This window comes from Mobula hypostoma, chromosome 28 (assembly GCF_963921235.1).
Source record: "Mobula hypostoma chromosome 28, sMobHyp1.1, whole genome shotgun sequence".
NCBI lineage: Eukaryota > Metazoa > Chordata > Chondrichthyes > Myliobatiformes > Myliobatidae > Mobula > Mobula hypostoma.
The window spans coordinates 19,665,529-19,737,617 of NC_086124.1; the positions used below are offsets into that span (position 1 = coordinate 19,665,529).

At 45.1% G+C, this 72,089-nt stretch overlaps 1 protein-coding gene and 2 non-coding genes across 4 annotated transcripts; all 3 read left to right on the forward strand.

Moving 5' to 3' along the window:
* The first annotated feature begins 1,265 nt into the window (after positions 1 to 1,265).
* trnam-cau (transfer RNA methionine (anticodon CAU)) lies at positions 1,266 to 1,337 on the forward strand. The gene has a single exon. It is a non-coding gene; the product is annotated as a tRNA-Met (tRNA).
* A 4,310-nt stretch (positions 1,338 to 5,647) lies between these two features.
* trnad-guc (transfer RNA aspartic acid (anticodon GUC)) lies at positions 5,648 to 5,719 on the forward strand. The gene has a single exon. It is a non-coding gene; the product is annotated as a tRNA-Asp (tRNA).
* A 20,723-nt stretch (positions 5,720 to 26,442) lies between these two features.
* On the forward strand, positions 26,443 to 55,518 carry LOC134339115 (uncharacterized). Of its 2 annotated transcripts, XM_063035443.1 has the most exons (6): positions 26,655 to 26,708; positions 29,320 to 29,400; positions 30,637 to 30,761; positions 43,364 to 43,519; positions 49,953 to 50,212; positions 53,557 to 55,473. In XM_063035443.1, the coding sequence occupies exons 4-6, from the start codon at positions 43,449 to 43,451 to the stop codon at positions 55,239 to 55,241; spliced, it is 2,016 nt and encodes a 671-aa protein (XP_062891513.1). In that variant the 5' UTR covers positions 26,655 to 26,708; positions 29,320 to 29,400; positions 30,637 to 30,761; positions 43,364 to 43,448; the 3' UTR covers positions 55,242 to 55,473. The 2 variants fall into 2 exon arrangements, with proteins under 2 accessions (XP_062891512.1, XP_062891513.1); XM_063035442.1 differs by lacking the exon at positions 30,637 to 30,761 and having other exon boundaries at positions 26,443 to 26,708; positions 53,557 to 55,518.
* Positions 55,519 to 72,089: the final 16,571 nt, after the last annotated feature.

The window sequence follows — 72,089 nt, forward strand, 5'->3', positions numbered from 1 at the left end:
AGCATTTCAAACTTCTAGTGCTGACTGCAAATGTGGATTCAATCAACTGTAAATCCAAAAACAGACTAAAAGTGGAACATTTGGATGACCTAATGAAGATTAAGAAGTATTTTTCATCAGAATGTGAAAGTAAACTGGACATTGCTTATAGAATATGGACTTGTAATAAAGACAGCCAAGATAAAGTTTACAAAACTTGAAAGATTTTCTTTGTTGTCCTGTATTTCATTAAACCTTTCAATTAATAAATCAAGTAAAAAGCACGTACTCTTTCAATTTTCACTTTAACTATCTATATTATACATTTACCCAAAAAAAAAGCATTTAAATTGCCACAGTTTTCAGGCTATGCAAAAATTCCCTGCTAGTTGCAAGTGTTAGTCCACGCATCTGTGAAAATATTAGGAGGCACGTTGACAAAATACCTCTGAAGGGAGCCCAGTACTCTCCTCTGTCTCCGACAGCAGCCTGGAAAATATCTCCTGAAGCTCTGAAGATTTTTTTTTTTCTTTTACGTACATCTTTTAGATCTTGTTAATCTTAATGCTGGATTTCACTACCCCAGCTGAAAATTCCTTATATAATATCTTTCGCCTTAGTGGATATAGATGAGAACTATTCACTTGGACCTTGCCCAAACTCTGGGCCCATCAACGTGTTATAACTTCGGCCCTTAACAGGTCCTACTCATTCCCCGATTATCCTGTTGCTCTCGGTGTACTTAAACACACTTACATGGGTGCAGACTAGGGTAAAGCATAAACGGCACAGCGGGTGCGCGGCAGAAAGTAAGAAAGAAAGGAAGGCAGGGAGAAAGCGAAAGGAGGAAAAAGGGAATCAACAAAGTAGCATTAAGTGGTCATTTCCTGTCAGTCACCTTATGTACACTCCAACACCTAGCATCACTTTATGTACGCATAATTTGTCCATTTATATATGGTAAAGTTCGGTATATTCACATAGAAAAAAAGAAAACCATAGCACAGAAACAGGCCTTTTGGCCCTTCTTGGCTGTGCCGAACCATTTTCGTGTACAATGATTGCTTTTATATTTATATTTATTGTGTTTTATACTGTAACAATCATTTGGTTCTTCTTTACATTCGTGTACCGAAGAACGGCAATAGACAACCTTCAATTTTGAACCTGAATTGAAGCGAGTAAATGGAATAAAGAGGATTTGACAGACGAACACACGCACACACACGCAATTACAGAAAAACAGAGTAAGAGAGAAAGAAACAGGGAAACGTTGATTTTTCAACAGCAGAGTGGCGCAGCGGAAGCGTGCTGGGCCCATAACCCAGAGGTCGATGGATCGAAACCATCCTCTGCTATGTCTGTCACTGGCGTGTCAGTTTTTTATGTATTATTTTGATTCAAATCCTTTTGATGCTCTCAGTTTTTAATTTTGCTGAGTTTTTACTTGGGTAGTAAAATTCTCCCGTTGTGCAGTTTTATCTGCTGTATAGAACGTAGAAAACCTACAGCACAATACAGGCCCTACGGCCCATAATCTGTGCCGAAATGTACTTACTTTAGAAATTACCCAGGGTTACCGATAGCCCTATATTTTTCTAAGCTCCATGTACCCTCTGTAAAGTCATGTTCTTCTATAATAAATTATATAAAAGATGCTGGAAACACGCAGCATATTGGGCCGCAGCCACGGAAAGTGGAACGAATTTAAACATTCAGATGGATGCCCGCTCATCAGAACTGAGAAAGAGAGAAAAAATACAAGCAATAAACACTTCAAGCAACACACATAAAAGTTGCTGGTGAACGCAGCAGGCCAAGCAGCATCTCTAGGAAGAGGTACAGTCGACGTTGCGAGCCGAGACACTTCATATTAATTAAGAGAGAGAGAGAGATAGTATTTTATTAAGAATTACACTGTACCGCTGCACATTTCGCGACTTACAGTGGTATGAAGCTTGATTTTGATTCTAAAACCAAGTGAGTGACTGCGATGGTTAGACTCAGGTAATTAATTATTCCGTGTCAGGTATTCTGAACAACAGAACGGTGGGACCTGTGCCGCGAGGCGCTATGGGAATGGGAAAAGAAAAAACGGAACAGCCGAGCTATACATGTCAAGCAGAGATGAGCAGTTCTGGCACAAGGAGCAGAGGAAGCTCTCCTCCCTCCCCGATTCCCTCCGGAAGGTCGGGATCAGCAACGCAAGGTCTACATTGATGCCGAACGCTGCTTACACCGAAGCACAATCAAGCCTGAATCGGAACGTTTCATCCAGCCAGTCCTTGAATCCAGGAGTGACGAAACCGCAAAAGCAATGTTAGCAACACACATCAAAGTTGCTGGTGAACGCAGGAGGCCAGGCAGCATCTGCAGGAAGAGGTGCAGTCGACGTTTCAGGTCGAGACCCTTCGTCAGGACTAACTGAAGGAAGAGTGAGTAAGGGATTTGAAAGTTGAAGGGGGAGGGGGAGATCCAAAATGATAGGAGAAGACAGGAGGGGGAGGGATACAGCCAAGAGCTGGACAGGTGATAGGCAAAAGGGAATACGAGATGATCATGGAACAGGAGGTCCTGGAAGAAAGACAAGGGGGGGGGGGACCCAGACGATGGGCAAGAGGTATATTCAGAGGGACAGAGGGAGAAAAAGGAGAGTGAGAGAAAGAATGTGTGCATAAAATTAAGTAACAGATGGGGTACGAGGGGGAGGTGGGGCCTTAGCAGAAGTTAGAGAAGTCGATGTTCATGCCATCAGGTTGGAGGCTACCCAGACGGAATATAAGGTGTTGTTCCTCCAACCTGAGTGTGGCTTCATCTTTACAGTAGAGGAGGCCGTGGATAGACATGTCAGAATGGGAATGGGATGTGGAATTAAAATGTGTGGCCACTGGGAGATCCTGCTTTCTCTGGCGGACAGAGCGTAGATGTTCAGCAAAGCGGTCTCCCAGTCAGCGTCGGGTCTCGCCAATATATAAAAGGCCACATCGGGAGCACCGGATGCAGTATATCACCCCAGTCGACTCACAGGTGAAGTGTTGCCTCACCTGGAAGGACTGTTTGGGGCCCTGAATGGTGGTAAGGGAGGAAGTGTAAGGGCATGTGTAGCACTTGTTCCGCTTACACGGATAAGTGCCAGGAGGGAGATCAGTGGGGAGGGATGGGGGGGACGAATGGACAAGGGAGTTGCGTAGGGAGCGATCCCTGTGGAATGCAGAGAGAGGGGGGGAGGGAAAGATGTGCTTAATGGTGGGATCCCGTTGGAGGTGGCGGAAGTTACGGAGAATAATATGTTGGACCTGGTGTCTGGTGGGGTGGTAGGTGAGGACCAGGGGAACCCTATTCCTAGTGGGGTGGCGGGAGGATGGAGTGAGAGCAGATGTACGTGAAATAGGGGAGATGCGTTTAAGAGCAGAGTTGATTGTGGAGGAAGGGAAACCCCTTTCTTTAAAAAAGGAAGACATCTCCCTCGTCCTAGAATGAAAAGCTTCATCCTGAGAGCAGATGCGGCGGAGAGGGAGGAATTGCGAGAAGGGGATGGCGTTTTTGCAAGAGACAGGGTGAGAAGAGGAATAGTCCAGATAGCTGTGAGAGTCAGTAGACTTATAGTAGACATCAGTGGATAAGCTGTCTCCAGAGACAGAGACAGAAAGATCTAGAAAGGGGAGGGAGGTGTCGGAAATGGACCAGGTAAACTTGAGGGCAGGGTGAAAGTTGGAGGCGAAGTTAATAAGGTCAACGAGTTCTGCATGCGTGCAGGAAGCAGCGCTAATGCAGTCGTCGATGTAGCGAAGGAAAAGTGGGGGACAGATACCAGAATAGGTACGGAACATAGATTGTTCCACAAACCCAACAAAAAGGCAGGCATAGCTAGGACCCATACGGGTGCCCACCATTAAGCACATCTTTCCCTCTCCCCCTCTCTCTGCATTCCACAGGGATCGCTCCCTACGCAACTCCCCTGTCCATTCGTCCCCCCCATCCCTCCCCACTGATCTCCCTCCTGGCACTTATCCGTGTAAGCGGAACAAGTGCTACACATGCCCTTACACTTCCTCCCTTACCACCATTCAGGGCCCCAAACAGTCCTTCCAGGTGAGGCAACACTTCACCTGTGAGTCGACTGGGGTGATATACTGCGTCCGGTGCTCCCGATGTGGCCTTTTATATATTGGCGAGACCCGACGCTGACTGGGAGACCGCTTTGCTGAACATCTACGCTCTGTCCGCCAGAGAAAGCAGGATCTCCCAGTGGCCACACATTTTAATTCCACATCCCATTCCCATTCTGACATGTCTATCCACGGCTTCCTCTACTGTAAAGATGAATCCACACTCAGGTTGGAGGAACAACACCTTATATTCCGTCTGGGTAGCCTCCAACCTGATGGCATGAACATCGACTTCTCTAACTTCCGCTAAGGCCCCACCTCCCCCTTGTACTCCATCTGTTACTTAATTTTATGCACACATTCTTTCTCTCACTCTCCTTTTTCTCCCTCTGTCCCTCTGAATATACCTCTTGCCCATCGTCTGGGTCCCCCCCCCCTTGTCTTTCTTCCCGGACCTCCTGTCCCATGATCCTCTCGTATCCCCTTCTGCCTATCACCTGTCCAGCTCTCGGCTCTATCCCTCCCCCTCCTGTCTTCTCCTATCATTTTGGATCTCCCCCTCCCCCTCCAACTTTCAAATCCCTTACTCACTCTTCCTTCAGTTAGTCCTGACGAAGGGTCTCGGCCTGAACCGTCGACTGCACCTCTTCCTACAGATGCTGCCTGGCCCGCTGCGTTCACCAGCAACTTTGATGTGTGTTGCTTGAATTTCCAGCATCTGCAGAATTCCTGTTGTAAAGCAATGTTAGCGTTCATTTCTCGAGGATCTAGAACATAAAACCACAGTTGTAATACTGAGAATTTGTAAGACATTGGTCACACCACACTTGGGAGTATTGAGAGCAATACTGGGCCCCTGATCTGAGAAATGATGTGTTGGCATTAGAGAGGGTCCAGAGAAGGTTTACGAGATTGACCCCGGGAATGCCACTGGTTAACATATACGAATGGCTTTAGCAACACACATCGCCTGAACCTCTTCCTAGAAATGCTGCCTGGCCTGCTGCGTTCACCAGCAACTACTGGCTGTCTGGAGTTCAGAAGAATGAGGGTGAGAGGTGGGAGAGATATCATTGACACCTGTCGAATATTGAAAGGGTGAACGTGGAGAGGATGCTTCCTATATTGGATGAGTCAAGGGCCAGAGGGCACAGTCTAAGAATACAAAGGCGTTCCCTTAGAACAGAGATGAGGAGGAATTTTTAGCCAAAGGGTGGTGCATCTATGGAATTCATTGCGACACATCGCTGCGGAGGCCATCTAAAGCGGAAGTCGGGGTGTCAAAGGTTACGGTAATGGGATTGAGAGGGATAGTAAATCAGTCACGATGGAATGGCGGAGCAAATAAGATGGGCCGAAGCGGCTAATTCTGCTCCTCTGTGTTATGCCTTTATGATCTTAAGGAAAGTAATCCTGAGATCCCTAGAGAGGCTCACAGTCAAAAAACAAACAACGCTGTAGTCCAATCACTAACAAAAGAAAATCTGCGGATGTCGCAATACTGCGACCTGCCTCCTGTACTCTGTTATAGGAATGACAGAGTCTCTTCCGACAGCAGTTCCTCGTTAGTATAGTGGTTAGTATCCCCGCCTGTCACGCGGGAGACCGGGGTTCAATTCCCCGACGGGGAGATGTATTCTTTTAAATTTCTACATTAATACAAATCTAAGTCGTTTTTGTTTCAATGCTAAAACAAAACGATTAAAGCGCTATTTTAGTTTTGTGCTGAAGTAATCTGTCCGTTTAAGGTTGCGAATGTAGTAGTAAGTTTCTAGTAAGTTCTCTTTTCTGTTAGTACATAGCTAGTGCGCTGTGAATGGGTCCTGAGTGATATGTTCCTCGTGTGTGAAATGTGAGAACATTTGGGAGACCTCTAGTCTCCCTGATAACTACATCTGCACGAAATACACCAAGCTGCAGCTCCTTAGAGATTGTGTTAACGAACTGGGCTGCAGTTGGATGACCTTCAGCTCATACTGGGAAATGAGGAGGTGATAGATCGAAGCTACAGGGAAGGAGTCACCCCTAAAATGCAGGAGGCGGTACCTGGGTAACTGTCAAGAGAGGGAACGGAACTAGGCAGGCAGTGAAGAGAGGGACGCCGCAGCGACATGATTTCTCGCAGTGAGCATGTCTCTGTAGCTCAGAAGGGGAGGGGTGGGGTTAGTAGAGGAGTGCAGTAGTGTTAAGGAATTTCACAGACACCAGATTCTGTGGACCTGAAAGAGACACCTGGATGGTTTGCTTCCTCCCAGATGCCGAGGTCAGGGTCTGATCTGGTCCACAGCATTCGAAATTGGGAGGGTGAATAGCCGGAGGTCGTGGTACATATCGGTACCAACGATATGGGGAGGAGATCCTAAAGAGAAGATATGGGGAGTTAGGTAGAAGGCTGAAAAGCAGGACCTTCGGGGTAGTAATCGCTCGTCTGCTGTCTGTGCCATGCGTGAGTGAGAGTAAGAAATAGCATGATTTGGAAGATGAATGCGTGGGTGAAGAATTAATGCAGGGGCCAAGGAGATTTCTGGATCATTGGAATTCCTTCTGAGGAAGGTATGACCTGTACAAAAGGGGCGAGTTACACATGAACCCCGAGGGGTTGGGAATCAATACCCATACAGTCAGATTTGCTCGAGCTGTTGGGTGGAGTTTAAACTAATTTGGCAGGGAGATGGGAACCGATGGGATAGGGCAGCGGATGGGCCATTTGATATCCAACTGGGTGCAGATGATAGGGCAAATAGACAATAGACAATAGACAATAGGTGCAGGAGTAGGCCATTCGGCCCTTCGAGCCAGCACTGCCATTCACTGTGATTTTGGCTGATCATCCACAATCAGTACCCCATTCTTGCCTTCTCCCCATATCCCTTGACTCCGTTATCATTAAGAGCACTATCTAACTCTTTCTTGAAAGCATCCAGAGAATTGGCCTCTATTGCCTTCTGAGGCAGAGCATTCCACAGATCCACAATTCTCTGGCTGAAAATGTTTTTCCTCAACTCCATTCTAAATGGCCTACCCCTTATTCTCAAATTGTGGCCTCTGGTTCTGGACTCCCCCAACATCAGTAACATGTTTCCTGCCTCTAGCGTGTCCAATCCCTTAATAATCTTATATGTTTCAATCAGATCCCCTCTCATCCTTCTAAATTCCAGTGTATACAAGCCTAGTCGATCCAATCTTTCAACATATGACAGTCCCGCCATCCCGGGAATTAACCTCTTAAACCTCCACTGCACTCCCTCAATAGCAAGAATGTCCTTCCTCAAATTTAGAGACTAAAACTGTACACAAAACTCCAGGTGTGGTCTCACCAGGGCCCTGTACAACTGCAGAAGGACCTCTTTGCTCCTACACTCAATTCCCCTTGTTGCCATTAGCTTTCTTCACTGCCTGTTGTACCTGCATGCTTACTTTCAGTGACTGATGAACAAGGACACCAAGATCTCGTTGTACTTCCCCTTTTCCTAACTGACACCATTTGAAAAGTAATCTGCCTTCCTGTTCTTGCCACCAAAGTGGATAACCTCACATTTATCCACATTAAACTGCATATGCCCACTCACCCAACCTGTCCAAGTCATCCTGCATTATCTCAACATCATCCATACATTTCATACTGCCACCCAGCTTTGTGTCATCTACAAATTTGCTAATGTTACTTTTAATCCCTTCATTTAAATCATTAATGTATATTGTAAATAGCTGCGGTCCCAGCACCGAGCTTTTCTGAAAGGGACCCGTTAATCCCTACTCTTTGTTTCCTGTCTGCCAACCAATTTATGATTCATGTCAGTACCCTACCCCCAATACCATGTGCTCTAATTTTGCCCACTAATCTCCTGTGTGGGACCTTATCAACGGCTTTTCGAATGTCCAGGTACACTGCATCCACTGGCTCTCCCTTGTCCATTTTCATAATTACACCTTCAAAAAATTCCAAAATATTAGTCAAGCATGAGTTCCCCTTCATAAATCCATGCTGACTTGGGCCGATCCTGTTACTGCTATCCAAATGTGCCGCTATTTCATCCTTTATAATTGACTCCAGCATCTTCCCCACCACTGATGTCAGGCTACCGTAACGTCTATAATTGCCTGTTTTCTCTCTCCCTCCTTTCTTAAAAAGTGGGATAACATTAGCTACCCTCCAGTCCTCAGGAACTGATCCTGAATCTATAGAACATTGGAAGATAATTGCCAATGTGTCCACAATTTCTAGAGCCACCTCCTTAAGTACCCTGGGGTGCAGACCATCAGGCCCTGGGGATTTATCGGCCTTCAGTCCCACCAGTCTACCCAACACCGTTTTCTGCCTAATGTGAATTTCCTTCAGTTCTTCCATTACCCTCGGTCCTCCGACCACTATTACATCTGGGAGATTGTTTGTGTCTTCTCTAGTGAAGACAGATCCAAAGTACCTGTTCAACTCATCTGCCATTTCCTTGTTCCCCATAATAAATTCACCCATTTCTGTCTTCAAGGGTCCAACTTTGGTCTTAAATATTTTTTTCCTCTTCACATACCTAAAGAAGCTTTTACTATCCTCCTTTATATTCTTGGCTAGCTTGCCTTCATATCTCATCTTTTCTCCCCGTATTACCTTTTTAGTTATCCTCTGTTGTCCTTAAAATTGTAGTCAGTGGGATGGAGTTAAGGTGTAAAAGGGGGCCAAATTCGAAAAGGGTGACTAATAGAGGACTGAAGGTGTTAAATTTGAATGCACTCAATATATGGAAGAAAGTAGCTCATCTTATATCACAGTTACTATTTGGAAGGTATGATGCTATGGGCAATGCTGAGTCATACCTAAAAGAGGATTACAGGTAGGACTTAATGTCCAAGAATACTCACTGCATCAAAAAGACAGGCAGTTATGCAGAGTAAGTGGGATGGCTCTGTAGCTAAAAAAAAAATTAAATCCTTAGAAAGAGGGAAAGGGGAGATATAGGATCTGAAGATGTATAATCCTTGTTCAAAGAGATAAGGAATTCCAGAGTAAGAAGTCCCTGATGGGAGTTTTCTCCAGGCCTCCAAGCAGTAGCCAGGATGTGGGCTACTGATTACAATCAGAGATAGAAAAGGCATGTGAAAAGGGCAATGTAGCAATAATCATGGGGGAATTTCAATATGCAGGTAGATTGGGAAAATCAGGTTGGTGCTGGCTCCCAAAAGAGGGAATTTGTAGAAGGTCCACGAGATGGCTTTTTAGAGGAGCTTGTGGTAGAGCCTACCAGGGGAATGACAATTCAGGATTGGGTGTTATGTAATGACCCAGATTTGATTAGTAAGCTTAATGCCAAGGAACCTTTAGGAGGCAGATATCATAATATGATAAAATTCACTCTGCAGTTTGAGAAGGAGAAGCTGAAAGAGGATGACAGTGGAGTAAAGGGAAGGACAGAGTCATGAGAGAGGAGCTGGCCAAAGCTGATTGGAAAGGGACACCAGAAGAACAGCAATGGCTGGAGTTTCTGGAAGATGCTGGAAAGATAAAGAAGTATTCTAAAGGGAGGATGAGGCAATGGTGACTGACAAGCAAAGTTAAAGACAGCAAAAAGCAAAAGTGAGGGCATATAATAGAGCAAAAATTAGTGGAAAAGTAGAGGATTGGGAAGCTTTGATAAACTAACAGGAGGCAACTAAGAAACACATAGAGAAAAGATGAAATATGAAGGTAAGATAGCCAATAACATAAAGGGGGTTACAAAAAGCTTTTTAAGATGTATAAAGAGTAAATAGCAGATGATAGTATATATCAGACCGCTGGAATGGTAGTAATGGGGGACAAAGAAATGGTGGACAGACTTAATAAATATTTTGTGTTAGTTGTCCCTCTCACTATATCTTCCTCTGGTGCTCTCCTCCCCTTTTCCTTTCTCCCTGGGCCTCCTGCCCCATGATCCTCTCCCTTCTCTAGCTTTGTATCCCTTTTGCCAATCAACTTTCCAGCTCTTAGCTCCATCCATCCCCGTGCTGTCTTCTCCTATCATTTCGGATCTCCCCTCCCCATCCCACTTTCAAATCTCTTACTATCTTTTCTTTCAGTTAGTCCTGATGAAGGGTCTCAGCCCTAACCGTCGACTGCACTACTTCCTATAGATGCTGCCTGGCCTGTTGCATTCCACCAGCATTTTGTGTGTGTTGATTGAATTTCCAGCATCTGCAGATTTCCTCGTGTTTGTATTTTGTGTTAGTCTTCACTGTGGAAGATACTAACAAAATGCCAGAAATGCGAGCGTGTCAGGTGTCATCGTTTTCACTAAAGAGAAGTCATTTCGGAAGCTGAAAAGTCTCAAGGTAGATAAGTCACCTAATCAACTATGCCAGGTAGCTGAAAAGATGGTGGAGGATTGTTCATGAATCACTGGATGTTGAAATGGATCCAGAGCACTGGAAAATTCCAAATGTCACTCCTGAGGCCCATGGTAGGAAAGCTGTTGGGGTCCATTATTAAGCATGAGGTTTTGGGGTACTTGGAGACACATGACAAAATAGGCCTGAAGAGGAAATCTTGCCTGACAAATCTGTTGGAATTCTTTGAGGAAATAATAGACACGATAGATAAAAGAGAGGCAGTCGATGTTGTTTATTTGGATTTTCGGAAGGCCTTTGTCAAGGTGCCACACATGAGGTTGCTTAACAAGATAAGAGCCAAGAATACTGCAGGAAAGATACTAGCATGGATAAAAGGTTGGCAGACTGGGAGGAGGCAAAGAATGAGAAAAACAGGAACCTTTTCTGGTTCACTGCCAGTGACTAGTGGTGTTCTGCAGGGGTCGATATTGGAACAGCTTCTATATACATAAAATGTCAATGATTTAGATGCATTAATTGATGGTTTTTTGGCCAAGTCTCCAGATGATCCAAAGATGCGTGGAAGGGCAGGTAGTGATGAGGATGCAGGGTGTCTTTCAAAAGACTGATTGGGAGATTGGGCAAAGAGTGACAGATGGAACATAGTGTGGAGAAGTACGTGTGTGCACTTTGGTAGAAAGAATATAGGCATGGACTATTTTCTAAATAGGGTGAAAATTCAAAAATCAAAGGATATGGGAGTCCTTGTGCAGTATTCCCTAAAGTTTACCTTGCAGTTGAGCTGATGGGTAAGGAGAACAAATGCAATGTTAGCATTCACTTCAAGATGACTAGATTTTTAGAAGCAAGGATGTAATGCTGAGGCTTTGTAAGGCATTGATCAGGCCGTACTTGGAGTATTATGAGCCGCTTTCCCCACTTATCTAAGAAAAGATGTGCTGGCTTTGGAGAGAGTCCAGGAGAGGTTCACAAGAATTAACCCAGGGATGAAAGGGTTAATGTATAGGGAGCATTTGATGGCTTCGAGTCTATACTGGCTGGAGTTTAGAAGAATGAGGGGAGGGGAATCTCAGTGAAACCTATTGAATGCTGAAAGGCCTAGTCAGGGTGGGTGTGGAGAGAATGTTTCCTACTGTGGGGGAAGTCTAGGACCAGAGGGCTCAGCCTCAGAATAGAGAGACATCTATTTAGATCAGAGATGAGGAAACTATTCATAGGCAGATGGTGGTGAATCTGCATGATTCTTTATCACAGATGGCTGTGCAAGCCAAGTCATTGGGTATAATTAAGAAGTTTGATAGGTTCTTGACTAATCAGGGTGTCAAAGGTTTCTGCAAGGGCAGAAAGCAGGAGAGAGGGGTTGAGAGGGATAATAATCAGCCATGGTGGAATGGCAGAGCAGACTTGATGGTCCGAATGACCTAATTCTGCTCCTATGTCTAATGGTCTTAAGGTCCAATGGAACAGCCAGGCCTGCAAGTGAGCTCAGGAAGGGAGAATCTCCCAAGAAGAAGGTGGATTCTTTCCACCAATACCCTCCCAGTGAGTTTGCATCTCAATGCCATTCAGTGGTACACTCAGTAGCCAAATTTTATGCTTGGTGCCTCCATGTTTTGAATGTTAAGCAAAACCTGGTCATCTACTTGACTAAAAGATCAGTAATGAGCCGGAGCTCAGTTGATCAGTCAGTACCCCTATTGCCATTACACCATTTCATCAGCGCCATCCTAAACTGAATTTAAAATGGAGAATGCTGAAAAACTCAGCAGGTGAGGCAGTATCTGCGGAAAGAGAAATCAACATAAAGTTCCAAAGCTCTTGATATATCCTTGTAAGCGGAACAAGTGCTACACATGACCTTACACTTCCTCCCTCACTACCGTTCAGGGCCCCAGATAGTCCTTCCAGGTGAGGCAACACTTCACCTGTGAGTCGGCTGGGGTGATATACTGCATCCGGTGCTCCCGATGTGGCCTTCTATATATTGGTGAGACTGGACGCAGGCTGGGAGACCGTTTCGCTGAACACCTACACTTTGTCTGCTAGAGAAAGCAGGATTTCCCAGTAGCCACACATTTTAATTCCACGTCCCATTCCCACTCCGATATGTCTATCCACGGCCTCCTCTACTGTCAAGATGAAGCCATACTCAGGTTGGAGGAAGAACACCTTATATTCTGTCTGGGTAGCCTCCAACCTGATGGCATGAACATTGACTTCTCTAACTTCCATTAGAGAACCTCCCCTTCGTACACCATCCGTTATTTATTTATTATATATATGTATATATTATTTTTCTCTCTCTCTCTCTCCTTTTTCTCCCTCTGTCCCTCTCACTATACTCCTTGCCCATCCTCTGGGCTTCCCCCTTCCCCCTTTCTTTCCCCCTAGGCCTCCTGTCCCATGATCCTCACATATCCCTTTTGCCAATCACCTGTCCAGCTCTTGGCTCCATCCCTCCCCCTCCTGTCTTCTCCTATCATTTTGGATCTCCCCCTCCCCCTCCCACTTTCAAATCTCTGACTAGCTCTTCCTTCAGTTAGTCCTGACGAAGGGTCTCGGCCCGAAACATCGACTGTACCTCTTCCTAGAGATGCTGCCTGGCCTGCTGCGTTCACCGGCAACTTTTATGTTTGAACAATATGTTTTGTTTTGCACACCAGGGGTCTGGAGAAAAGATAAGCAATTCCAGGCACACAGACCAACTAAGGAACAATTGTCTTACTAACTTCAAAGTATCATTAGTTGTCAGCTTGCAGTTTCTATTGACTTTTAACAACTGCATTGTGAATAGTGATTGTTCTTGCAAGTAAGGAATTCAAACGTACATGGTTTACAGAACAGACAATATCTGTAACTGCTAGTCAATTCTGTATAAAAATTGCATTTCTCCATTCAGAATGCTGAACGGTTTGGTGAGCGAGTCCATCACCAACCTACAGGAAAGATGTAAATAAGGCTGAAAGAGAACAGAGAAAATTTACAAGGATCAGAATCAGAATCAGATTTACTATCACAGCCATGTGTCATGAAATTTGTTAACTTAGCAGCAGTACAATGCAATACATGATAATATAGAACAGAAAATAAATAAGTAAACCAGCTACAATAAGTATATATATGTATATTAAGTAGATTAAAATAGTGCTAAACAGAATTTATATATATGTAGTAGTGTTCATGGGCTCATTGTCCATTTAGGAATCATATGGCAGAAGGAAAGAGGCTGTTTCTGAATTGCTGAGTGTGTTCCTTCTGGCCTCTGTATCTCCTTCCTGAAGGTAACAATAAGAAGAGGGCTGTCCTGAGTGATGGAGATCCTTAATAATAGATGCCACCTTTCTGAGGCACCACTCCTTAAAGATGTCTTGGATACTATGGAGGCTAGTACTCTAGGTGGAGCTAACTAATTTTACAACTTTCTGTAGCTTCTTTTGTTCCTGAGCATTAGCACCCTCCCCATATCAGACAGTGATGCTGCTTGTCAGAACGTTCTCCACTGTACAACTATTGAAATTTTTGAGTATTTTAGGTGACAAACCAAATCTCTTCAAACCCCTAATGAAATATAGTTGCTCTCTTGCCTTCTCTATAGCTGCGTTGATATGTTGGGAACTGGTTAGATCCTCAGAGATCTTGACACCCAAGAACTTGAGATTGCTCACTCTCTCCCTCCTCTCTGATCCCTCTACACAGATTGGTTCGTGTTCTCGGAAGGGTCTTGGCCCGAAACGTCGACTGTACCTCTTCCTAGAGATGCTGCCTGACCTGCTGCGTTCACCAGCAACTTTGATGTGCGTTGCTTGAATTTCCAGCATCTGCAGAATTCCTCGTGTTTGGTTCGTGTTCCCTCGTCGTACCGTTCCTGAGGTCCATAATCAGCTCTTTTATCTTACTGACATTGAGTGCAAGGTTGTTGCTGCAATGCCACTTAAGTAGCTGGTATATTGTACCCCTGTAGGCCCTGTCATCTCCACCTGAGATTCCACCAACCATGGTTGTATCATCAGCAAATTCATAGATGGCATTTGAGCTATGCCTAGCCACACAGTCATGCATATACTGGGAGTACAGAAGTGAGCTAAGCACACATCCCTGAGGTATGCCAACATTGAATGTCAGCGAGGATGAGAGTTTATCAGCAATCCGCAGAGATTGTGGTTTCTGGTTATGAAGTTGAAGATCCAATTGCAGAGGGAGGTACAGAGGTAACCCATCCAAACTCCAAAGTTCAAAATTCAAAATAAATTTTATTATTGAAGTACACATAAGTCAACATATAGAAACCTGAGATTCATTTTCTTCTGTACGTAATCAACAAATGAATAGAATTGTAACTGTAATAGAATCAATGAAAGGCCATTCAACTAGGGCATAATGCAGAATACAAAAGGCGACAAACTGTGTAAATGCAACTAATAATAAACAAGCAATAAATATTGAGAACATGTGATGAACGGTCTGTTGGTTGTAGGAACACCTCACTACTGGGGCAAGTGAAGTTGATTGAAGTTATCCCTTTTTGTTCAAGATCCCGTTAGCTGAGGGGCAGTAATTTGTTCCTGTACTTGGTGGTGTGATTCCTGAGGCGCCCGTACCTTCTTCCCGATGGCAGCAGTCAGAAGAGAGCATGTCCTAGATGGGTGAGATTCCTGATGATGGATGCCAACATTTCATGTCGACGTGCTCAATAGTTGGGAGGGCTTCACCCATGATGCACTGGGCCCAATCCACTACATTTTGCAGGATCTTCTGCTCAAGGCATAAGTACCCCCCCCAACACCAGACCGTAGTGCAGCCAGTCAACATATTCTTCATTACACATCTATAGAAGCTTGTCAAAATTTTAGATGTCATGCTGAATCTTCACTTCGAGGCTGGACATGTTATGCACTCAGATACGCTCTTCTGCACACTACTGTTGTAACGTATGGTTCTCTGAGTTACTGTCGCCTTCCTGTCAGCTTAAATCCATCTGGCCATTCTCCACTGACCTCTCTCACTAACAAGGCATTTTCCCTCACAGATCTGATGCCCACTGGATGTTTTTTTTTACTTTCCGTACCATTCTCTGTAAAGTCTAGAGACTGTTGTGCATGCAAATCCCAGGAAAGCAGCAGTTTGTGAAATGCTCAAACCACCCCCTCTGGCACCAATAATCATTCCTCAGTCAAAGTCGCTTAGATCACATTTCTTCCCCATTCTAACGTTTAGTCTGAACAACAACTGAACTTCTTGATCATGAATGCATGTTTTTATGCATTTTGTGGCTGCATCATGGTTTGCTAATCAGATATTTGTATTAATGAGCAAATAACAGGTGTAACTAATAAAGTTGCCATTGAGTGCTTATCTGACAGTTAGTTCTCCTCTCACCATCTCATAGAGGTGAGGAACCCTCTCCCAAAAAATATGGTTTTTCCTTTTCCTTAGTAACACACACAAAATGCTGAAGGAACTCAGCAGATCAGGCAGCATTTATGGAGGGTAATAAACATTTGACATATTGGGCTAAGACCCTTCATCAGGACTGGAAACGAGGGAGAAAGAAGCCAGAATAAGAGGGTGGTACAAGGAGAAGGAGTGCAAGCTTACAGATGATTGGTAAAGACAGCTGAGGGTGAGGTAGGTTGGTGGGGGAATTGGGGAGATGAAGTGTGAAGCTGGGAGATGATTGGTGGAAAATGTAAAGTGCTGAAGAAGAAGGAATCTGATAGGAGAGGAGACTGGACCAATGCAGAAAGGGAAGGTAGAGGGGCACCAGAGGGAGGTGATGGGCAGGCTGGGCAATGAGAAACGGGTAAGGGGGGGAGCTAGAATGTGGAAAGAAAAAAGGGAGGGGGGGAATTATTGGGAGTAGGAGAAATTGATGTTCATGCCGTCAAGTTGGCGTCCACTCAGATGGAATATGAGGTGTTTCACCTCCAACCTGACAGTGGCTTCATCTTGGTAATAAAGAAGGCCATAGACTGATATGGGAATGGAGATTGGAATTGAAATGACTGGCCACCAGAAACCCTTTCTGTTGTGGACAGGACAAAGGTGCTCAACAAACCAGTCCTCTAATCTGTGTCAGAATTCACTGATGGAGAGGAGGCAGCAATGAGACCCTTTTCCTTTTCTTTTGTGTCTTTATTCTTGGGCATGGCTTTATTTGATCACCTTCCACATTAACTAGATGTACAAATGGCCCCTGACACCATTGGACATCTCTGGTACAATGAAGATAATCTGGAAGGAAGGTAGGATCTTTAATATCCCTTGGATCTACATCTTGACCATCCAGCAGCAGCTAGATAAATGTGTGGTTTAAGATGGCGAGGGACTTCATGCTGCACTGCTGTTTGGATCAGCCAATATTTAAGTTGAACTGTAATTTGTAATTACGTGACCAACACATTGATTGTATCAAAATTATTTTCTAGAGAAACTATAAAACTCAAAATCAATATTTCAAAAGTCTTGAGCGACATCTTGAGCATCACCGAAGAAAGTGGGGATACAGCCAATCCAACGCAGGCCCTTCACACCATTGAGCACATTCAGAAGGAGTGCTGCTTCAAGAAAGCCACATCCAACTTCAAATAACCCCAACATCCAGGCCATGCTGTCTTCTCACTCCTACCAAGAGAAAGGAGGTACCAGAGCCATGGGCCCCATACCACCAGGTTCAGGAAGTTATTGCCCTTTAACTATCAGGCTCCCAAACCAGGATGGATAATTTCACTCACATCAACTCTAAACTACCACCTTTGGACTGACTTTCAAATACTCTACAACTCATGTTCTCAGTATCATTTATTTTCTTTTTTTTTGCATTTGCACAGTTTGTCTTCTGAAATTTAGTTATTTACTCATTTATTGCTAGTATTTTTGTATTTGAACAAATTGTCCTCTTTTAGACATTGGTTGTTTGTCCTATGTCAGGCTCCTATTTGTTGATTACATCTCAGCGTTTAACACAATCATACCTTTAGTTCTAATCACCAAGCTCCAAAACCTGGGAGTCTGTACCTCCTTCCTTAAAGTCATCACTGGGAGAACATAGTCTGTGCAGAATGGAAATAACATCTCCTCTTTGCTGACAATCGGCACTGGAACACCTCAAGGATGCATGATTAACTCCTGCTGTACTCTCTCTATACCTATGACTCTGTGGCTAGGCACAGCTCAAATGCCATCAATTTCTAAAGTTGCTGATGACATAACTATTGTTGACAGAATTCTAACCTATTCAAGCTTTCCGTAAATCCTAATATTTCTTTCCTTTTAACCTGGCAGAATTGTAAACTTCCTCTGTATTCTTTCAACCTTATCTGCATCTTTCCTGCATGTGGATGACCAAAACTGCTCACAATACTCCAAATTATAACTTCATATATGTTATGACTTCAAAATAACATCCCATCTCCTGTACTCAGTACTTTGCTTTATGAAGGCCAATGTACCAAAAGCTTTCTTGATGACCCTATCAACCTGTGAAACCACTTTCAATGAAGTATGGACTTGTATTTCCAGATTCCTTTGTTCTATCACACTCCTCAGTGCCCTACCATTCACTGTGTAAGACCAACCCTGGTCAGTCCTACTGCAAAGCAGCATCTCAGACTTGTCTCCATGTTTCTGAGGTGAAGGTCATACTCTTAATGATGGTTGATCTCCACAGAGTTGCCATTATCTGTACTCCTGAAGACGTCAAATGCTTATCCTTATCAGATCAATCAGTTATCTTTTGATTTTGTTGGCTTACACGCATTCAGCTGACCTCTTGGATCTGGCCCAAGGCTCAAAGCAGTGTTAAGGTATGGCACTCCCCACCCTACCACCACTCCCCCTCGATTTGTGCCTCGGGTAACTTCCTCAGTTCTTTCCAACTCAGACTAGTTCAGCCAATTCAGCAGGTCAGCCAGGCACTGGGCTCAGGCAAGTTCAGATCTCAGGCTGTTCTTTCTACAAGTTTGCTGTTTTTTTTTACATAACCGAATGTGCAGCTTTTTAAATGGAAATGCTCCAAAGTTTAGCACATAATCAGCATGTGAATGGCTGGAAGATGTAACCATCAGAATATAAATGTAAATGTAAACTAAAACCAAGCAAATGCATATACCGTGAAAGATATTTTAATAACAATGCTCCATGGGGTTTACTCATCTCTGCTGAACAGAGGCTGTGACCTACAACTATTGGGCTTCTGAGTCAGCTGCAGTGATGCCGTGACTGTATCTCACATTTGTGAACTTCAGTTCTAAATGTTTGGCGGTCTTCTTTTGTTTTGGTGGGTTCTCTTGGGATTCTTGGTTTTGTGACTGCCTGTAGGGAGACAAATCTCGGGGCTATATAAAGTATACATACTTCGATAAAAAAAATGTATTTTGAGGTTTGAGTACACTTTCATTTGCTCTGATCCATGAGCAAGAACCAGTTCATCGTACAGCTCATAAAATGGTCGCCTCACTCCTTCAACCACATGGCAAGAACAGAGACTTTTGCTTTGTCTGCTTTCCACTGTCCTTGACTCATTCCTGTTTGTTGATTTGCAGATTTCAGTTCTTTCTGGCCAAAACTACCATTTTCCTTTTAACATTTTCAGCGACTTCTTGATCTAAACCATTGATGTTAATTTATGAAAAGTTGTGTCTCGGCACAAATACCCAGTCACCGCCTCCAAACTCCCCACTTCTTTCAGGTTGTCTCTGTGGTGAAATCCGTTAACCAAATAGTTTGTGAGAAGGTTTGAGGGACAGAATAGCCAGTGGCAGCTCCTTTTAAGAACATAGAACAGTACAGCACAGGAACAGGCCCTTCACGTCACAATGCTGTGCCAAACCAATGAAATTAATAATCAGATGGCTAACTGAGCTAATCTCTTCTGCTGCATAATGTCCATATCCTTCCATTTTCCTCATCGTCATGTGCCTATCTAAATGTCTCTTAAAAATCCCTAATGTTTCTGCCTCTACTACCATCCCAGGCAGTGCATTCCAGGCACCCACCACTCTCTGTGTAAAAAACTTGTTTCTCGCATCTTCTTTGAAATGAACCCCTCTCACCTTACATGCATGCCATCTAGTATTAGACATTTCAACCCCGGGAAGAAGATACTGTCTGTCTACTCTAAATATGTCTCTCTTAATCTTATAAGTGTCTATCCAGTCTTCCCTGAGCCTCCGCACTCCAGAGAAAACAACCCAAGTTTGACTAATCTCTTGTTATAGCTCATATTGTCAAATCCAGACAACATCCTGGTGAACCTCTTTTGCATCCTTCCCAAAGCGTTGACGTCCTTCCTATAATGGGGCCTCTCAATGTCATAATTAAGGAAGAAATAGCAAAGCATCTGGATATAAATGGTTCCATCAGGCAGACACAGCCTGAAGAAACTTATATCACCCGTCAAGAAGGCCATAAAGCTCTCCACTTCTTTCTTGACAATAGACCTGGCCTATTCCCCTCTACCACCACCCTCCTCCATCTGTCAGAACTGGTTCTCACCCTCAACAAATTCTCTTCTGTCTCCTTCTACTTTCTCCTAATTTAAGGTGTTGCCATGGGCACCCACATTATCCCCAGCTATTCCTGCCATTTCGGTGGCTACGTGGAACAGTCTGTGTTTCAAGCCTTCCCTGTTAATGCTCCTTGACTCTTTCTGTGCTATATCGATGACCGAATTAGCGCTGCTTCATGCACCCATGTTGAGCACAACAATTACATCACCTTTGTCTCTATTTTCCACCCTGCCCTTAAATTTACTTGTTTCATTTTTGACACCACACTCACCTTCCTTGATCTCTCTGTCTTCAGCTCTGGAAACAAACTATCCACCGATATCCTTTATAAAGCTACCGATTCTCCTGGCCAACTTGACTATACCTCTTCAAAACATGTCTCCTGTAAAAATGCTATTCTCTTTTCTCAGTTCCTTTGTCTCCAACTCATCTGTGAGCAAGATGAGGCTTTCCATTCCAGAAAATCATAGATATCCTCCTCCTTAAAAGCGTGGGTTTTATCTTCCTCCACCATTGATGCTACCCTCACCTGCATCCACAGTCACCCCATCCTCCTGCCGTCTTAACAGGGGTGGAGTTCCTCTTGTCCTCATCAACCACCCGATAAGCCCCATATCTAAAACTTCATTCTCCGCAACTTCCACCATCTTCAACTGGACCCTACCACCAAACACATCTTTTCACCCCCTCCACTGCTTTCCACAGTGATCTGTAATTGTCCATTTGTTCCCACCCCACTAATCTCCCTCCAGGCAAGCGACAGAAATGCTACATCTGCCATTATCTCCCTTCAGGGCTGCAAACACCCCTTCCAAGTGAGGCAACAATTCACCTGTGAATCCGTTGGGGTTGTCCGCTGTATTCAGTGCCCCACATGCGGCCTCCTGTAAATTGGGAGATCCAACGTAAATTGGGGGACCACTTTGTTGAGCACCTTTGCTCCATCCACACAAAGTGGAATTTCCCAGTGGCCAACCATTTTAAGTCCTATCCCCATTCCTGGTCTGACATGTTGGTCCATGGCCTCCTGTTCTGACACGATGAGGCCACTCTGAGGTTGGAAGAGCAACACTTCATGTTCCATCTTCATAGCCTTCAACCTGTTGGCAGATTCAACAACTTCTCCTTCCAGTAATTTGTTTCCTCCCCTTTCCCTCTTCTTCTATTCACCGGTCTGGCTACTTACCTCTTCTCCTTACCTGCCTACCACCTGCGTTCCCCCCCCACCCGCCGCCGCTGCCTCTCTCATTCCCTTTTTCCAGTGATCCACTTCCCACTCCTATCAGATTCCTTCTTCTCTGGCCTTTTAACTTTTTCAATTATCCAGACATCCCACCCTGCAAAAACTCATTTCAGGGAGGTAGCACCATCAATTTGTGGGAGACTCCCGGAACTTCCGGGAGAGGCGGGATGTCTGCAATACAGTAGCTCCTTAGCAGCTAGCCAGCTAGTTTAAATAACGTTAGCTATGCTAATGATCGAATGACACCTGTTAAACTTACCTCAACATGTCTTTTACGGTCTTAACCCACCATGGGCAATAGAAAAGTCACCCTGTTGCAAACAGTGCAGCGAGCAACACTGTCATTATTTTGACTCCTATTAGGCAGGGGTGCACTTTAGTGTAGTTTGGGGTGATGTACGTTTTATATTTTCTTTTTTTGGAACACTCTGCCATGGCGCGCTCTCGCTCTCTCTCGTGGTCGCTCTCGCGTTCTCTCTTGCTTTCTCTCGCTCGCTCACTCTCAAATAAATAGATTTCTGTGATATTGTATATAATTTGTGGGCATCAGGGAGCCACTATTAATATGCGGGAGACTCCCAGAACTTCCGGGAGAGGTGGGATGTCTGATTATCACACCCTCTCCACCAGTTTATTACTTCACCCCTCCCCAACCCACCTGGCTTCAAAGTTAAAAGTTCAAAGTTCAAATTAAATTTATTATCAGAGTACATTCATCTCACCATGTATTACCATGAGATTATTTTCTGTTGGCATACTGAGCAAATCGATAGAACAGTAATTGTAAACAGGATCAATGGGCAACTATGCAAATGCAGATATACAGTGGCATGCAAAAGTTTGCAAATTTCTGTTACTGTGAATAGCTGACCGAGTAAAAGATGACCTGATTTCCAAAAGGCATAAAGTTAAAGATGACACTTTCTTTAATATTTTAAGCAAGAAAACTTTTTTATTTCCATCTTTTACAGTTTCAAAATAACAAAAAAAAAGAAAAGGGCACAAAGCAAAAGTTTGGGCACCCTGCATGGCCAGTACTCAGTAACACCCCCTTTTGCAAGTATCACAGCTTGCAAACGCTTTCTGTAGCCAGCTAAGAGTCTTTCAATTCTTGTTTGGGGGATTTTTGCCCATTCTTCCTTGCAAAAGGCTTCTAGTTCTGTGAGATTCTTGGGCCGTCTTGCATGCACTGCTCTTTTGAGGTCTATCCACAGATTCTCGATGATGTTTAGGTTGGGGGACTGTGAGGGCCGTGGCAAAACCTTCAGCTGGCGCCTCTTGAGGTAGTCCATTGTGGATTTTGAGGTGTGTTTAGATTCATTATCCTGTTGTAGCAGCCATCCCCTTTTCATCTTTGGCTTTTTTACAGACGGTGTGATGTTTGCTTCCAGAATTTGCTGGTATTTAATTGAATTCATTCTTCCCTTTACCAGTAAATGTTCCCCGTGCCACTGGCTGCAACACAAGCCCAAAGCATGATCGATCCACCCCCGTGCTTAACAGTTGCAGAGGGGTCCTTTTCATGAAATTCTGCACCTTTTTTTCTCCAAACATACCTTTACTCATTGCAGCCAAAAAGTTCTATTCAAAAGGTTCAAAGGAACATCTAAACAAGCCTGATGCATTTTGGAAACAAGTCCTGTGGACTGATGAAGTTGAAGTATGGAATTCTCTGTCCAGGGAAGCAGTGGAGACTACTTCATTAAATATATTTAAGACACTCTTAGACAGAGTTTTTTTTTGGCATAGCAGGGGGGTTAGTTATGGGAATAAGCAGCCACGACTTAATGGTGGAGCAAGCGCAACGGGCCCTGCTCCTATGATTGTTTATTTAAAATTATCCTGTAACTGCCCGCAAGAAAATTAATATCAAGGTGATATATGGTAATATATTCGTACTTTGAGAATAAATTTACTTTGGCTTTATGTTACTTTGTTCTAATGGAAATTAAGATATCCGGAATTTGATATAGCCTACGCTGCAACGAGCCAGGGACGGGAGAGTTACCGAGAAGAGACTTTGCGCTCAGCCTCTCTCCCCAGATATACCCTTAGCGCCTTTAGGCGTAACACTCAATGGTCGAATCCGTTACTCCGAGCCCCGAAGAAGGGTTTCATTTCCATCAATGCTGCCGTACCCGCTGAATTTCTCCAGCATTTTGAGAGTGGGGCTGTTCCTGTCGGATACAGTATCAGCTCCCGCATGTTCCCACGACACACTCCAAATCGCTCGGTGTGTCTGCGGGACAGTGAGGGACTTAGCAACCTTTTAAATGCTTTTTATTTGCTCAGCCACGTTTTAGGAACAGTACAAGCTGATCAGTATATAAAACGGACAGAAGTCGAGTGTAAAAGCCGACTCGTTCCCTCCTACATCGGCAGACTAAACCCTCGGACTCTGAGCAGAGTAAATTTTTTTTATTTCAAAAATAAATATATACAATAAACCATTCAATAACTTTTCATCCTTTACATACGTTTCCATTATACACAGTACATATCCGTATTTATAGCCACCCACGTGGCACTCCAGTAGTTCAGCTTAGCATATCATTGTTGAGGGGTATACTCCCTGTCCACCGACCCCTCCCACTCCCACGGGTGGAGAAACCTATATTGTGGTCCTTCCCCACCGGGCCCTTGCGGTGGCTGCACCAAGTTTCAGTGCGTCCCTCAGCACGTACTCCTGCAGCCGAGAGTGTGCCAGTCGGCAGCATTCTCCCACGGACATCTCTATGTGCTGGTAGATCATCAAGTTTCGGGCCGACCAAAGAGCGTCTTTCACCGAGCTGATGATCTGCCAGCAGCACCGGATGTTGGTCTCCGTGTGTGTCCCCGGGAACAGCCCGTAGATCAGAGAGTCCTCTGTTACGCAGCTGCTGGGGATAAACCGTGACAGGAGCCCGTCCATCCTCCTCCACACCCTCTTTGCGAACTGGCAGTGTGCAAAGAGGTGGGTCACAGACTCCTCCTCACTGCAGTCCTCCCGTGGGCAGTGGGGTGCGGAGACGACGTTCTGGGCGTACAGGAGGGCTCTGACTGGGAGGGCCCCTCTCACCGCCAGCCAGGCGAGGTCTTGGTGCCTGTTGGTTAGATCTGGCGATGAGGCATTTTGCCAGATGAACTGGACAGTCTGCTCAGGGAACCACCCCACTGTGTCCATCACGTCCTTCTCCTGCAGTGCCTGCAGGACACTACGTGCCGACCACTGCCTGATGGCCCTGTGGTCAAAGGCGTTCTCCTGGAAGAACTTTGCTACGTAGGACAGGTATGCCGGCAACGACCAGCTGACTGGGGCGTTGCGCGGGAGGGAGGCCAGACCCATCCTTCGTAGCTAGGGCGACAAGTAGAACCTGGGCACATGGTGGTACTTGGTTCCCACATACCTGGGCTCTGCACACAACCTGATGCAGCCACATACAAAGCTGGCCATCAGGGTGAGGGCGACATTGGGGACGTTCTTGCCCCCGTTGTCCAGGGACTTGTGCATGGCGGTCCGTCTCACCCGCTCCATCTTGGATCCCCAGACGAATCTGAAGACAGCCCGGGTGATTTCCGAGCTGTAGGAGCGGGGGACGGGCCAGACCTGCGCCAAGTACAGCAGCCCTGAGAGCACCTCACACCTGATGACCAGGTTCTTGCCCGTTATCGACAGGGAGCGCCCTCCCCACAGTCCCAGTTTCTGTTTCACCTTGGCAGTCCGCTCCTGTCCGTTCTTGTTGCACGCCTCCACCCCTCCGAACCAGATCCCCAACACCTTCACGTGGTCAGACCTGATGGTGAAGGGGACGCTGGATCGGTCGGGCCAGTTGCCGAAGAGCATGGCTTCGCTCTTCGTGCGGTTGACCCTGGCCCCCGACGCTAGCTCGAACTGTTCGCAGGTGCCAATCAACCTGCGAACTGACCTCGGATCAGAGCAGAAGACGGTGACGTCGTCCATGTACAGGGAGGTTTTCACTTGGGTCCCTCCACTGCCTGGCAGCGTCACCCCTCTTATGCCCTCATCCCTCCTGATGGCTTCCGCAAAGGGTTCTATGCAGCAGACAAACAAGACAGGGGAGAGGAGACAGCCCTACCTGACTCCAGACCTGATGGGGAAGCTGTCTGTTTCCCACCCATTAACCTGGACTGCACTACGGATGTCTGTGTAGAGCAGTCTGATCCAATTCCGGATTCCCTCCCCAAATCCCATTTTGGAGAGCACGTCCGCATTGTACGTGTGCGATATCCTGTCGAAGGCTTTCTCCTGGTCCAAGCTGACCAGGCAGGCGTCCACCCTCCTGTCCTGCACGTAGGCGATGGTGTCCCTCAGCAGCGCGAGGCTGTCTGAGATCTTCCTGCCAGGTACAGCACAGGTTTGGTCTGGGTGGATCACCTGTTCCAGAGCAGACTTGACCCTGTTGGCGATAGCCTTGGACAGGATCTTGTAGTCCACATTCAGGAGAGAGATGGGTCTCCAATTTCTAATGTCCTCTCTTTCCCCCTTCTGCTTGTAGATGAGGGTGATGATGCCCTTCCTCATGGACTCAGACATACTGCCGGCCAGAAGCATAGCGTTGTACACTTCCAGCAGGTCTGGGCCCATCCATTTCCACAGAGCCGAGTACAACTCAGCCGGTAAGCCATCGCTTCCGGGAGTCTTACCCGATCCAAAGGAACGGATGGAGCCTGTCAGCTCGTCCAGGGTCAGTGGCTGATCCAGACTCTCCCGCTTGCCGTCGTCTAAGACCTGCGTGATAGACGACAGGAAGTTGCGGGAGGCTGTGGATTCTGTGGCCTTTTCGTCGTACAGACCGGCATAGAAGGACTTGCAGATCCTCAGTATGTCGGTCTGCGAGGACGCGACTGAGCCGTCCTCTTCCTTAAGGTTGTGGATCACAGAGCTCCCCCGTGCACCTTTTGGAAGAAGAAGCGTGAGCACGTCTCGTCCCTGCGCAGAGTAAATTACATCAAGTTCTGGCGACCCTCACTTCACGTTATCCGAACAGGAGCACAAGCGCCGCGAACTGCCGCCCACTTGACCAGATTGCCAGTCAGCTGCAGAGCACATCGCCTTCTGGTCCCGCCCCTTGACCCTATTAAAATGCAGCATGGTCCCGCCCCCTTGACCTGATTGACAGCGGGCAGCAGAGCGCATGTACCGTGTGGTCCCGCCCCCTTGATCTCGTTGCCAGCAGGTAGCAGAGCGCATGCGCCATGTGGTCCCGCCCCTCCCTTGATCTGATTGACAGCGGGTAGCAGTGCGTATGCGCCGTGTGGTCCCGCCCCTTGACCTGATTGACGGTTGGCAGCAGAGCACATGCGCGGTCGGCAGCAGCTCAACCTGCGAGCGCCATTTTGTCAACGAGCGGCGGGAGTCGTTCGGGAAACAGAGTGCGGGGGAGGAATGGAGAGCTCTCGGTTCCGGGGTCAGGTCGCGGACAGCAGCCTCTTTCCGGCAGCGAATCGCTTTAGGAGCGGTTCCGCAGACGGACTCAGAGATCGGCATCGGAGCCGGGGAGGTTGGGGAGAAGAGGCGGAGTGGAGAGGCGACTGGGCCCGAAGCATGGAGTAAGTGTGGGGAGGGAAGAGGACGTTCACTGGGCAGAGGGTGGGTAGGCGGAGGGAGAAGAAGTTGTTTCCTTGACTTAGATCAGTGGGGAAAGCCCCCTTCCCGGTGTGTGTTAGTGGGAGCGAGTGGTGTTTACAGAACCGGATACTCGGTGGGGGCAGTTCAACAAAGAGTTGCTATTGCAGACTGACTGGGGCGAAATCAGATTTTCAGATTCAATTTTTGAATCACGTGCACATCCAACCGTGCAGTGAAATGCGTTAACAATTCGGTACTGGGGGCAGATCGCAAGTTTCGCCACACTTTGGTTAAAATGGCGCCGGAGAGTGGTAACTCTTTGTGTGCAGCTCCGAAGGGAATCATTAGATATTGTTTAAGGACTAAAATGATATTTTGCAAATACTGTACATATTAAGGTCTCGGGGCCCTGCCTTAAAATTTTCCTTGTAAACCTACCCGTCAGTCGTATTTTTGTTGAATCAGAATCCGGTTTATCATCAACGGCACTTGTGAAATTTGTTGACTTTGTGGCAGCAGTACAATGTAAAGCATAATTAAATGGTTAAATAAGTAGTGCACAAATAAAAATAAAAAAGTAGCGGAATACTGTTCAATATCCATCACGAATCGGATGGCAGAGGGAAAGAAGCTGTTCCTGAATCGTTGAGTGGTTGCCTTCACGCTTCTACATCTCTTGCCTGATGGTAACGAGGCGTGACCTGTGTGATACAGGTCTTTAATGATGTATGCTACCTTTTTTGAGGCATTGCTTAATGACGGAGCTGACTGTTTACAACACTGCAACTTATTTCGATCCTGTGCAGAAGCACCCCCTCCCCCCCAAGTACCAGATAGATATTCCGCCAGTTAGAATGCTCTCCATGGTACAACTGTAGAAGCAAGGACTGTCTACCAGCTTTGGGTAATTCAGAAAGCTACATCATTTTAATATGTTTGGAAAAAATCTATTGATCTGCATATTTTGGACTGCAAGGCCATAAGATACCTCACTGACTACCATCATCATGGCTAATACACACGCACTACAAAATAAAATTGATGCCCTCAGAGCAAGATTACTGCACCAGAGGGACATCAGAGACTTTGTTGCACAAAGACATAGCTCTTCCCCCACGATAGTTTGAATTTTAGGAACAGCTTCTTCCTGTCCAAAGTCAGATTGTTGGATGGTTCATGCATATTATTACATCACTGTGGCATTCTGTTTGCACCTCTTATTTTTCTTATTGTAATCTTTTGATGTGTGGCACTGTACCAATGCCACAAAACAGTGAATTTCGTAATGTGTCAGTGATAACCTGATTCTGACATTGTATGTCCGCAAGCGAAAACAACACAGCAGCAATTGGGCGACACAGTTTTAAACAGTTTAATGACTGTTTCAGATTCACTTTATTACCAGTATATGAAACATTGCTTATGGTTCAGTTTCAAGCATAAAACACTGTTTAATAACAACAGACAACACAATCGCAGCCAACAATTTACAAGATGATAATTCAAACAGCCATTAACAATTAGCAGAACAGTCACATGTGCAAATGTCACTAATTAAACTTGAACAAATGTGAACATATGAACAGACTGTATAATCATCAACCGAACAAGGACAGTTGGGATATTGCACCCACAGACAAGAAAATCGGCAGATGTTGGAAATCCAAGCAACACACACAAAATGGTGGAGGAATTCAGCAGGCCAGGTAGTATCTGTGCAAAAGAATAAACAGTCGACGTTTTGGACCGGGACCTTTCAACAGCGCAGGAGAAAAAAGAATGAGTCAGAGTTAAGAGGGGAGGGAGAAACAAGGTGATAGGTGAAACTGGGAGTGGGGGAAAGGTGAGGTAAGAAGTTGGAAGTTTATAAGTGAAAGAGATACAGGGCTGGAGAAGGGGGAACCTAACAGGAGAGGATAGAAGGCCATGGAAGAAAGAAAATGGGGAGTAGTACCGAGGGAGGTGATGGGCAAGGAGATAAGGTGAGAAAGGGAAAAGGGGATGGGGAATGATGAAGTGGGGTGGGCATTACAGGAAGTCCGAGAAATCGATGTTCATGCCATCAGGTTTGAGGCTACCCAGACCTAATGTAATGTGTTTCTCTTCCAATGCCAACTGGCCTGCTGAGTTCCTGCAGCGTTTTGTGTGAGGATATTACACGTATTTTGTAGAGAAGCTGGATAGCTACAGGAGAGAAGCTGTAGTCAAGGTGGTGATAGTCATAGCATCTGCCTGATGGCAATTTTGGTGAATGGGCAACTGCTAGGGTGGTTGGAGTCAGTAATTTTTTTTTTAGCTCTTTTCGTCACTCTGGCGATGAACCAGTCTTTTAATGTTGCCAGCTGTTGAGCAGTGAGTCCCACAGGAGAGGCGACTGAAAATGCGAGGGGTTCCTGTGCATGAACAGTCCCATGCCTGGACGAGTAGCGGGGTGTCTGTCCTTACTTTCATGGACAGCAGCTGCTCTCTGATGCTTGACGGAAGCTGAGAGTTGCAGTCCTCTACGGCCTCCAATACTGACACTGGCTGTACCAGCTGCTTCACACGATGTCTGCCTCACTCACTGACCCATTTTCCTTTTCCTGTCCACAGGGAAAGTCTTCCATCAACTCCGATGTTCCGTCCTCGCGAGGCACAAGGAACAGAGCGTCCATTTCGTCACTCACAGACAAGGTACGTTATAGAGCACAGAGACAGTGGCAGCTCCCCAGTTCCACAGTCTCAGACAGCAGAGACTTCTAGACCCACACTGAGCCTAAAACCCAGCCACACATTTCCCTGCATCGGTTAAATGGTGGGAGGGGATAAGAGCTATCAAACAGCAACAGGGTCTCATGTGGAAACACAAGAGATGGGGTGAGTCAGTAACAAATATTTCACATCTGTCTTTACTGTGAAGGACATGGATGCTAGAAGACCCGGGAAGTTAATAATGTTATTTTGAAACAGACTAAATTAGACAAGGTTCTGAGTGTATTAGTATGTATAAAGCTGATAAATCTGTGATGCCTAATCTGTAAAGCCAGGGAAAGAATTGCAAGGAACCTTGCGGAGATACTTGTGCCATGGATAGCCACAAGGGAGGGAAACAGAAGACTGGACGGTGACACTGTTGTGCCTTTATTTCAGGAAGACTCCAAGGTACTATAGACATAGCATCAGTGATGGGTGGGCTATTGGAGAGGGTAGCCTAGACAACATGCACTTGGAAAGGTGCGGCCTGGTCAGGGTGAGTCAGCATGGCTTTGTGCCTAATGAGTATTGTTTCTTGAATTTGGTTGAACTTCTCTGAAGCGGTGGATACAAATACAGATGAAGGAAGTCGTGCTAGTAGACATTTTCTGCATGGACTTTAGCAGTGTCTTTGACACACTACTATATGGTAACCTGTTCTGGGAAATTGGATCAAATGGAATCTAGGCTGGGTTATCCGACTAGTCATGTAGCGCTACAGTACAGAAGTAAGCCATTTAGCCCACCCAGTCCATGGCATGTTGTTTTCTACCTAGTTCCATCTACCTGCATCTGGTCCATAGTTTTCCATACCTTTCTCATTCATGTACCTGTCCAGGCCTCTTCTAAATGTTGCATTTGGACCCCCATCCACTGTCTTAGCTAGCAGTTTGTTTCACACTTGCACCAACTTCTGAGTGCAGAAGTTTCCCCCCTCAGGTTCCCCTTAAGATTTCTGTCTCCACTTATGATATCTAGTTCTAGTCTCTCGCAGCCTCGTGGTGGGGGGGGGGCGGGGGAGAAGCCTGCATGTATTTACCCCATCTATGCTGCTCAAATTTGTATGCCTTTCTAAGATCACCCCTCATTCTCCTAAGCTGCAGCGAATGACTGTGTGGCTAGGCATAGCTCAAATACCATCTATAAATTTGCTGACCATACAACCATTGTTGGTAGAATCTCAGGTGGTGACAAGAGGGCGTACAGGAGTGAGATATGCCAACTAGTGGAATGGTGCCGCAGCAACAGCCTGGTACTCAACATCAGTAAGACGAAAGAGCTGATTGTGGACTTCAGGAAGGGTAAGACGAAGGAACATGTACCAATTCTCACAGGGGGATCAGAAGTGGAGAGAGTGAGCAGTTTCAAGTTCCTGGGTGTCAAGAACTCTGAGGATCTAACCTGGTCCCAACATATCGATGTAGTTATAAGGAAGGCAAGGCAGCGGGTATACTTCATTATGGGTTTGAAGAGATTTGACATGTCAACAAATACACTCAAAAACTTCTATAGTTGTACTATGGAGAGCATTCTGACAGGCTACATCACTGTCTGGTATGGCGGCGGGGGGGGGAGAGGTGGGCTACTGCACAGGACCGAAAGAAGCAGCAGAGGGTTGTAAACCTAGTCAGCTCCATCTTGGGTACTAGCCTACAAAGTACCCAGGACACCTTCAGAGGGCAGTGTCTCAGAAAGACCTCCAGAACCCAGGGCATGTTAAGAGGTACAGAAGCCTGAAGGCACACACTTAGCAATTCAGAAAAAGCTTCTTCCCCTCTGCCATCCGATTCCTAAACGGACATTGAATCTTTAGACACTACCTCACTTTTTTTTAAATATACAATACTTCTGTTTTTGAACATTAAAAAAAAATCTACTCAGTAGATATATACCGTAATTGATTTACTTATTTTAAAAAATTTTATTTATTATTTCTTTTTTTCTCTGCTAGATTATGTATTGCATTGAACTGCTACTGCTAAGTTAACGAATCTCACGTCACATGCTGGTGATAATAAACCTGATTCTGAATGAAATCCTCACATATTCAACCTTTCCCTGGAACTTGGGTTCCAGCAACCTTGTAAATTTTCTCAGCACTCCATTCAAGCTTATTTGCATCTGCTGTAGGGAGGTGACCAGACTGTATGCAGTGCTCCAAATTCAGTCACGACAACATCTTATACAACTTCAATTTAACATCCATACTCTTGAGCTCAATACTTGATTTATAAGGGCCAGTTCCAAACACGCTCCTAACGATCTTATCTTATTTCATGACGGCACTTTGAAGGGAAGCTCCACTGTATTTCAAGATCCCTTTGTTCTATGACACACCTCAGTGCTTGACTATTCACTGTGTTTGTTCTAACAGTGCGCAGCACCTGACACTTGTCTGTGTTAAATTTAGCTGGTCCAGCTTGCGCTGCAAGTTTTGATGGTCTTCCTTGTTGTCCTCTATGCCCTCAATCTTGGTATCATCTGAAAATTTGCCTATCCGGTTTACTGGATTTAAATTATTAATATAGGTGAGAAATGACATTATACCCATTACCAATCCTTGTGGCACATCACTAGTCGCAGGTCTTCAGTTAGAGCAGGTGTCCCCAACCTGGAGTTCCGGGGCCCCTTGATTAATGGTATTGGTCCATGGCATAAAAATGATTGGGAACAACAGAGTGAGAGAGAAAACCACCTACTACCACTGTCTCTCCAGCTAAGGCAATGCTGAATTGAACTTATGCGCCTACAAATATGGACTTTGTCAAAGGCCATGCTAAAGTCTGTCAGGGGTTCCCAACCTGGGATTCACAAACCCCTTGGTTAACGGTAAAGGTGCACGGCATAAGAAACATTGGGAACCCCTGATGTAGACAATATCCACTGGCTTCCCTTCATCGACCTTCCTTTGTAATCTCAGAACTCTTTAAGATTGGGTAGATGTGTGCCATGCACAAAACCATGTTGACTATCCCCAATCATGTCCTGTTGGTGCAGTTGTTACGTATGTTCCTGTGTTGTACTGTTTTATGCTCTCTAGAGTGTGCTTGTTGCAGACTACATGGCTTTAGCAATGTATTGGACAAATCCCACAGGGCTGGTTAATTCCACGGGCTACAAAGAAATTGACAGGTTGGATCCTGGGCTGTCTCAGTGATAGGGAGTGAGAACACTTGACAAGTGCTTTAGTGTCTGAAGACTGCTTGTAGTGGGAGTGCCTGGAGACCTGTGCCAGGGTCCTTACTTTTGGTGGGAAGGGACAACTCTGCTATCAATGTGGTGACTTGATCAAGGGGATGTGACAGTTGTCTGTGTGGATGACGGTGAGGAGGGAAGCTAAAGAGTGCATGAAGGTATCAGTGCACTGGGGAGGTGGGCAGGCAGGAAGCAAATGGAATTTATTCCAGGCATGTGAGATGTCGAAGGTGGGGAGCCCAAGCAAGGCATAGTATATGAGGGAATGTGGAGAATTGTATTAGGGCAAAAGGACCTTGGAGCACATGTGTAAACACAAAATAATCTGCAGATGCTGTGATCAAAGCAACACTTTCAGTACGCTGGATGAACTCAGCAGGTCGGGCAGCATCAGTTAGAAATGATGAGTCGATGTTTTGGGCTGGAACCCTTCGTCAGGACCGAAGAATGAAAGATGGGGAAGGATTTGAAGAATGCTTATGGCGTCAGTTGAAAGACCAGTAGTTTGAAAGACAAAGGGGTGGGGGAGGGGAAGTATTGACGTCATAACCCTGAAAACAATGGGTAGTAGAAGAAGGAGATGGAACCATGAGGGAGCTGGGGGAGGGGGTAGAGTGAAATAGGGACAGAGGAAGGGAGGGGGAGGGAATTACTGGAAGTTGGAGAATTCTATGTTCATACCAAGGGGCTGGAGACTACCTACATGGTATATGAGGTGTCGCTCCTCCAACCTGAGTTTAGCCTCATCATGGCTGTAGAGGAGGCCACGTATGGACATATGGGAATGGGAAGCAGAGTTGAAGTGGGTGGCTACCGGAAGATCCTGTCTGTTGTGGCGGAGAGAGTGGAAGTGCTCGACGAAGCGGTCCCCCAGTCTGCGTCGGGTTTCACCGATGTAGAGGAGGCTGCACTGGATGCCGTAGATGACCCCAACAGACTCACAAGTGAAGTGTTGTCTCACCTGGAAGGACTGTTTGGGGCCCTGAATGGTTGCAAGAGATGAGGTCCAGGGACAGATGTAGCACTTATGCTTACAGGGGTAAGTGCTGGGTTGGAAATCAGTGGGGATGGACGTACGGGTAAGGGAGTCGCGGAGGGACCTATCCCTGTGGAAAGCGAAGAGGGGTGGAGAGGGAAAGATGTGCTTAGTGGTGGGGTCCTGTTGAAGGTGGCGGAAGTTTGTGGAGGATAATGTACTGGATCTGGAGGCTGGTGGGGTTGTAGGTAAGGACAAGGGGAACTCTGTCCCGGTTCTGGTTGCGGGAGGATGGGGTGAGGGCTGAAGTGCAGGAAATGGAGGAGATGCGGGTGAGGGCATCATTGATGACGGTAGAAGGGAAACCACGATCCTGAAGGAAAGAGGACATTTCAGATGTCCTGGAACGGAAAGCTTCATCCTTGGAGCAGATGCGGCAGAGACGGAGGAACTGGGAATAGGGAATGGCATTTTTGCATGTGGCAGGGTGGAAAGAGGTATAGTCGAGGTAGTTATGAGAGTCAGTGGGCTTGTAGAAGATGTCAGTGGATAGTCTGTCTCCAGAGATGGAGACCGAGACATCGAGAAAGGGGAGAGAAGTGTCCGAGATAGAGGAAGTGAATTTGAGGGCTGGGTGGAAGTTTGAAGTAAAGTCGATGAAATTGACGAGCTCAGCATGGGTGCAGGAAGCAGCACCAATGTAGTCGTCAATGTACGGAAGGAAAAGTTGGGGAGCGGTACCAGAATGGGTTTGGAGCACAAACTGTTCCACATAACCAATGAAGAGGCAGGCGTAGCTGGGTCCCATGTGAGTTCCCATAGCTACACCCTTAGTCTGAAGAAAGTGGGAAGAGCCAAAAGAGAAGTTATTAAGTGTGAGATAGTGGTGGTGGGGAACTAGTGAGATCTATTATTCAGGAAGTAGCGGAGGGCTTTGAGGCCGCCTTGATGGGGAATGGAGGTGTATAAGGATTGGACATCCATAGTAAAAATGTAGCGGTTGGGACCGGGGAATTGGAAGTTATTGAAGAGGTGGAGGGCATGGGATGTATCCCAGATGTAGGTGGGGAGGGACTGAACTATGGGTGACAAAATGGAGTCCAGGTAGACAGATACAAGTTCGGTGGGACAGGAGCAGGCAGAAACTATGGGTCTACAGGGACAGTTAGGCTTGTGTATCTTTGGGAGGAGGTAAAACCGTGCAGTACAGGGTGTGGGAATAGTGAGTTTAATGGCTGAGGATGGAAGGTCCCTGGAGTTGATAAAGGGCGGTGATGGTGCGGGAGACAATGGAGCACATGTGATCAGGTCTCTGAAAAAGGGGTAGATTGGTGGCGGGGGAGGGTTCAGAAGGCAGACAGGAGACTTGCTTTTGTTGGCTGAAGGTATAGAATGTCTGAGCAGAGATCTCTGCTGAAACTGTAAAACCACAGGTTGGACCAAAGCTGGAGTGCTGTGTGCAGTCCTGGTCATCACACCACAGGAATTAGGAGCAGGAGTCCCATTCAGCCCCTTCCACCTGTTCTGATGTTTAATGAGGTTACAGCTGGTCTCATTTTAACATCAAACTACATGTCTGTCTGTCCACAATAACATCTCACCCCCTGACTTGTATCTGCCCGTCTTGTCTTGTGGTCTTGTCCTTTCCCCACCCGCCCTGTCAAAGCCTCTCCCCTCTCTCCTAAACACCAGCAGATACAAACCCAGACTGTCCAACCTTTCCTCATCAGCCAATGTTATCCCACAGCCCTTCCCTGAACTACTTCCAGTACACTGATGTCTTAAAAGAAACCTGAGCTGATCAAGTGGTCGAGATGTGTTGTACCTCCTCAGGTTTATATTCAGTTCACCAACAGTGAATTGTAATATTCACTCAGTTTTCTTTATTCAATCAAGGCCTCTGTTGGTCAGGGTCAACCATGGATGTTGAGTCCTAGCTGTCTAGGTACGCAAGCCTGGGTAGTATATTATGGAGAGCAAGGTGTTTCCTCCTGTCCATGCATCTGATGAGCTCAAAGGAATGGTAGAGACTGATACGGTTTGTCCCAGCAGCACTACAGGAGTTGCTAGTCAACATTGAGCTCAAAGTAGGGCTTCTTTAGGGACTCCAGCTTTGGATTTTTCCTTCGGGGCGGGGGTGTAGTATTTACTCCCAAGTATTCCCCATGAGTGAGCAGAACCTCAAGGCAGTGGAGGTTTGAGTTCAGAGATTCCCGTTTCTAATGAGCTGCCAACCACAACTGACAAGCCCCATCTACCTGAAGTAACTGGCTTTAAAACCCACCGTTGCCATTCTGTCAGTAGAAGTGGTTCCTCCAGGCTTAGTAGCTAAGCTACATGTGAAGGTCAGGAGCTGCACTTGGTTGTCAGAGGCTATTTGAAGCACACACCATTGGGAGCATTTAATAGGAGCTTACCTCCACTTCCTCCCAAAGCTGTAACAACCTTAAGGAACCTTTCCTTAACATTCTAGCTGCAAGCAAATCCAGGAACAGGCCCCTTAGCATGTGATGCCTGTGCAGACAGAAATGTCAATTGAGTCGGCGCTTCTACCTCCCTCCATCACACTGTCTGTTTATGTATCTGACTAAATGCCTCTTTAATGCTTCTACCACTTCCTCTGGCTGTTGTTCCAGGCATCAACCACCCACTGTGTAAAACAAAAATATCTGTTAAACTTTCACCCTCTCGCCTGCAGATTATTTGATGCCTCAACCACAGGAGAAAAAAGAAACACCTAGGTGCAGGTGATGAATGTTGCTTTTAATTTTGTATACTTCCATTAGGCCTTCCTTCAGCCTCTGGAACTCCAGAGAGAATTGCTGAAGGATGAATCCCGCCCAGTTCGGAGCATCTGTCCTGTGGGCGTAGGCGTTAAAATAATGTGGGCAAAATGTCCACTTCCCACATCGACCCACACCCCTGAGGTGGTCTGTCTCATCCCTCCCGGTTCATCAGTCCCTTGAGAAGTGCCAAGTCTTGGCTGAGGTCTCGATTTGTCCATGTTTCAGGGGAAGGCTGGCTGGGTTGGAAATAGGTGTCTATTTGTTCCTTTTGTGAGCTGTGAGGGAGGGGTGTGGGTCTCCTCGTTCAAGTTCTGATAGGTCGTACGCTCTGATCTATACACTCTTGGGTGTCCAGATCTCTGAGTACAAAACCTGGTCCTAAAATATTGACACAGCTGTCAAGGCAAGACAACAACTAGACTTTATTATGAGTTTGAAGAAATTTGGTCTGTCAACAAAAAACACTCAATAAATTCTATAGATGTACCGTGGAGAGCGTTCTGATGGCTGCATCACTGTCTGGTATGGGGGGGGGGGCGGTGGGGCGGCTACTGCACAGGACTGAAAGAAGCTGCAGAGGGTTGTAAATTTAGTCGGCTCCATCTTGTGAACTAGCCTACAAAGTACCTAGGGCAGCTTCAAGGAGCAGTGTTTCAGAAAGGCAGTGTCTATTATTATAGTCATAGTCGTACTTTATTGATCCTGGGGGAAATTGGTTTTCATTACAGTTGCACCATAAATAATAAATAGTAATAAAGCCATAAATAGTTAAATAGCAATATGTAAATTATGCCAGGAAATAAGTCCAGGACCAGCCTATTGGCTCAGGGTGTCTGACCCTCCAAGGAAGGAGTTGTAAAGTTTGATGACCATAGGCAGGAATGGCTTCCTATGACGCTCTGTGTTGCATCTCGGTGGAATGAGTCTCTGGCTGAATGTACTCTTGTGCCCACCCAGTACCATTATGTAATGGATGGGAGACATTGTCCAAGATGGCATGCAACTTAGACAGCATCCTCTTTGCAGACACCACCATAAGAGAGTCCAGTTCCATCCCCACAACATCACTGGCCTTACGAATGAGTTTGTTGATTCTGTTGGTGTCTGCTACCCTCAGCCTGCTGTCCCAGCACACAACAGCAAACATGATAGCACTGGCCACCACAGACTTGTAGAACATCCTCAGCATCGTCCGGCAGATGTTAAAGGACCTCAGTCTCCTCAGGAAATAGAGACGGCTCTGACCCTTCTTGTAGACAGCCTCAGTGTTCTTTGACCAGTCCAGTTTATTGTCAATTTGTATCCCCAGGTATTTGTAATCCTCCACCATGTCCACACTGACCCGCTGGATGGAAACAGGAGTCACCGGTACCTTAGCTCTCCTCAGGTCTACCACCAGTTCCTTAGTCTTTTTCACATGAAGCTGCAGATAATTCTGCTCACACCATGTGACAAAGTTTCCTACTGTAGCCCTGTACTCAGCCTCATCTCCCTTGCTGATGCATCCAACTATGGCAGAGTCTTCCGAAAACTTCTAAAGATGACAAGACTCTGTGCAGTAGTTGAAGTCTGAGGTGTAAATGGTGAAGAGAAAGGGAGACAAGACAGTCACCTGTGGAGCCCCAGTGCTGCTGATCACTCTGTCGGACACACAGTGTTGCAAGCACACGTACTGTGGTCTGCCAGTCAGGTAATCAGGAATCCATGACACCAGGAAAGCATCCAGCTGCATTGCTGTTAGCTTCTCCCCCAGCAAAGCAGGGCGGATGGTGTTGAACGCACTGGAGAAGTCAAAAAACATGACCCTCACAGTGCTCGCTGGCTTGTCCAGGTGGGTGTAGACATGGTTCAGCAGGTAGATGATGGCATCCTCAACTCCGAGTCGGGGCTGGTAGGCGAACTGGAGGGGATCTAAGTGTGGCCTGACCGTAGGCCGGAGCAGCTCCAGAACAAGTCTGTCCAGGGTCTTCATGATGTGGGAGGTCAATGCCACCGGTCTGTAGTCATTGAGGCCGCTGGGGCACGGCGTCTTCGGCACAGGGACGAGGCAGGACGTCTTCCACAGTACAGGAACCCTCCGGAGCCTCAGGCTCAGGTTCAGGTTGAATACATGGTGAAGTACTCCACGTAGCTGAGGGGCACAGGCTTTGAGCACCCTGGTACTGACACCATCCGGTCCTGCAGCCTTGCTTGGGTTGAGATGTTTCAGCTGTCTTCTCACCTGTTCAGCTGTAAAGCCCACCGTGGTGGTTTCGTGTGGGGAAGGGGTATAGTCATGAGAACAGGGTGGGGGACTGTGAGGAGGGGAGAGTGGAATATGTGTTGGTTGGGGGCCGACAAGAGATGGCTTATGTGGGGGATGGGCAGGGGTTACAATGTCAAATCTGTTAAAGAACAGGTTAAGTTCGCTGGCCCTGTCCACACTGCCTTCAGCTCCTCTGTTGCTAGTTTGCCGGAACCCAGTGATGGTCCTCATCCCCCTCCAGACCTCTCTCATGTTGTTCTGCTGGAGTTTCCACTCAAGCTTCCTCCTGTACCTGTCTTTAGCCCCCATTAAGGGGGCTGTATTAAGGACCCCCAGCACCCAGGGCATGCCCTTTTCTCACTGTTACCATCAGGTAGGAGGTACAGAAGCCTGAGGACACGCTCAGTGATTCAGGAACGGCTTCTTCCCCTCTGCCATCCGATTCCTAAATGGACATTGAACCTGTCAACACTACGTCACTTATATTATTTCTGTTTTTGTAGGAATTTTAATCTATTCAATATTATACCGATTTATCTATTTATTTTTTTTTTCCTTTTCTTCTATATTGTGTTTTGAATTGAACTGCTGCTGCTAAGCTAACAAATTTCACGACACATGCCGGTGATAGTAAACCTGATTCTGATGATCCAGGCAATGTTCTGATAAACCTTTTAAGCAACTTCCACAGAGTAACAACAATAGTAACCAAATTGTTTCCAAAACAGTGGATACCACGGTAGCATAGCAGTCAGCGTGCCATTCCAGAGTTCAGAGTTTCATTCCACTGCTGTCCGTAAGAAGTTTGTACATAATCCTCGTGAGTGAATGGGTTTCCTCCGGGTGCTTTGGTTTCCTCCCATAGTCAAAAGACGGTTTGGTTGTAGGTTAATTGTTCCTTGTCAATGGTCCTGAGATCAGGTTTGTATTAAATAGGTGGGTTGCTGGACGGTGTAACTCGTTAGGCCGAATTGATCCAGACTCAAACGTTCCAGAGATTGCCAGGTATAGAATAAATTCCATGCTTTCACGCTCTACCAGAGACTCACCAGTACAATATGAACCCCCCCACTCTCACTGATCCAGAGACTGACAGGCCCAGAATGAGCCCTCTGCTCTCTTAATGTATCGGAGACTGCCAACTACAGAATGAGACCCAAACTCTCACTCTATATCAAGGACTCACAGGTACAGAACAAATACCACGCTTAAGGCTGATTTATACTTTTGCGTCAAATGTACGCCATAGGTACGGCATAGCCGCGAACCCTACGCCATAGCCTAATGCGCACCTCTCCCAAAATGTAACTATGTGTCGCGGCATTGCAGACCACAACAGCTGTGATTGGTCCGCTTGGTAGCGTCGGATTTCCTCCTATGCTGCAATAGTTTCCCATTGGGCGATTGAAGGGCACGGAAGGAACTCTGGTTGTAAAGCTTTCCATAAAGCTTTATAGACCTCCGAAATTATGGAGGACCCTGTGCTTGACGCCAGTTTGTAACTAGCTGATACAGCCTGTTGACTTCCTCCTGAAGCTAAAACTCGAATGGTGATTGCCAGTCTCTGAGTATACTGTGCGTACACTGATGCGAAATAAATAGTTGGAGACGATGCACCAAATGGTCAAATCTACCTGCCGACATCCAAAAATAATTGAAATGCATTTCCTCGTCCATGTCTCTCAGTGGCTGGACAAGCACAGAAAATATACCCTCCTTCAGTTTCAGTCGCCATTGCTTGAAGTTTGAGTTTCAACACGAAGAAACTTAACACAGTGGCATACAAACCCCACCGCCATCTAGCGTTTTGGCGGTGAATTGCAGAGTGACGCAGACACACCAATGCAGGAGTATAAACACTCACAGCAGCATAGCCCACTTGCGTAGGCTGCGGCGTAAGCTAGTACACACAAGTATAAATCAGCCTATACTGTACAAGAGACTGACGGCTACAGAAACCCCACTCTCTCACTATACAGGGACAAGCTGGAACAGAATTTTTAGATGGGCCTGGTTTCTGGAACCTTCTCAAAGGTACTGCTGAAATCCTCACCCACCTTCCTGTTACCACCACAATAAATCCATCTGTAACCTGACCCTGATTACTGTCTGTCCTTCTAGAGTTCAGAACAGATTTCAAATATTTCCCCACCACTCAAGTACAGTAACAAGTCTGCAATTGCATACTGTGTGCTTTTCTCACATTTTAAACCATGGGACGCAAGTATTCTCTGATCCTGTGGTCCCACTTTTTGTAGCTGAGGGAAGATTGAGCAATGATATCCTAAGCCTCCACAATACATTCTCCTTCCACTTCCTTCAACAGTCTAGAATATATTTTATCCAGTACTGGGTTTTGTCAGTTTTAATAGAGGCTACGCCCACTAGTACTCCCTCAGTTTACACCGATGTTTACCTGATCCATTAATTAGATTATTTTATCACTGACCTATATGAAATGCTGGAAGATGAGAAAAATACAAATAGATTACCACTAGTCAATGCTGCTTTGTGCTAAAAACATCTATGAAACTAGGAATCAGCAGCGCTTAAGGGAATTTATTTATTTGAGATACAGCACAGAATAGGCCTTAAAAGCAGTGCTTCGGGTAGATGGAGCTCGCCAGCCTGGGAAGGCAGTCCACCTAAGAGAGGGAAAACACTGATTTCAAACCTCAGCTGCCTTGCAGCCATACCCTCTCATGGGAAAGACTTCGGGAGTAAACCCTGAGGACAAATCCGGAGCTGGAGTCCCTAAGGCAGTCCGACGTTGCCTTCAACCTCGTTCTGGCAACTCCTGCGATGACACTGGTGCTAAGCTGTATCGGCCCTTGCCCTTCCCTTGGACAACATCAGTGTCGTGAAGAGGGGAGAATTGCTGCATAGTCATAGTCATAGCCATAATCATACTTTATTGATCCCGGGGGAAATTGGTTTTCGTTACAGTAGCACTGTAAATAATAAATAGTAATAGTAATACTACTATTAGTAAATAGTAATAGTCATGGAAATAATAAGTAGTGATAGAATAGTAATAGAAAAATAGTAATGAATAGTTCAATAGTAATATGTAAATTATGCCAGTAAATTATGAAATAAGTCCAGGACCAGCCTATTGGCTCAGGGTGTCTGACCCTCCAAGGGAGGAGTTGTAAAGTTTGATGGCCACAGGCAGGAATGACTTCCTATGACGCTCTGTATGGGCAACTGCCGGTCTTCCATACAACCTTGCCCAGACCTGCGCCCTGGATAGGACACTCCAAAGACTTTCCAGGCGCAGATCCATGGTCTCGCGAGACTAACGGATGCCACCACCACCACAGAATAGGCCTTTTGAGCCACACCACCCAGTAATCCTTTGATTTAATCCGAGCCAAATCACAGGACAATTTACAATGACCAATTAACCAACCAGCCTGTATGTCTTTGGACTCTGGAAGGAAACTGGAGCACCTGGAGGAAACTCACGTGGTCATGGGGAAAACATACGCACTCCTTACAGGCGGGATTTGGATGCAGGTCACTGGTACTGTAAGGTGTTGTGCTAATCATTATGCTACTGTACCTCATGTAATCATAGTTGCCAACCGTCTGACTCCATACAATGTGGGTTATGCTATATAAGAAATTAATTTAATTCTGTAGATTGTTTCTTCTCCCATACTTTTCTGCAAATTAGCATGAATTTGCTTTTTGCCTCCCTTTCATGGTTCTCACCTGGAATGTTCCTTCTCTTTCCCTCCCCACAGCTGCTACCTGAGCTGCCAACCGTTACCAGCACTGTTTATTACATGTTTCTGGCATTTCAGTTGTCTTCAGTCTTTTAGTCATTTAAAAACACCTCAGCAGTATTGTAAAGGGCAAATTGGTCTGACAGTTAATTTTTTTCCCCAATTTCTTCAATGTTTTATCTTTTCTGGAAACATAAATGAACCATTACAGGAAGGATTTGGAAAATGTGCAGGAATTTACCAGAATGCAGTGTATGGACTGGGAGGGCATTTTGAAGAAAGTTGGGGTTATTCTCCTTCGAGCACCAGAGGGAAATGGGAGGCCTGCTGGAGGTTTTAACAATTACGAAAAGCATTAATAGGGCAGTCAGGTAAAAATGTCAAACATCAGAAGACGTGCTTTTATGGTTCGAGGGGACAAGCTTAAAGTAGCAATTTTATACACTGTGTGCCAAATGGTCCAGCTGGTGTCTGTACTGTTCTGTGAGCCATGGTGCACACATTAAAAAATTTCCCTTTGATGCTCACAATGAAAATTCCCATTTCCTTCCTAATGAAGGGTCTCTGCTCGAAACGTTGACTCTTTATTCCTCTGCGTACATGCTGAGTTCTTCCAGCATTTTGTATGTGTCACTCGTATTTCCCTTCCTCGTCGCCGACCTTACACCAGAATGTCCTTGCCTGCTGCTTCCCTCTTGATTGACAGTTCAGTCTGGCCCACATCCCAGCTGCTGTCTGTTTTTCACATGGAGTCCAGCAGCTTTTCGCCAGATTGTGTGTGCTGATGGCAGAGAACGCACACAATCCCCGACGTCGTTCCATCAGCAGTGGGCTTTTGTGGGCACAGGGAAGTGATGAGACTTCCACCCTGGGCAGTGTGACTGAACTGAAGTGTAGTGAGGTTGCCGTGTACTTGCTGGAGTTTCAAAGAATGAGAGGTAATCTAATGGGCTTCTACTTCGGTTTGCAGGTCACCGTGGAGAGATGAAGAAGGTGGTGAATGGAGAACTGCTCCTCGCTCTCTGCCATTCCCAAGTGGATCTGGAAGTGGACTGATGGAGTCTGGTGTTCCTGACTACTCATCCTCTGTGGGCCGCTTCTCTTCCCGCCAGCCGCCAAGGGAACAGTGAGTACCTTACTACGCCGGCTCCCAGCCTCAGGTTTCCCATTCTTATCCTCACGTTCAGATCCCTCATTCTCTCTGTAACCTCCTTCCATTTTTGCAGCCTCACAGCTTCCATTTGTGGCACTTTGTGCATTGTTGCATTCCTTTTCAGATTGGAAGTCTGGCTTGTAGGCCTCCGTCAGTCTCGTGAGACCATGGATTTGTGCCTTTGGAAGGTTTCCAGGCGCAGGCCTGGGCAAGGTTGTATGGAAGACCAGCAGTTGCCCATGCTGCAGGTCTCCCCTCTCCACACCACCGATGTTGTCCATGCGAAGGGCATTAGGACCCATACAGCTTGGCACCAGTGTCGTCGCAGAGCAATGTGTGGTTAAGTGCCTTGCTCAAGGACACACACACAGCCTCAGCCAAGGCTCGAATTAGCGACTTTCAGATCACTAGGCCGACGCCTTAACCACTTGGCCACGTGCCAAGTCTCTGGCTAGTGGTGGCTTATAGGTATACGGGGCTGGGTTCCTTTTGTTCACGGCCACTTATTGAGACTTAGTGGCCACTTAGATGCCTTCTGTAGCATAGCCCATCCACTTCAAGTCTTGATGTCCTGTGCATTCAGTGCTGCTCTCCTGCACGTCACTGTTTTAATGTGTGGTTATTTGAGTTACTGTACCTCCATGTCAGCTTGAACCAGTCTGGCGATTCTCCTCTGTTCTCTTTTATTGAGATACTTTCACCCATGTTTTTTGTTTTTTGTTTTTTATTTCTTTTTGCACCACTAAAATAAGAGACTGTTCTGTGAAAATCCCAGAAGATCAACTTCTGAGATATTCAAACCACCCTGATTGGCACCAATAGTCTTTCTACGGTCAAAGTGACTTGGACAACATGTCTTACCATTCTGATGTTTGATACAGGCAACAACTGAACATCTTGAACATGTCTGCATGCTTTGTTGCCACATGATTGGCTGATTTGATGTTTGCATTAAGTGCAGCTTTCAGGGTGCTGTGTACAACTTCAGAATCAAGATATATTGTATATGTTGATGAAACTACAGTTGTTGCTGCCTAGCAAACAGAAGGGTATGATTCAGCTGGAGAGGGGCAGAAAAGATTCTCAAGGACCTGAGCTTTCTCACAGAAAGTAGAAAGCTGGTGGGGTGACCGTAGAGTAGGGGTTCCCAGCCTTTTTTATGTTATGGACCAATACCATTAAGCAAGGGGTCCATGGATCCTAAGTTGGGAACCTGTTGTAGAGGTATATAAGATCCTGAGGTGCATGGTTAATTGAGGCCATTTTCCCGGCTCAAGGCTGCCTAAAACTGGTGGGCATGACTTTCTGGTGAGGGGGGAACAATATAAAGCAAACGTGGTGGGAGCAACTTTTCCACGCAGAATGTGGCAGATCTGTGGAATGAGCTATCACAGGGAGTTGCAAATGCGGATATTCCTTCAGCATTTTAAGACGTTTAGACAGGGATGGGTATGGTTTGGAATGCTGTGGGCCAAATGCAGGTAGATGAGACTAGCTGAGGTAGACAGCTTGGTCAGCATGATGAGTTTTAGCTGCAGGGCCTGCTTCAGCGCTGTGTAAATGAGCATCTGTATTGCGCAGTTAAACCAAAGCAGGGTGTACACGGTGAATGACAGGTTCCTGGGGAGTGTTGATCAAAAGAGACTTTGCGTTTTTCTGCCTCCTCCGCCCCCCCCCCCCCCGGCAGCTCATTCAGATACCAGCTATTCTCGGTGAAATATTTACCCTTCCGATCCCCTTTAAAACTTCCTGTCACCTTATAACTATGTCCTCGAGTTTTAAACACCCACACCACGGGAAACAATCCCTGGGTACCTAACCTATGTATGCCTCATAATACACACAAAAAATGCTGGTGAACGCAGCAGGCCAGGCAGCATCTGTAGGAAGAGGTACAGTTGACGTTTCGGGCCGAGACCCTTCGTCAGGACTCATAATTATATCCACCTCCATGTACCCACAGCCAACTTCGTGCCTGGCATACCAGGCGTTTAATATTCAATCTCTCCCGATACAAACTCTCCAGTCTGGGCACTATCCTTCTGAATCTTTTCTGTATCCTCTCAAGCTCAGTTACTGTTAGAACTCATAATATACATTGTGGCCTCAATTACTTGTACACTTAACAACGTGAAGTCACAACTCCTGTCCTCAAAGCCCAAACCAATGAAAGGCAGCGTGCCAAATACCTTCCTCACCATCTTGTCTACACTTTCAGAGAATGATGTACTTGTACCCCCTAGTCTCTATTCTCCAACACTCTTAATTTGCTCTGTACATTCTGTCCAGGTTTAACTGACCAAAACATGCCGCACATCACAATTGTCTGAGATGAATTCTACCTGTCGTTTCATCTGATCTAGGTTGTGTTATAATCTTATTTAACCTTCACTGTGCACACCACTGACATGGTCTCATCTGCAAAAGTGTTCTCACCAAATTGACCATATTGAAATGGTTAAAGGTTCTTCATTAGTAAGAGGGTCAAAGAGTCACAGGGAAGAAGGCAGGAGAATTTGGTTTCAGAGCGATAATAAATCAGCCATGATGGAATGGCAGAGCAGAATCGGTGGGCTGAATGGGCTAATTCTGTGCTTATGCTTTTACTGTCATCCAAATAAGACCAAAAGACATTTGAGCACAGTTAGGCCATTCAGCCTATTGAGTCTGCTCTGCCATTCCATCATGGATGATCCCGGATCCCACTCAACCCCGTATAACTGCCTTCTCATCATATCCTTTGATGCCCTGATCAATCATGAGCTATGAACTTCCGCTTTAGATATACCCAAGGACTTGTCCTCCACCACAGTCTGCGGCAGAGCATTCCACAGTTTCACTACTTTCTAGCTTAAAAAAATTCCTCCTTCCCTCTGTTCTAACAGGTCGCCCCTCAATTTTAAGCCTGTGTCCTCTAGTTGTTTTTCCTCACCCCTAATATTCCACATCAACAGATCATTTGCAATACCAGAGAAAACAACACACTGGACCATTGCTGCACCACCATCAAGAATACCAACTGTGCTGTTCACGCTCTCACTTCGGGAAGTCTGATCACCTGGCTGTACTTCTACTCCCTGAGCATAGGCAGAGACTGAAGACTGCAGCACCAGTAGTGAGGACCAAGAAGGTATGGACAAGGGAAGCACAGGAGTGCCCCACTGCTTTGAATTCAGGGATTCATCTTCGAACCTGGATGAATATGCTTCAGTTGTTACCGATTTCATTAAAACCTGTTGGATGAGTGTGTGCCTACAAAGATTTACTGTACGTTCCTAAACCAGAAGCTGTGGATGAACCAGGAGGTACGTCGTCTCCTGAAGGCTAGATCTGTGGCATTCAAGTCTGGCGAGGGATCTAACCTGGTCCCAATATATTGATGTAGTTATAAGGAAGGCAAGAAAGCGGGTATACTTCATTAGGAGTTTGAAGAGATCTGGCATGTCAACAGATACACTCACAAACTTATATAGTTGTACTGTGGAGAGCATTCTGACAGGTTGTATCACTGTCTGGTGCGGGGGGGGGGTGTTGAGGGGGAATGTGCTATGCACAGGACCGAAAGAAACTGCAGAGGGTTGTAAATCTAGTCAGCTCTATCTTGGGTTCTAGCCTACAAAGTACCCAGGACATCTTCAGGGAGTGATGTCTCAGAAAGGCAGCGTTCGTTATTAAGGGCCTCCAGCATGCAGGGCACCCCCTTTTCTCACTACCATCAGGTAGGAGGTATAGAAACCTGAAGGTGCACACTCTGCATTTCAGGAACAGCTTCTTCCCCTCTGCCATCCCATTCCTAAATGGACATTGAATCCTTGAATACTACCTCACTTTTTTTTTAATAAACGGTATTTCTGATTTTTTGCACTTTCTTATCTATTCAATATATGTATACTGCAGTTGATTTACTTGTTCATTATTATTTTTATTTTCTTTTTTTTCTCCTATACTATTTATTGAATTGAACTGCTGTTGTTAAGATAACAAATTTCACGTCATATACCGGTAATAATAAACCTGATTCTGATTTTGACCCTCCCTCCGCTTCTATCTGTGAGGATATAATAGCCCAGACCAAAGCCAGGTTCTCAGTCTAGCTGCCTTTATTGGAGCATAGGACAGGTCCTTTAGCTTATGATATTGTGTCACACTAATTAATCCATCTAATCCATCCACTCCCATTTAATCTAATCCATCTACCCAGCACATTGATTATGTCCATACTATCTCTGCACATTCACAGTTCATAAGTTTATTATCAAAGTCACCATATATTTCCCTGAGATTCATTACTTGCAGGCATTCACAGTGGAACAATGAAGTACAATATGATCAATGGAAGGCTACTCAAAGACTGACAGACAGTCAATATGCAAAAGATGATCTGTGCAAATAAAGAATGAAGAACAAGTAGTCATAGATAAGTAAATATTATTGAGAACATGTGTGGCGGAGTCCTTGAAAGTAAATCAATAGGTTGAAGAATCAGTTCACAGTTGAGGTTATCCATGCTGCTTCAGTAGCCTGATGATTGAAGGTTAATAACTTCCAGTTATGAACGTGGTGGTGTGGGACCTGAGTCACCTGTATCTCCTTCCCGATCACAGCAGTGAGAAGAGAGCATGGTCTGGATGGTCCTTGTCCTTGTTCATGCACCTATTTAATTATTTCTTAAGTACCCCTATATCATCTGCCTCTACAACCCTGGCAATGTATTCCTGGCTAAGCTGAAATACATGCCTTCTGGTACTGGCCAGTTGAATCCTGGCAAAGAATACTGACTGTCTAACTATACCTCACAAAATTTTGAAAACTTCTGTCAAATATCTCTTGAGCCTCTGCCACTCTAGAGGAAATGGTCCCATTTTGTTCAACCTTCCCTCACAACACATCTCCTTCAAACTAAGCTGCATCATGTAAACCACCTCCACACCCTCTTGGAAAGCCTCCACCTCCTCCCTATAGTAAGGTGAGCAGTGTTGAACATTATACTCTAAATGTAGCCTAATCAACTTTTAATAATATCAAAGGTAATATATAGTGACATATACTTTGATAATTTGGGTGGGAGGGTGCAGATAAACATCTACTAAAGGAGGTGCAAGGTGCTCCTTCCCACTAGCCCGTAGGTCACCCTTGAGCAAGGTGTAGCATCTGCTTAGAACACCCCCCCCCCCCACAGTACCCTCACCGATCAGGGTCATGTGAAGCTATGGGAGCAGGTGATGGTTGTGTGATATGCCCTAGCTACTTAAGTCCTGGTTATATGACCACGGATATCAGGCAGACAGTCACTGAAGAGTATTGATAATGATTGGGGTAATCTGTCTTGTAAATATACTGCCCAGAAGCAGGCAGTGGCAGACCACTTCTGGAGGAAAATTTGCCAAGACCATGATCATCTACATCGTAACAAATGAACTTTGATAAGTTTATTTTAACTTCGACTAAAGCTGTAACCTTATTTCCTAGTGCTTGAACTCAGTGCCTCAATTAATGAAGGTAATCATTGCATGCACATTTTTACCAGCCTATCAGCGTCTGTGGCCACTTTAGGGAGCCTCATAGCAGGGCTGCAAGGTCCATCTGTTTATCAATGAGAGTGTTCCTCCCACTAACTAATCGCCTTCACGTTGGATTTCCCAATATACAGCACCTTACAGTTGCCAGATTAAGCTCCATCTGCCTCTTCACCTATGTCTGCAACTGGTCTATATCTCATTGTATCCTTTGGTAATCTTCTATGCAGTACACAATGCCACCAATTTTTGTGTTCCCTCTTCTGCTGCTTCACTGACGTGCAGGTTGGGCCTATTGCGTGTTTGTTACTCCACGAATTACCATGCATACATAAAATATGCATGTTGGGTTTGATTTTTTTTAAAAAAACAATCAGGCACATGCCCATTTACTTAATGTTATAATGACCCCAAAGAGCACTGATTTTCATCCTGCTCCAGCTCCGAGGAACACGTCCTTAGCGTTAAGCGGGTTCTGAGTGTATTTCCTGCCCTGGTGCCAAGTTGTATTTCCTTTCCCCCAGTCGCAGATTTTATACTGAATGTCGCATGCAACTTCTGTGCACTGTAGCTACCTGCTGCATCTCATCTGAGAGCTCACTGTACTCATCTCCTGAGCTGTGGACGGGGCATCGTGATGCAAAACCACTTTCGAATTTGTGGTCATTTTTGTGCTGGCAACCCTAATGTTATTCCCTCAGCAATGGGCCAGTGCGGGCACAAAATGGTAGCGAAGTCCGTGGAGTAGGGTGTGTAGTGGGCTTGGGGATGGTGGTGAGGCTCCACTCCGGGTGAGGCCGCAGAGTCTGAAGTGCACTGGGGTCAGTGTGTACTTGCTGGGGTTTCAAAGAATGAGAGGTGATGTGATAGGTGTCTCCTGTGGTTTTCAGGTTGATGTGGCGAGGCAGTGAAGGTGGCGACTGGCGAGGCGGTGAAGGTGGCGACTGGCGAGGCAGTGAAGGTGGCGACTGGCGAGGCGGTGAAGGTGGCGACTGGCGAGGTGGAGAAGGTGGCGACTGGATCAGAAGAACTGCTCCTCGCTCTTTGCCATTCCCTTCTGGATCTGGAGCAGACAGTTGGAATCGGGGTGCCCTGACTACTCCTCCGCCGTGGGCATCGTCTTCTCTTTCTGCCGGCCGTCCAGGGAACAGTGAGTGTCTGTCAGTGCCTTAGTGCACTGGCTCCCTGCCTCAGTCTTCCCATTCTTATCCTTTGTCCTCTCCCTCGTAATCTATCCATAACCTCCTGGGTCCTGTCTCCCTCTCACAGTCATGCTCTCCAGATCTTTTTCAAATTAAAGTTTATTGTCATTCAACTGTTCACATATATGCTGCAGATGAAGCAGCATTCTTCTGGGCCAAGGTGCTCAACACAGTACTGATAACCTGCACACAGCACAATTAATATTACCACAAAGAAGTTAAATAAAACATATTCCAGAAGATCTTGACATTTGGCATAAGATGCATTTATGACACAAGCTAAACATAAGTAATTAAAACTTGGGCGGTGGTAGGGAGTTCAGTTGTCTCACAGCTTCGGGGAAGATGATGTTTCCCATCCAAACAGTCTTTGGTCTGATGGTAGGGTGTCAAAGATTGTGGGATGGGTGAGAGGGATCCTTGACAATGCTAAGAGCCCTGTGCACGCAGTGATCCTGATACTATCTCAGATAATTGGAAGAGAAACCCCAATGATCCTCTAAGCAGTCCTTGCAATCCTTTGTAGCGCCTTGCGGTCAGATGCTTTTCAATTCGCGTACTGGACAGTCATGCAGCTCTGCCTCCTCTCTGCATGCCATCCTGTCTTTGGTGATGAGGCCAACCATTGTGTCATCAGCAAGTTTGATTTGGTTTGAGCTGGAGCTATCTATTATTACATCCCTTTTCAGATTGGAGGCTTGTGGCTATGTGTTAATGATTTTGATGAGAATGTAGATGCCATACTTAATAATTGATAGATCATTAATGACACCTATGAAGATGATTGCCTGAGCTCACAACAGGATATAGATTATTTAGTAATATAGGGAAGGATATAACATTTGGAATTTAACCCAGGCAGGCACAAAGTGAAGTATATTGGTGATTTAAATCAGGATAGGGCTTACATGGTAAATGTCAGAGCTGTATGTGTGTTGTAAACCCAAGAGGGGCAAAGGATTACATAGAACATAGAATAGTACAGCACAGTACAGGCCCTTCGGCCCACAATGTTGTGCCGACCCTCAAGCATGTAGTTCCCTGAAAAGCGGCAACATAGGCCGGCCAGCAACAAACATTTATATATTAACAATATATATTAATGACTTGGATGAGGGAATTAAATGCAGCATTTCCAAGTTTGAGGATGACACGAAGCTGGGTGGCAGTGTTAGCAGTGAGGAGGATGCTAAGAGGATGCAGGGTGATTTTGATAGGTTGGGTGAGTGGGCAAACTCATGGCAGATGCAATTTAATGTGGATAAATGTGAAGTTATCCACTTTGGTGGCAAAAATAGGAAAACAGATTATTATCTGAATGGTGGCCGATTAGGAAAAGGGGAGGTGCAACGAGACCTGGGTGTCATTATACACCAGTCATTGAAAGTGGGCATGCAGGTACAGCAGGCGGTGAAAAAGGCGAATGGTATGCTGGCATTTATAGCGAGAGGATTCGAGTACAGGAGCAGGGAGGTACTACTGCAGTTGTACAAGGCCTTGGTGAGACCACACCTGGAGTATTGTGTGCAGTTTTGGTCCCCTAATCTGAGGAAAGACATCTTTGCCATAGAGGGAGTACAAAGAAGGTTCACCAGATTGATTCCTGGGATGGCAGGACTTTCATATGAAGAAAGACTGGATGAACTGGGCTTGTACTCGTTGGAATTTAGAAGATTGAGGGGGGATCTGATTGAAACGTATAAGATCCTAAAGGGATTGGACAGGCTAGATGCAGGAAGGTTGTTCCCAATGTTGGGGAAGTCCAGAACGAGGGGTCACAGTTTGAGGATAGAGGGGAAGCCTTTTAGGACCGAGATTAGGAAAAACTTCTTCACACAGAGAGTGGTGAATCTGTGGAATTCTCTGCCACAGGAAACTGTTGAGGCCAGTTCATTGGCTATGTTTAAGAGGGAGTTAGATATGGCCCTTGTGGCTACAGGGGTCAGGGGGTATGGAGGGAAGGCTGGGGCGGAGTTCTGAGTTGGATGATCAGCCATGATCATAATAAATGGCGGTGCAGGCTCGAAGGGCTGAATGGCCTACTCCTGCACCTATTTTCTATGTTTCTAGGTTTCTATTTGCTCCGTTTGCCGCATATTCAGTTGGAGCATTGAGTATGGTATCTTGGATGTCTTGTTACTGTTGTACAAGACATTCTTGAGGCTGTACTTGGTGGACTGTGTACAGTTTGATCGCAGAGGCTTATGCTGGCTTGTCCTTGTAGCCTTTCTTAAAGCTATAGCATTAACCATACTCTTGGTAGTTAAAATAGATGCAGATTTCTTTGCTGACGCCCCTTCATTCCTTCCCTAGCTTCCTGCAGTGGCCTAGGATACAGTTAATCTGATCCTGGGGATTTATGCACTGTAATGTCTGTGCCCGAGGCAATCCCACACTCTCTCCAGCTGAGCAACTTCATCATCAGTACATTCCTCTTCATCACTGGTACATTAAAGTAGATTGTTTCCCCTTCCACCCCTCTCATGTCAAGGCCTCTGTCTGTTCTGCCCAATGGACTGACCTCACTGTGTGTGAGGATGTGTTTCCCGACATCTCCATTACACGGTCTCCCTTTTTCAGGACTCCCCCATCAAACTTCTTTGGTGTTATCAGTTCCACAAATCACAGTTCATTGTCAGGTTTGTATGGGTCTCAATCCTTGAAGTGGTGAGGTTGTATTGGTATTTAACGGTGGAGTGCAGTGCTTGGTGTGTATAGGTCTGTGCTCACTGCACAGTGCGGAGAGCCTTTTTAGGTTTTTGTCCTGATGGTGAAAGACTTGATGTTGTAAAGTTCATTATATGTATTGTCCACTGCTGTCTGTTGCTATACAGAGCAGTATGGTGAGTTTATATAACTGTGTCCTTAAGCTGCAATGCTGTGGTTTGTACACTCTGTCCTTGCAGTACAGTTCTGTGTGTGGTATCATTCTCTGTCCTTGGACTACTGATACTTGTCTGCACTGCCTGAAGCCGTAATGTTGTGTGTCCTTTCAGTGCTGAAATTGTCTTTTCCCTTATAATCCCTTGCAGATTTGCCCTGCTCCTTGTACAGTGCTCCATGTTGTAAAGAGCTGTGTACTCACATTACCACCACATCACATGGGAACAGGAGCAGGAGGTCACCAGGCTGCTTCTATGCCCAGCAAATTGTCGTTAGATGCTGCCAGGCGTGGCAAAGCTGCTCCCTGCACACCCACTTTTTACAACTAATAGAATCATTCTGCTGTTTAAAATCCTAAGTTCTCTGTCTTTAAGAATTTCTGATGGCATTCTGTTAAATATTCTTGCAGGTCTGGCAGCCTTCCATCCTCCGGGAGCTGATCTACCAACCCAACTCGCGGACCCTGACGGAACTGACCAGCGAAGCCTAGGGTGGGCCCGTCCAGGTCGCAGCCGGCTCCGACCTCAGCGAACCCCCACTATTGAGACCCGACTACCGGAAGAAGTGGCTCGTGGATTCACTGGAATGCAGACCCGACTGGCTGGAGCACCTGATGCTGACCCCAGAGGCTGGTTCTACCAGGGTACCCGTTCACCTGAGACAGGTGGATTTGACACCCGAGGCCCAACTTGGCGCGAAGCCCGAGGCCCTACTCGACCTGCGGGGGTCGAAGCCCAAAATGACCGGAACCAGCAGATACCTCGGAAGCGAGGCAAGAGGGCAGGGCTGCAGGCGAGGCTGAAAACTCGTGGGTTCAAGACCCCCCTCCCCAGCATAGTACTAGCTAATGTCCAGGCCATCGAGAGCAAAGTTGATGAGCTAAGATCCAGACTGACCTCGCAAAGAGAGCTGAGGGACTGTTGTGTGCTGTGTCTTACTGAAACCTGTCTTACACCCGATTCACCCGACAGCTCCATTCAACCTGAGGGATTCTCCATTCACCGGATGGACTACGCGGCATCCTCCGATGAAAATAGAGGCGGAGGGGTCTGCTTCTTAATCAACTCCTCGTGGTGCTCGGATGTGAAGGTTTTAGCGAGCGCCAGCACAGCAAACTTGGAATATCTAACGGTGAAGTGTCGCCCGTTCTACCTGCCACGAGAGTTCACTGTAACTATCCTGACAGCAGTCTATATCCCACCTCAGACAGACACAAAGCCTGCACTTGATTCGCTTTGCGCTGTGATTAACAGCTTTGAAAGAAGATATCCAGAGGCCCTGTTCATTATTGCCGGACACTTCAACCAGGCTGACTTCAGAAGTGTGTCACCACATTACTACCAACACGTCTCCTTTGCCACCAGTGGCCCTAACACCCTTGACCATTGCTATACGACCATCAGAGAGGCTTATCGATCCATTCCTCGTCAACACTTGAGTAATTCAGCCCACCGGGCTGTGTTCCTTATCCCTGCGTACAGACAGAAAGTGAAACGAGAGAAGCCAGAACAAAAACTGGTACCGTGCTGGTCTGAGGAAACAAAGGAGATTCTGCGTGACTGCTTTGAGTCGGTAGACTGGAAAATGTTCAAGGACTCGGCTGCCAGCCACGAAGAGTATGTCACTACCGTCACAGACTTTATCACCAAGTGTGTTGAGGACTGTGTACCAAAGAGGACAATTACTGTGTTTCCAAACCAGAAACCATGGATGAACGAGGAGATCCGTTCCCTTCTGAGGGCTAGGACTGCAGCATTCAAATCGGGTGACCCCGTCCTTTATAAGAAAGCGAAATACGACGTCCGTAAAGCGATCAAAGAAGCCAAGAGACGGTACCAGTCTGAAAGCGAGTCTCAGTCTGGCCGTCAGATGTTGCAGAACTTGCAAACTATAATGGGTTGCGATACAAAACCGGAAAACAGCACTGACAACAGCACATCCCTTCACGATGTACTTAAGACCATCTTGGAAAGTTTTGAACAGAAGGACACGGGTATGTCTCCGCCTGTCATGTCAGACTCCAGTGAACCTGAATCTACAGCCAACGATGGTGAACATTCCGAGGGTGAACCTGTGGAAAGCATCGGCCCCTGATGTCTCTGGCTGTGTCTTTAGATCTTGTGTGGATTAGCTGGCAATGTTCAAAGTAAAATTTATTATTAAAAGTTGGTGTATATATGTTATAGATTCATTTTTTTGCTGGCATTTACAGGAAACTACAAAAACACAGTGGAATTTATGACAAACTATACATTAACACCCGATTTGCTAAAGAAGACGTTGTACAAATAAAAATAAGACTGAGGACATGAATTGTAAAGAATCCTTGAAAGTGAGTATTTGCGTTATAGAATCAGGTTTAATATCACTGGCACCTGTGGTGAAATTTATTAACTTCTCAGTTCAGACTTGCTGTGAGTGAAGTTATTCATGCCACTTCAGGTGTCTGAAGGTTGTCGGGTAATAACTGTTCCTGGACTTGGTAGTGCGTTACCTAAGGCAACTAAACCCGGTGCTGATGGTAGTAGTGAGAAGAAGGTCTGTCCTAGTTGGTAGGGGTCTTTGATGCATGCAGCTTTCATGTGGCAGTGCTCCATGCAAATGTGCGCAGTGGACTTTTCAGCCCAGCGCTGCATTCTATCAATGTTTTGTAACCTACAACAACCTTCCACACTATCCACAACACCACTAATGTTCACATCATTTGCAGACTTTCTAACCCACCGTTCCACTGCAGCTGGGCTTTGCTGGTGAGGGATTGGCTATATCCATTACATTCTGTAATCTTTTCGTTTCCAGGGCATTGGTGTTTCCATTCCAGGCCGTGATGCAACCAGTTAGGATACTCTGCACTGTGTATCAATAGAAGTTTGTCAGATTTTGCTGTGACATGCTGAATTGTCAAAAGTTGAGGAACTGTGTGAATTATTTGGGAAACATACATCAAAGTTGCTGGTGAACGCAGCAGGCCAAGCAGCATCTATAGGAAGAGGCGCATTCGACGTTTCAGGCCGAGACCCTTCGTCAGGACCGCAGTCGACGTTTCAGGCCGAGACCCTTCGTCAGGACTTATTTGGGAATTCTCTTGACTGCTGGTTCTAGGATTAATCCTCTGATATGATAGAAACCATAGAAAAACTACAGCACAAGATCAGGCCTTTTGGCCCTTCTTGGCTGTGCCGAACCATTTTCTGCCTAGTCCCACAGACCATATCCCTCCATACACCTCCCATCCATATATTTGTCCAATTTATTCTTAAATGTTAATAAAAGAACCCGCATTTACCACCTCGTCTGGCAGTTCATTCCACACTCCCACCACTCTGTGTGAAGAAGCCCCCCCTAATATTCCCTTTAAACTTTTCCCCCCTCACCCTTAACCCATGTCCTGTGGTTTTTTTCTCCCCTTGCCTCAGTGGAAAAAGCCTGCTTGCATTCACTCTATCTATACCCATCATAATTTTATATACCTGTCAAATCTCCCCTAATTCTTCTGTGCTCCAGGGAATAAAGTCCTAACCTATTCAACCTTCCTCTGTAATGGAGTTTCTCAAGTCCCGGCAACATCCTTGTAAACCTTCTCTGCACTCTTTAAACCTTATTAATATCCTTCCTGTAATTTGGTGACCAAAACTGAACACAATACTTGAGATTCGGCCTCACCAATGCCTTATACAACCTCATCATAACATTTCAGCTCTTATACTCAATACTTTGATTAATAAAGGCCAATGCACCAAAAGCTCTCTTCACGACCCTATCTACCTGTGATGCGAAGGAATTTAAAGGTATTGGACCCTTTCCACCTCTGATATCCGATGAGGACTGGCTCAGAAACCTTTGGCCTTTTCCTCTGGTGTTCAATAATCGGGTTTTGATGAAATGGTTTAATGGGCTTCTGTAGTTTGTAGGCTTAGGTGGTGAAGGAGGCAACTCGATCAGTTGAATTACTCTTTGCTGTCTGTCATTCCCACATGGATTTTGGAGGAGTCTTGTTGGCCTGACTGCTCTTTCACTATGGACATTGGCTTTTTCCTGTCTACTGCCCTGTGAACAGTGAGTGTCTGTCAGTGTCTTATTGCAGCACTTCCCTATCTCAGTTTTCCCATTCTCGTGCTTGGGCTCACATCCCTCCTGGTCCACACTGTCTGCCACCTTCTGTCCTAGCGCCTTCTCACAACTCTGTCTCCTCCCTTCTTATCCTCACATTACATTTTTAGACTGCAGGTCCATGACCGGTGGTGTCTTGCTGGGCATGAATGCTGGGTTTTATGTCAAATATGTCATAATTTGGAAGGGAGTGCACATTTGCATGATTAATAAGTTTGTAGATGACACCAGAATTGATGGTATAGTGGACTTTAAGGAAGGTTGTTTTAAAATACAGTAGGATATATTCAACATTAACTACAAAACTGGGCAAGGACAGGTAGAAATTAATTTCGACAAATGCAAAGTATTGCACTTTGGCCAGTTAAACCAGGGCAAAAGGTCACACAGTAAATGGTGGCCTGCGGAGTATTGCACAATAGAGATACCTCAGTAGATTTCCTGAAAATGCTAATGTAGACATGTTCATGAAGAAAGTGCTTGACTTTCCTTGCCTTCGTGGGTCAGGCCAGTGACTGCATTAGTTAATATGTTACAACTGTGCAAGATGTTGGGATTGCACTGGGGGTATTGTGTGCAGTTCAGGTCACAGGAAGGATGTGACTACTGGAGAGGGTGTAGGAAACTGACAAGGACGTGACTGGGACTGGAGGGCTTGAGTTGATGGTCTGCAGGGATTTTGTAGATGCTGGAAATCAAGACAACTGAAATGCTGGAGGAATTCAGCAGTTCGGGCAATGTCGATGGAAAGGAATAAACAATTGAGATTTTGGGCTGAGATTCTTCATCAGCACTGGGAAGGAGGAAGAGTACGAAATAAGGTTGAGGGAGGTGAAGCTAGGTTGATGGGAGAAGAGAATGGTGAGAAGTTTGGAGGTGATTGGTGGAAAAGGTAAAGGACTGAAGGAGGAGGAATCTGATAGGAGAGGAGACTGGCCATGGAAAAAGGAAAGAAAGAGAGGCACCAGGTGGTTGGTTGGGGAATGGAAGAAGAGGAAAGTGGGAGGAGGAAAATTTGCCAGAAGTTGGAAAAATTAATTTTCATGTTGGAGGCTAAGCATATGGAAAATTAAGTGTTACCTACTTTGAGGGGCATCATTGTGACAGTAGAGGAGGCAATAGACCAACATGTTGAAATGGGGAAGGGGATTAGAATTAAAATGGTTGGCTACCAGTAAATCTTGTTTATTGTGGATAGAGTGGGTCATAGAGTTTGGCCCATTATACCTCAATGACTAGGGCAGTTCTCCACTGCCTGCAGTGATTTTGGCTATTAAGACTCAACTCCTTTATCCCCAATGGTTCACCAATTTCCTGTACTAAAGGAGTGTTATTCATACATGCAGACGTAGCACACTTGGTGATGAGGGGGAAGATTTTGATGCCCTTCAGGAGGGAAAGGTTCATTATTTGACACTTAGCATCCTTGTCCAACTGAAATCTACCTGTGAGTTCTGAATGTTTCAGATGAGTTTGGCCTGAAGTGTTGTGTATCAGGTTCCCATTGTACTTTTGTAGTCCTGGGTTTATGCAGCAGAGAAACAGGGTTTTCGACCCATCATGTCTAAGTTGACCATTGAGCATCTGTCCTAATCCACCAGTTTTCTGTCACCTCCTGTATCTTGATGATTCAAGTGCTCATCTAACTGTTTTTATTTACTTGTCTGCACCACCCCTCAGCAGTGTGATCTACAGTAACTTTTCTCTGGGTGAAAGAAGATATTCTTCCTCTATTTTCATGCCCTCTTGTACGCACCTTTTGCTTGGACCCATAAGTTAAACAGCACAATTAACTGGGGTTGGCCTATATCCCTCTGAATCTTTCCTTATCCATGTACTTGTCTAAATGTCTCTGAAATCTAGTGATTGTACCTACTTCCTCTGGTGGGCATTTCACATACCAACAGCTTCCTTGAAAGAGTTGACCCCCTCACCTTAAGCCTGTGCATTCTAGTTTTACACACCCTTATGCTGGGAAAAGAACTGTGCCATCCACCCTACCTGTTTCTCTATGATTTTATATACCCCCCTAAGTCACCACCCCTCAGCATCCAATGCTTCAGGCAAAAAATAAAACCCTAGATCAGGTGTGGTGAGCCTATGGCCTCCATGCCCAAAATGGTATGTGGAAAAATATGTCGGTATGTGGCATGCACAAAAATCTTCGATGTTTTAAAACTCCACACATAATTTAAAAAAAGATAGAAACACTTATCTTTACTGCAAAATGAAGCCGCGAAGAATGATTTTACAACCCGAGTGCACGGAGATATTTTCAGAGCACTTTGGAGTCACCTGGAGTATGTGACGTGGAAGATAAACGCTTTAAATTCATTGCAGACCTGCTGTATACATAAATATTTGGACAGTAACTTGTTGCAATAGCAATTCTAATTAGCAATGATGCTGTTTTTCAATTGCCTTATGAAGAGATTAATATAAATAATTTTTGAAAATATTTTCTTAAATGCTTTAGTTCAATCTGCCCGTTACAGTAAAACAGTGCACGTAAAAAAGCAACATAACTCGTCTACTTTGCTTAAAATAGTCCTTAATTATTGTTACTAAATTATTTATCAATTACTAACTCCGCTTAAAATCACCATATCATATTAGATTATCCAGAACCTTTTCCAATATCTTTCCTTCCCATTGGCCCAAGTGAGTCTGCTGTGCCATTCCATCATGGCTGATGATCTTTTTAATCTTAATATTCCCCAGAATTTCACTGCACCAGCTGCACAGGATCGAAATAAGCTTCAGAGAGTTGTAAACCTAGTCACTTTCATCATGGGCACTAGATGCCCAGGACATCTTCAAGCAGAGTTGCCGCAAAAAGGCTGTATTTATCATTAAGGACCCCCATCACCCAGGTCATTCCTTGTTCTCATTGCTACCATCAGTAACGAGCCACAGAAGCTTAAAGGCACGCATGCAAAGGTTCAGGAACTGCTTCTTCCCCCTCCGCTGTCCAATTTCTGAATGGACATTGAACCCATGAACACTATCTCATTACTTTTTTATTTCTATTTTTGCAATTCTCATTTAATTTAGCTATTTTATATATATGCTTACTGTAATTCACCTTTTTCTTTTAGCATGTATTGCATTGTAATGCTGCCGCAAAAACAACAAATTTCACAGCATATGCTGGTGATATTAAACCTTATTCTAATTCTGAAAACACTTAACCACAATGTCTTTCACTTTGATGAATACAGATGTGAGTGATTCATTTCAGATACTGCCCACATCACACAGACCCACACGCTTTTTGACACTTTCGTCCCTAACAGAATCCACTCATTACCCCTTGCTTTTAATCTATTTATAAATCTTAATATTTATTAAAAAATTGTTTTCCTTAATATTAGGTGGCAGTTGTTTTCATGATTTCACCTTGCACTTCTAGCTTCGTTTCTTTAAATGCCCTGCACACTGTCCATACAGCTGAAAGTACCCCCACCACTACCACCAGTCTTCAGTGCTCTTATGACAAGTGTCTGTCTTATTCGTTTAACCAAACCCTCGATATAGGTTGACGTCCAGAGTTCCTTGTCCTTTCCCTTTACAGGAAAACAATATGTTCACCATTTCCACTCTGAAATGACTCCCACTCCTCCCACTCGATAACTTCTCCCCATGCACACGGGCCAGGTACTGTTTAATGTTAATGAAGTGGGCCTCAATTTCTAGACTGTCCATTTCCCTGTTTCAGAAAAACTTTGAAACTTCCCCAGTTATGTTCGGGTACCTTCAAATCCTCATGCACTGACACATCATACAGCTCGCTGCCCTATAGCCAGGAGAACTGCTGGCATAAAATGGATGCACCTTAAAAATCCCACCTCTAATCCTTTCACACAAAAGTGATCCGATTAATATAGTGGAAGTTGAAATGCCCGACTGCAGTAACCTTATTTCCATTACATATTTGTGTGATTTTCCAGCACTTAAAGATGTCCTGGATAATACGGAGGCTAGTGCTCTTGATGGCGCTGACTAAGCTTACACCTCTCTGCAGCTTATTTCAATCGTGTGAGGGAGTGTATCCTCTTATACCAAATGGTGATGCAGCCAGTTAGAATGCTCTCCACGGTACATCTGTGGGAATTTGCGAGTGTCTTTAAATTGACATAACAAATCTCCATAAGATTTAGGAGTGGAATTAGGCCACTCGGCCCATCTAGTCTGCTCTGCTATTCCATCATGGAAAATTTATTAACCCCCTCGACTCCATTCTGCTGCCTTCTTTAGTAACTTTTGATGCCTTGACTAATCAAGAGCCCAACAATCTCTGTTTCATATATACTCAATGACTTGTCCTGCACAGCAGTGCATGCAATGAAAACCACAAATCCTCCACGTTCTGGCTAAATAAATTCCTTCTAATCTCTGTTCAAAATGAAATCAGAATCACAATCAGTACTATCATCGGAGCATGTCATGAAATTTGTTGTCTTTGCGGCAGCAGTACAATGCAATACATCATAACCGTGATTGCGGTCCTTAATGATTTAGAAGTTTATCAAAGTTTCAGATGTCATGCCGAATCTTCGCAAACTCTGCAGAAGGTAAAGCCACTGCCGTCCTTTCTTCGTAATTGTAATGTGCTGGGCCCAGGTCAGGTCCTCTGAAATAATAATACTGGGTAATTTAAAGTTGCTGAGCCTCTCCACATCTGATCCCCCGATTAGGACTGGCTCACGGACCTCTAGTTTCCTTCTCCTGAAGTGATAATCGGCTCCCTTTTTTTTAGCTGACATTGGTTGCTATGGCATCACTCAGCCAGATTTTCAATCTCCGTCCTATATGCTGATTAATCATCACCTTTGATCCTGTTTACAGCAGAAAACTTGAACATGACATTGGAACTGTGTTGAGCCACACATTGATAAGTGTAAATGCAAGTTGAGCAGGGAGCCAAGCACAAGAGCCTTGTGGTGCACCTGTGCTAATGGGGATCGTGGAGGAGATGTTGTTAAAATCAGTACTGAATGGGGTCTGTAAGTGAGGAAATCGAGGATCCAATTACACAAGGGGGTTATTGAGACCAAGGTCTTGGAGCTCATTGATTAGTTTTGAGGGGATTGTATTGAATGCCGATAAAGAGCAACTCGAAATATGCATCTTTACTTTCCAAATGTTCAAAGGTTGAGTGAAGAGCCAGAGAAATGTCATCTGTTCTGCACCTGTTTCTCTCGCAGGCAAATTGGAGCGGTTTAAAATCGCTTCTCAGTCAGGAGTTGATATCTTTCATCACCAACCTCTCTAAACACTTTATCATTGTGGATGTAAGCGCCATTGGACGATAGTCTTTGGGGCAGATCTTCTTCCGCACCGGTATAACTGAAGCCTGCTTAAAGCAGGTGAGTACCACAGACTGCCGTGGCGGGAGTTCAAGATCTCAGTGAACACTCCAGCCAGTTGATCAGCACAGGTCTTTCGTACTTGGCCAGGTACTCTGTCTGCGTCGGATACTTTCCGTGGTTCACCCTCCGGAAGGCTGATCGCACATTGGCCTCAGGGGCTGAAATCACGGGATCATGGGGGTGGGGGGCGTCGGCTGTGAGAACGCGTGGTGGTTGCTCCATGTTTTTATGGTGAAAGTGAGCAGAAAAGGCATTGACCTACAACTAACATACGAACCGTCTTTAGACTCTGGGAGGAAATTGAAGCAGCTGGAGCAAACCGACGCGCTCACGAGAGAACGTACAGACATTTTTACAGAGGTAGCCGGAATTGAACTCCGAACTCAGATGCCCAGAAGAGTAGTAGAATCGCGCTAACCGTATTTGTAAGCAAAACTGACGCTGGAGGGACTCTGTTCTGATGAAAGGTATCGGTCTAAAATGGAGGGACTTTATTCCGCTCTGACCTTCTACGTTCTCCAGCCGTTTTGCTTGTGTTACTCTGGATTTCCATCATCTGCAGAATCTGTTATGTAGTTGATTTCTAAGTCGATCGAAACTTTTTCGCTTTCTTTCCCAGCGCCACCCCATAAAGACTAACATTCTGGCCCAGCAGTCCCCACACCAGGACTCTTCTGATAATCCAGAAACAATCATCTACATCGGAAATGTGGTTGGAGAGTTGGTTTGCAGGTAAATTTGAAACCGCGCAGCATACTACAGGCGAAACCATAGCTTAACTCTAAAGCACCATTTATCTACCTAAGCAAACTTGAAAACTTCAGCACCAAAACGTGGCTTTCGCCTGCTGTGACCGACTGCACCAAGCAACTTGGTTTTGCAGTTTATGGGTGGTACGGAAAACGACGAGTCAGAGGGATAGAAATATACGAGCGGCGAGACCCTCACTAAGGCGCAGAGAGTTCATATGTAGATGCAGTCGACAGCCTTTTGCGGAGAGGAAGCGACCCGACGAAAATTGCGGTAGAATCCTGGCCTAGAAAATACCGCAGAAGGTGCAAATGATAGAGTGTTTATAAAATACAAGGGACTACGCCAAACAGAATGGATGATCGAAGAGTTGATCAGGAAATTCAATGCGTGAGTCGGATGTTTCAGACCGGAAGGGCAATTTCTTTGCTGGAATTTGCTGTTCTTCTTTCGGACCAGAAACTCCGGCTGGTTTCGTGAAATGGCCGCAATGTATCCTTCACAGACGACTCTGATACATGATAAGTATTAGTTTGTCTTATGATATCAACACATGGTATATGTTATCATAACTGGTGACTTAATGCAGTAAATATTTATATTTTTAACCTTAATATAAATATAATTAGAAACAGAAGCTGCCGTTTCCAGCACGGAGAACGCCTGAAATGACTGGATGGCGATGTAAAATCTTCACTTTCCGGGAAGCTATGCCCCCCATGCCACCTGCCAAAGTAAAGTCCGTTTCTTCTCAGCATGCTTCACACCTCATGTTGTAGATAATCCACGCACCATTACACACATATCGCCTAGCATCACTTAATGTACATACAATCAGTTTTTGTATATAACGGTTAGATGTACATTGTGTTTTCGAGGACTGCTTTTCAATTTATATTTATAGTGTTTTTTTTTGTTTCTTTAAAATGATGTTCTTAATGCTTTTATTAAATCTGATCTGGAGTAATACGCATTTCGTTCTCCTTTACATCGTGAGCTGAAGGATGACAATAAACAATCTTGAATCTCTACTCGGGCGATTTGAAGCTGATCGTCCACGCTATCAACTGTTAATGACAAAAGCAGCTCTAACCTCCGGTCATGGAAATCGATTGTACAACATTTGCATTTAACGTGGCTGCAAACAATACTTAAAAAAAATATTCACGGAAGAGCGAAATTCACCGCATAGTGACACATTGAATAAAAATAGTTCACCTTAAGTGTTTGTTCACTGGTGTGTGCCTGATGTGTCTGAGGTGTCGACCACGTTAATTGTCTCAGTGGACTTTGTCACTCCTCTATAAGACATTGCTAACACAGTCACCAGTACATATGGGCGTTTGGGAACGTTCTGTACAACTGATTGCTGCCGCACGTCGAAAATGGGATATCCAGCCATTTACTACATAGCGGGAATTTACTATCCTGTACTTGCAGCTGTCGGTATTCCAGGTAAGATACCGGAACTATACACTCTTTAGTGGGTCCAACTTCTTACCGTACCAGCTGCGCTGTACAATACTCGTCTTGATACTCTGTGCAGACGATTTTTTTGAATGCCCAGATTTGAGATATCTGATGTTTGTTTATTATTTTAATATATTTAATGTCGGATTCTTTTGCTATGCATTACTTACGTTTCCGCTATTGCTGACTTTGTTCCACCTTTTGCCTATCATGATCTTCCGAACCATACCAAGTGTGTATTGTTTTAGGTCTGAGCCTGTATCAATACTGACATTTCGCAATTGACAATAACAAAATTACAATGATGTGTAATCCTCAGCGTCACTGCAACTATTTCAATTTGCTTTCCGCTAAATTTCCAACATGAGAGAGTTTTTCTTTTTACCTCTGCCACAAGGACGCATTAAGGCACTCTTGTTTTACATCTGACTAAATGTCCACTCAATTTCAACAATAACGTGAAGAGCGCCCCCCCCCCCCGCCCCACCCGCTTTCTGCATGGCTTTCTTTGATCAGGTTTGATTTTGATTGTGTGGTTTTATTTGTCTAATACTCGATACCTGAAAGAACAGTCTTCCTGAATCTTCCGTATTACTATTATCAAAGCTGACTTCGGCATTTTCATCTCTAGTGACAGACCAAGTCTAAATGATTGCGGCGTTAAGTCGCTCGTTAGTAAGTTTCTTCCGGAGTTTAAAGACCCCAGTCTAAACTGCCAGCCCACCCGCAGCCCGCCCCACCCCACCCCCAACTAGAGTTCAGCTTCGGATCCTGAACCTGCTTCACTTGCCGATTCCAAGCCAACCCAACTCAGCATAGGATAGAAGCAATGGGGCTATTCGACACAATACTAAACATTTCACCATGTATGTTGCGTAGCGGTTAGCGCAGAGATTTACCGCGCCAGCGTCTCGGATTCAACTCCCACTACTGAGTGCAACTCTGAGTGATAGATATGTGTTCTGGAGCCGATACAAGTTTCTGTTGTTAGACCCAACCCATCCAGACACGTGTTCTTTAAACTGCTGGGCTAAACTATCAGTAGTGGCAATCACTGCTCCCAGGTAATGAAGCTACGAATAAAAAACGTTCACCCGTCACTCAGCCTGTCATGGTCCGGTCCATGAACTCCGCATTCCAGTTCACGGTCCGGTCCATCGATCCTTGTTCCGGGTTTTACTGTTTTCTCCCTTGTTCTGTTGGGTGCCTTAATTGAGGCACCTGATTCTCGTTGTGGGCCGGCACATAAATACCTCTCAAACCAAACAAAAACCTTCGCCTGCAACCTCGCCAAGTTCAACCGCCGGAGTGAGACTGGAGCCTAGAAAGGGTCCATGCCCTGCGTTCCAAGGAGGAGTTCCGGCTCCATACCCAAGAGCCTAACCAAGCCACGTCCAAGAACCTCGTCCTGTCCAAGTCAAGGCTTTGTGTTCTGGTCCTGTCCATGTGTCTCGCCTTGTAGCCTATCCACGTCCAGTCCTGTAGCAATGTCTTGTCCTCGCCAAGATCCAGGGTCCGAGCCCGAGTCAAGACCCAGGTTCCGGGTCCCTGTCCAGTATCTGGCTCGGAGTGCTAGCCCAGGTTCCTAGTTCCAAGTTCCTTGTCTTGGTCCTGCTTTCCTATTCTTAGTCCTAGCCCAGGCCCTGTGTCCTTGTCTCGTCCAGGGCCTGTGTCCATGCCCAGCGTCGTTTCTTCCTTACTCTCCTTTCTATCTCGATAAACCTTGTCCTGCTCCTAGAACTTCAGTGTCTGTGTCTTGCACTTAGGTCCGCTCCCAACGCCCCCTTGTGACACAGCCTGCCTTTCCTTGTGATCTGTATCTGAAGGAGACGTGTCACGTATCCACGAGCATGTGAATGACTGGAAGATGCAATCAGTAAGAATGTTCTGGTAAATAAAAAAAAAACAACTGGAAAGCTAAAATAAAGAGTATACTTTGTAGATTGAACGTTTCTCCCTTGACCGCGAGAGATTCCTCCGGCTGCTGCTGTATGCTCCCACCTTCCAAAGGCATAGGGTTAGTAGGTTAATTGGACACATAATGTGCAGTGTGGACTCGTTGGACCGGATGTCTCTTTTGCCGTGTTATGTCACTAAGTATATAAAAAAATGGTTTGGCGCAATTCAAGTTTACTTGTTTTATACTTCTTTACAGTTAATTTAATGGCGATTGTGATCCTGTCTCGGGGCAAGTGTGGACTCTCCAAGTGCATCACCCGTTACCTCGTGGGAATGGCGGTAGCTGATTTAATGGTCGTTATCATTGCTGTCGTACTGGAGCAGATTAATAACATATATATTTATGCTCGTTCTTTGCTCTTTACTCCGATTTGCGCCGTAACAGTTGTCTTGAGGTTTGGCGCCGTGGACTCTTCCGTTTGGCTCACGGTGGCTTTCACGCTCGATCCCTGTATCGCAATTTGCTGTCAAAAGCTGCGGGAACGATCTTGCACTGAAAGAATGGCGACTATTGTGACAGCTATTATGCTATTGCGAGCTGTGCGAGATGTATTCCATTTTATTTTTCAGTGGAACCTTACGTTATCATCGATAACTTACCATGGCGATGCGTCGGCAGCACTTCAGTTCGCCAGTGTGGACAGCATATCAGGTATTTAACAGTATCATGACACCATTATTACCAATCGGTTTAATCTTATTGTTCAATGCCTTAACAGTCCAGCACATTATTGCAGCAAACAAAGTCCGCCGGGGACTCCGGAATAGCAGCGAGAATCAGAGGGATTCGGAACTAGAGAGCCGAAGGAAGTCAATGATTCTGCTGTTCGCTCTGTCAGCCAACTTCATAATTTTGTGGATGCCTTACCACCAACTGGCGAGGTCAAAATTTCTTTTACACAAACAGATATCTGAGTAACCCGTTATATATCGCTCAGCAATTTGGGTTCATGTTCCAGTTCTTGAGTACCTACACCAACACGTGTATCTACACACTGTCGCAGAAAAAGTTCAGACAGGAGCTGAAGAACGGGACGAAGTATCTGTTGAAATTGAGCAGACAACTTTGTGGATAAAATTACGAATTTTCTTTAGAATTCAAATAAATATTCTGAAAGATTCGTGGATTTGGAAAATGTGTCAAGCACCCACGCAGTCGAGTATCACTGAGTCAGTCATAGACACTACAACACTGCAACAAGCTCTTCATCCCATCTGGTACGTGGCCTAGTTACATTGACTTGCATCTGGACCATATCCCCCATACCCCTCCCATCCATATACTTATTCAAACTTCTTTTAAATGTTGAAATTATTGAGAGCAGAATCTGAGAGAAGCAAAATCTCCAAAACCCGCATCTAACACTTCCGTTGGCAGCTCGTTCAATACTGTAATTACCCTCCAAGTGAAGAAATCCCCACTCAGGCTCCCCTTGAACATTTCACATTTCAGCCTTAACCTATGACTTCTAGTTCCCATCTTATCCAATCTCAGTAGCTTGCCTAAGTCTTCTGTCCTGGGCATCTTTCAATTTGTCCCCGGGTGTCGCCCATCTTCATTGGAGCTGCTGCTGGTGTTTCTGTATCACGAGATTTTTACGAGATGGATTGCTAGCCCCAGGTTCAACCCTCCTCCTTTCTCATCCGGGCGAAGTTCATAATTTTATACACTTCTATCAAATCATAAGACCATAAGACAAAAGAGCAGAAGTCGGCCATTCGGCCCATCGAGTCTGCTCCGCTATTTTATCATGAGCTGATCCATTCTCCCATTTAGTCCTACTCCCCCGCCTTCTCACCATAACCTTTGATGCTCTGGCTACTCAGATACCTATCAATCTCTGACTTAAATACACCCAGTGACTTGGCCTCCACTGCTGCCCGTGGTAACAAATTCCATAGATTCACCACCATCTGTCTAAAAAAAAAATTCTTCGCATTTCTGTTCTGAATGGGCGCCCTTCAATCCTTAAGTCATGCCCTCTTCTACTAGACTCCTCCATCATGGGAAACAACTTTGCCACATCCACTCTGTCCATGCCTTTCAACATTTTAAATGTTTCTATGAGGTCTCCCCTCATTCTTCTAAACTCCAAGGAATACAATCCAAGAGTGGACAAACGTTCCTCATATGTTAACTGTCTCATTCCCAGAATCATTCTAGTGAATCTTCTCAGTACCCTCTCCAACGTCAGCACATCCTTTCTTAAATAAGGAGACCAAAACTGCCCACAGTACTCCAAGTGAGGTCTCACCAGCGCCTTATAGAGCCTCAACATCACATCCCTGCTCCTATACTGTATTCCTCTAGAAATGAATCTCCCCTCATTCTCTTACGTTCCAGGGAATAAAGTACAAACCTATTCAACCTTTCCCTATAACGCAGTTCCTTAGGTCCCAGCAACATCCTTGTAAATTTACTTTATTCTCGTTCAATCTTGTTGATATTTTTCCTGTAGGTAGGTGACCAGAGTGGTACACAATGCACTAAGAGTGCATAAACATTTCCACTGAAGGCAGAAGTATTTATTGATTTAAGTAGGACAACAGTCCTAATGAATGAAATACCGGTGTTATGATTGTTATACTGATAAAATGATATTTCAATTCACTGGATTAACACGTGGATGTGACCAAGCGAAGTAGGTACCGATAAGTTGGTTATTACCTTGGTAGATTCATGCTCAGGAATATAAATAGTATGGGAATATGTGTGTACCTACTCTGCGGCAACTGGAGCCATTTAAAGGGAATGGCAAGGCGACGTTAAGTAAATTGATCAGGACAGATCGGATTTTGCATGGAAGTACTGCATAGAAGTAAATGTTGGCTTATGTACATTCACTGAGAAAACATCTGGCATAAAAAAAAGCCATAGTATGATCGATAAATGGTCATGTTTTTGCAGAATTGAGTGCCAGTAAATAGAGGGAGGGGCCACGTATCACAAGTATGTCTGTGATGTGTGAAAAACGGATCGCCTACACAATAGCGTATCATTGACTCGTATTTTGTGCTCATGGTCCTGTAGCTTCACGACCTGGTTTCTTCCTAGAATTACTTAGCAGTAGAAATTTTCCAAACTTTTTTTTTTGTCTCAAGTCACGTTCAGCAGCTCTTCATTCATACATATTCCCTGCAACAGCTTACGACCTATAGGAAATATGGTGGAATCGCTGACAGGTCTTTCATTATACTGTACTTATATTACTGTCATTTCAATATATTTATGGTTGTACGAAACCAATAGGAAGACTTTCAAAGCACTAAGGGCACTCATGTTTTCTCTGTAATGAACGAACCCACAATGTGGTGTGAGCTGTTTCACGGTACTCAGCACATTAGTATCCTCAGAAGTCGGTTCGCTGCATTACCGAACACATTGGAAGGGCTTCCTTTTATTTCCCGAGCCCAGCAGACTTCATGCTCCATTTTCCATTGTCAAATGGTTTAATATCCTTGAAGCTTCACTGAATGCTTTGCTGAGCCTACAAACTGCCGAGTATAATATTGTTCATTTCCGTTTGTTCTGTTATTGAGAAACCGTTGGGCATTTAGGTTCAGACGGGACGATCCGATTAAAAAGGAATGCGATTGAAATATTTGTTCTAATTCTCTCTCAATGGATGAATATTTCCACAATTTTCTCATCTATTCTTCGTTTGAAGCTACGTACTTTCAATACAAATAGATAATTGACGACACTGTGCGTTTGAAATGTTTTGAGATAAGTTTCACAAACAGACAACGTGAACTGCTGGTTCCTCAAGAGTAAAGGAAATCTGATATTCTTTAAAAAACATTGACTAGTTTGGAAAATGAATGAGGATGAAAGTTCAAAGAATATTTATTATCGTATTACGTATATGTCATCACGTACAACCCTGAGATTCATTTTCTCGTGGGCATTCTCAATATGTCTAATAACTGTAAGAGAATGAATAAAATACCACAGCAACAGGGCGGACAAGCAGTGTGCAAAAGATTAAAAAAACTGTGCAAATATAACAACAACAACAAAAATAGTAATCATCATCATCATCATCATCATCATCATCATCATCATCACCACAATAATAGAGTTGGAAGCCTCATCCCAGAAACAGAAGGATTGCCTGTCGTAATACAGGACCAGGTGGTGAACACAAAAAATTATCAAAGGCCTACAAATTCAAGATGATAAATATAGAAAATGCCGAGGGGAAAAAATAGAGACAATTCAACACATTAGAAGATCCTGCAGCAGTTTAACACAATCTGATTACTTACACTAACACAATCGAGTGGCAAACATCATTCATTAAAAAAAACTTGCTTTAAAATACAAACTCATAAAAGAAATCACACCTTATGATAAATACAAGCCTGACCCACTTTTAGATTCAGAAAACCAGAAATTATATTATGACGGATTAGATACTACAGATTGGGTAATACATAATAACGGTCAAGATATAATAATACAGGATAAACAAGAAAGAACAACTTACTTAATAGATATAGCCATTCGAAACACTTATATAAATAATTAAGTGTAAAACACGAGTAATATGCTGAATTAGAAGAAAAAAAAGTAAGTACTTTGTAACATGAACAAGGCATACATTGTCCCGGTGGTCATATCTACAACTAGTATCATCCCAAAGGCACTGCACAATAGCATTAAACAATTAGGGCTAATATCTATGTAAATCTTCAGAAAGCCACAATACTAAACAATATTAAGAGTCTGATAGCTCCTGAAATTGAGAAATGAGCATATTTGGCAATGCCCGTACCTGAGGTTCTGTAAGCTTGAGCTGAGAAAAAATAATACTACTACCACTACTACCATTACTACTACTTCTACTACTACAACTACTACAACTACTGCTACTAATACCAATAAACTCAAGATAATAAATGTCGAAAATGCTGAGAAAAGCCAGAAAAAAATCTAACAAATTGCAGGATCCTGTAGCAGTTTAACACAATCTGATTACATACTCAGGCACAATCAAGTGGCAAACATCATTCATTAAAAGATTGCTTTAAGATAGAAACTCATAAATGAAAACACAGCTTACTATAAATATAAGTCTCATCCAGTTTTAGCGTCAGATTACCAGAAATTATATTATGACCGTTCAGTTATTACAGATAGGACAATCCATAATAACCGTCTGGCTTCAATAATACAGGATAAACAAGCAAGAACAACGTATTTAACAGATATGCTATTCCAAACTCACATATCTTACAGAACTCAACATGTGAAAACGCTAGAGATATGCTGAATTAA

Excerpts from the sequence above, each read along its gene's own strand:
- LOC134339115 (XM_063035442.1), top strand. The coding sequence starts at position 26,458 with ATGCGCGGTCGGCAGCAGCTCAACCTGCGAGCGCCATTTTGTCAACGA. Across the intron at positions 29,401-43,363 it reads TTTCGTCACTCACAGACAAG|GTCACCGTGGAGAGATGAAG; the intron begins GTACGTTATAGA and ends TTCGGTTTGCAG. Across the intron at positions 50,213-53,556 it reads TGCCGGCCGTCCAGGGAACA|GTCTGGCAGCCTTCCATCCT; the intron begins GTGAGTGTCTGT and ends ATATTCTTGCAG.